Consider the following 68,926-nt stretch of genomic DNA (forward strand, 5'->3'; position numbering starts at 1 on the left):
TTTATTCCTTGCCTCCTTGATTCTTTATGTCCTTTCATTTCCCCATAAAGAATTTTTAAAAAGAAAAACTTTATTTTTTCCCACATTATTTCTTCTGCTGTTTCATTCTTTTCATTTCCAAAGAACTTTTTTCTTTGAACTTGGTCAGATCCATCTTTAAAAGGGAGCTGTGTTTTCAGACTGTTCACTCTCCTGTGGATGTGGGGAGTTGGAAAGTGAACACAGTGGGGTTGGACTCACTGTTTGCAGGATCAAAGGAGAAAATGCTTTGAAAGTAAAAAGGCTTAAAGGAGCAGTAGGAGAATTAGAGTTACATCGATATACTCTTTTCACTAATATTTAAATAAATACCTTGGCATTTTGAATTTTAGTGGATCGTTTTTCTTTGCTACTTAACATGCAGGTAGTCATACCCTGTGGTTAAGGGAAGGAACGCCAAGAATGTTAACAAACCATTTTAAGAGCTATGCAAAATAAATGCTGTAAAATTACCAGACACTATAAGCTGCCTGGTGAAAAAAACAAAACAACAAAAAAAAAAAACAGCCTGTTTCAAAACATCAATTTAGCTCCACAGGAAACTGCCTACAAAGGGAGGCTCCCTCAGATCTCCTGCCAGATTTATAAAAACATGTCAGACCACGCTAGAGTGGTAATATTCATAAACTTAAAATTTAGAGGCAATGGGAGATAAATTAGCCCAGGTGGCTGACCTGGCCTTAAATACACTGGAGAACAAGCTGATTTATCACTGTTTGAGAGAAGGGTCTTCCCCTTAAACTAAAGAGAAACTTTATTTTGAGCTTCATGAGAACCATACTGAAGAAGACAGAGCTGTATGGTGTAGCAGTAGTTAAAGTGACCGTCCCATGGGTTGCGGGTCCAATGTTCACACTAAAATGTAAAAAGCAAGGGTGATTTTGCGAGGGCAAAGAAGGACACAAAACTAGAGATGTAAATGAATCAGAAATTAATGGGATCCGTGAAACTGAAACTTGTCTGTTTTTTCTGGTTTTGTTTTCTGACTTTCTTGCAACAGCTGGTTTTCAAGGGGAACACAGTAGGTGGTTTTCACTGTTTCAGTGATCACAGGAGAGAGAACACTTTGAAAGATAGAGGGCCAGTAGCAGAAGTTTGTAAACCTCAGCTTCACCAGTACTAACTGCTGTGGCTGAGGTGTAGAGTTGAGAAGGAGAATAAAAAAATTCTGGAAAAATCAATGGGGTATGCACATTTGGATGTTTGCTTGTTTTTAATGTAAATTGGAGACTGAAAACCAGCTTCCTCAAAACACCTGGCCTTGAAATAACCTTTATTTAGTATGTTTATTAACTTGCAGTAACCTGGGGCAGCACAGTGTTGAACCCTGTAGCTCAGCCAGGTTTAAATTAGTGTTAGCAATGTGATAAAACTGGCGACCTGTCAAGGGTGTTCCCTGCCTCTTGCCAAAATGCATGCTGGGATTGGCTACCAGTGACCCTAAACAGGATAACCAGTTCAGAAAATGGATGAGAGAAGTTTATTAAAATTAACAATCATCTTACAAAAGGATTCCATTTGAAAGTCTTTATGACCTTTCTTATTTTATACACAACTTCTATTTTACATTTATTTCTATGCTCTCAGTGTCTGATTTTAATATGACAGACTGTTTCTTTCCATCAGATTTTCCTCTGTAGATAATTAAACTGAATCATGAAAATTCAGTTTGTGTGGAAGAATCTGAAAGCTTCAAAGATTGGACATAGTGAACTCACCGCTGTGAACACCACAGCTTGTGGAGCACTCCCACGTGATCAAAATGCTGGACACTAACAAGCACACAATTTCAGAAGTAAATTGACTCAATCTGCAATGCTGTGACAAAGTGGGATGAAAGAAAACAGGTAAAAGCCATTCAAGCCTACAGTGTGTATGTGCAGATTTTAGGTTGTATAGGGTTAAAACAGTTCAATTCAAAACATACTGTAGTAAGACATATATCACTTCAACTATCAGTCTTTCATCAGCAGCTCAGCAAACATATAATAAACCAAAGATGATAGGGAAGGAAAGATGGGTTCCTCAGATGTCAGTAATTGTATGACTCCGTCTCACCCACTCCTGCATGGAGCTGACTGGCCAGGCAAGGGAAGACCAAAGACCACAAGATATTTTCCGATCTTTTTGGATCTGTGTTGCTGGGCTTGCGGTGGGACTACAGGTAGACCTAGTCCGAGTAAAAATCCTGCAAATGCAAGATGGTGAGTTCACCCCTGCATGTTTGGAAAATCCATGCTTCACCATTTAAGCTGATCTCAAAATCATTTAGCAAAAAGGTTCATAAAGTCTTTGTTATTCCACTTAACTGCTATTGTACATGCAGAGTCAAGTGTCTTGTAATTTTTGGAACTGAACAAATGACCCAGCCGACAGTAACTTAATTAGGTGCTGATTGCAGCTAAGCTTAAATTTCTCTCCCTTTTCCCCCCCATCGCTGTACTCGGCCTCAGACAAGTAGTCCCAGACACAGTCAGGCATTCTGTCAGCATATTGCATTTGCAAGCTCACAAATAACCTAATTACTGCAATTGAAAAATCTACATGATTCAAAGTCACCCGACTTCCCAAACAACCCAGGTTTACACAACTTTTTTAATGGTCAGAATGATCTCCAGAACAATGCATGGTACACTCTAGGGCAACAGCAAACTGGAATAGTGAATAATAAGAAGAAAATAAATGTACTCTGTTGACGTGTTTATAGAGTACTTTCATGCTAGCTCCTCTTACTTGTGATACTAGTCGTAACATAAAAGGCACGAATGCTTCAAACAAACAAACAAACAAAAAAAAAAACAACATTTGCCATATTAGACCTTTTTTATATAACTGTTTTGCACCAGCATTTATCTGTGACTTGTGCGGCACATGTGATGAATCAAAACACACACAAAAAAAAAATCAGGGTAAGTAGTTTACACTACAAATAATGATTAACACATTAGGTATTTCAGCTTCATTAACTGATTTATGATGTCTCTAAATTAAACTTAAATGTGAGTAAGATAATCCTTTTAAATTCTTCACAGCTTCAATTATTGGGAGTATTGCATTTCATATGATTATAATATCAGAATGCATGTAAATACATGTAAACGTCAGGTCACACAGCCAAACACTTTGCCTCAAAAAGGATTAAACTTGCGATCTTTGAATAAAACAACAATACCTTGGACACTAGACAAACCTGCCCAGTGATAAGTCCTATTTGTCAATCATTATTTGCAGTAATTTGTCTTCTTCTTAAAAGCTTTCTTGTCTTGGCCCACTTTTTCATTGCGCTTCTTCTCAGACTCATGTCTCTCATTTCAGTACCAAATGTAACCAGAAGTCACTGTTCCCTGGCCACTGCCTTCAGCCTCGCTCCAACAGCAACCCCACCACTAATATTACTGTGATGATGTGATACTCTTTGGGTCCCTGTAGGAAAATTCTTTCCCTCCAGGAAGGTCAGAGCACAGTTCGGCCTCACAGCAGCTCTCCTGAAGCTGGCAGGACTCACTCTCTAGCTCAAGGACACGTTCCAGCAGTGAGCCTCAAACTCATGTCCTTTAAGCAGTCTGTCTAACCACTGGGCTGGCCTACCACTCAACACCTGAGCATTTTAATCCTTGAAAACATTTTCCTCAGGATTCATTTGCATGAACACTCTGCTCCACATTCATATACTTCCTTATCTTCACATTTGAAGTTACTCAGTACAATTACAATCTCCTGCTGCTGGCTATTGAGCAGCTCCCTACAGCAATTAGAGGGTCAGTGTTTTGCTCAAGAGCACCTCCGTGGGACTGCTGAAGGAGTGCTATTATTTATGTTACTAAATGTTAATTCTTGCCGCATCCAAATGTTCTCATTCGAGTCCGAAATTAAAACGGTGCAATCTTTCAGTGATTTAAGTGTTAGCTGATGTCTTCTGGTATGATTGGATTTGCTGTGTGAAGTGAAAGCCATGAATAATTATTCTTAAGAAGCTTGCATACAGCATTAATAGTTCTTAAATCAACATAATATGCAAATAAAAACATACTTGTTATACCCGTAATAAGACTAAACTGGTTTTCAGTTATGATTGCTCAATATAAATGTATTCATTAATGAGTTAAGAAATAGAGTTTGACATTCACAGTTTAAAAAAAAAACAACAACATATTTTAAAGAGTCTTTAGTTGAACTGAAATCCCTGTATAACATTGCCTACCACCTTTTTACTTGAATAAAATAAAACTGACATCCAGCACAGCCAGTTTACAAGAGTGTTTTTGATAGTGTGTTAGGGCTACAGGCCAACAACACATCTTGTTCTGGTGTTCTCGCTGACTGCAGTGGCTGTTCAGAGCATGTCATGACCTCTTAAACTACCCAACTGGAAAAGGGTGATATGATGCACTCACACACTCTCACATGTGTCCACCCGGTGATCCTGCTCGTGTCTAAACGTTTCAAACACACTGGCAAGCACAAATGCACACGTGCAGAGATTTTGAGATGCGGCTTTGGAGTGACAATGACCAAACAACCCAAAAAAAAAAGAAAAAAAAAAAAGAGAGAGAGAGAGACTTTAGTGGCTTTAGCATTGTGACAATCAGTCAATTGAAGACAATAATTCCTCCTCAGGAACTAAAGAAAATAATTTATCTTATAAAATTATTTTCCAAAATATATTTATAATTTTACTGATGGCCTGATGTCTATGATGATAAATCATACTGAGCCACATGAACGTTGAACATATACTGCACTCCTTAACTTTATAAGGTGAAATTAATAAATACATTTAGACTAAATTTTTATGTAATGCATAAACGTCTGGCTTATACAGGGAATATATATCTATGATATCTCTGTATGATATAAAGAATTTATATAGCCTACACTGTCTAATCCTACATATGTTTAGATTCAACGCCTTTTTAGTAACATGACTAAGTAATTACACTACATAATGTATCGTCTATTATTTGGCTAATTATAATATTGTAAAATGTTGATTAATAAATAGTTATTGTTTAATATTTTTACATAATTAAATATTGTCTTTTCTGTTCTTAAAAGGTTGCATTATAGTAAACTGACACAATACTTCATAATTTATCTAACGGTCTGTTCTACCTGAGATAAATTTTTGGTGTATTTTTTCCCCCCCTCGCCCACATAGAAGACATGTAACAACACCAGTGTTCATACTCAAAACAAAACTAAATGTGGAGGTAATGAATCAATAATGTAGTAATACTTGATGTTGTCAGTAGCGTCCAGGTCTAATTACTGCAGTGTGATAGTAAAGGTTGAAACAACAACATGCACTGCATGTACAACTGTAAAACATGGAGTATCAACAAGCCACGGAGCTCTGTGTCTGTTTCCCATACAGCCTGGGGTTAGAGAGGGGGGCGTGGTGCTCTACCAAAACAACACTTACACTATAATGGCGGGCGGCTGTCATATTGTTATGACAGCAGCGTGTAGTTTTAATACATACGCCGCTCCGAAGGAAATAAAATAACTCAATGCGCGTTTATGTTACAGAATAACTGACAATTCACCTCAAACGTCGCGCTGACATGACGGAGATTATAGCTTGTTTTTTTGACGTTTATAACATCTTAGTTTGAAGATATTACATTAGCCTACTGTTAAACATATGTGAATAAAACACGTTATAGTTAGTCAAAACGCCGTGACTACGTAACGATTCCGCAGCAGCAAGACGGCGGCGGGTTACAGTGTAACAACCAGGTCGCGCGACTACTGCCCTGGAACGCTGTTATGGAGCTCGAGGGGTTCACGAGCGGGTGAACAGGCGACGAACGCTGGCAGACATAGCCCGCAGAAACATCGACTAAACTGGGCTTTATGGCCACTCAACTCGATGCAAACATTCCCCCTGGGCGAACAAATGTGCATTAGAGTAACTCTCGCCTTTTTCTACGGGATCTTATACAACGCTCAAAAGCGCCTTTTGAACAGTGGCTAGTCCGAAAACAGGACTGTCCGAGACAAATTAGAAGGCAGACAACTGCACACTCCGGGCCACATGTTCATATCCCAAGTGGCTCAATCTACGACGAGCCGAGCAACTATAAAAGGACAGAACTCTTGCCTACTTCTAATAAACACAACTCAAACTTTATGAATTCGCTCCACCGTAAAGTGGATTTTAACCAAAGAAAATACACTACATGATGGCCTACCTTTGGGTGGCAACATGACCTCCCCATTTTCTCTCTTCACCGCAGAAATGTAATTAAATCTGCTAATATCGTTGTTGCTGTTACTAACGTTACTCCCGGGCCCGGAGGTCAACATCAGTTTATGTTTCTTTTTCTCTTCTCCACCTCCTTTCCCCTTCTCCCTCTCTTTCTCCCGCTGTTTATCTTTACTCGGTTTCTTGGGTTTGGAGGAGGAAGGCGCTTTGTGGAGGAAGAAATCGCTCTGTTTGAAGACTTTGTGTGTGTTTGTCGGTGGTTGGGATCCGCCGGTATCAGGCACCGGAGGGTTGTTGCCGCTCGCCTTAACCGGACTGAAGCTCCACAAACCCGTGCTGCTGCCATAACTCTGCTGCTTCGTGGGCTGCTGGAGTTTCTCTTTGCCGCTACCGTTGCCTCCCACTCCTCCTTCCCGGCTGAGTTTCTTGGGTTTAACGCTCCTCTCCTCGACTCGGACCTTCTTGGGCGGCGGCGGGTTGAAATCCCGGGAAGACTGAGAGCGGTTGTCAGGGGCTCCCTTCGCCTCGGTCGGCTTGACGAGCGGGCTTTTGGCGGAGGCAACCGCGGGCGCTACTGCAGTAGCCGCAGCTCCAGTGAGGTGAACGGAGCCCAGCGAGTCAGCCATCTTGAGGCTTCTCTCTATTTACTCTCTTCCCCCAACGGCCGTCGCTGCTGTATTTTTGCGCGACGTGCTAGCAGGCAGTGAAGGGGCGGGGCAGACCTTTGATTGACAGGCGGACAGGGAAGGGGCGGGATGAAGCCTTGACTGACAGGCAGAGAGGGAAAAGCTAGAGGCGGGGTTTAGCAGCTGTGAATGTAGCCTACTGTTAATCTATTTTGTGAAATAATAACAATGAGAGAGGCTTCAAGCAAACTCACAGTCACTGTGCAAGGCTGGATTACCAATTTGCGCACTTTGCCCAATTTTTGGGCCCAGCTGTGGGCAAGGTGGGCCAGTGGGCTCTTGCATGGCCCTAGCCCTAGTTTGTGCCCCCTCATGTATTGGCAAACTTAACATCATTTCTCAAAAAAAAAAAAAAAAAAAAAATTTAACTAGTGATGTTTAAAAATACTTAGAGTACACAGAGTATAGAGTTGCAACTTGGGAGGAGGATTAAAAATGTTTTTTATCGTGCAGTAGATGGAATATTTTGTTAACCAGATGGTTAAAAGAGTCTTTGAGGATTCTGGGGATACCTTCGGAACGACAGTCGGTGTTTTTGAATGACCTTCGGGGTTTTTCAAGGTTAATTATTATTTTTTTAAAGAGAATAATACGTTACTTCTGTGAACCAGATGTATGCTAACACTTGAAATTGGGGCTAGTAGGGTCCCTGTGTCAAAATAAAGTTCTAATACCTTCATATTTAACTAATTTGCTGTAAAGTTGTGTTTTATTGAATAGCTTTAATTTGTTTTCTGTGTCACACAGGTAGTATTATTCCATCATAGAAGTACTGTAAGGCGGCAACCAACAATTATCTTTGTTACTTTCTTTAATAATCGATTGATTTTTCCTTGTATAAAATGTCAGAAAAGAATGGAAAATGCCCGTCATTATTCCCTGGAGCTTAAATGAACATATGTAAATTGCTTTTTTTCCGACCAACAGCCAAAAACCTAAACACTGTTGAGTTTGCTATCATAGCAAACCGAGGAAACCAGTAAATATTCAAAGCGAATTTGAAACCATTAGTCAACTGTCAAAATTGTTGCAAATCAAATTTTTTTGTCATTCAACTAATCAGTTAATCAACTTATCATTTCAGCTCGAGAGTTCTTGTTGGTGTCTGGATGTCTGGGGAAATAATAAAACTGTCATGTACAGTGGGGGTCAACAGGGGCCTAACAACAAATATTGTCCCCGGGGCCCGCCAGAAGGTTCATCCGGCCATGTCAGTGTGGAAAAGAAAATGAACATCTAAAAGCACCGTGGGTAGTACTCTAAATATTCTTTTATTAAAAAATCAAAAATATTTTTAATCTTTAATGCCAGTTATGGAAGAAGTTTCAAGATCCGGATCATTTACTTGAGTAAAAGTACCAGTACCACACTAAAAGACTATTATATGACAAGTTGTATATGATGTTTATCAAAGTGAAAGAGACAAAACCCAAGTGAATGCAAGGTTACACTGACATTGTTTTTTATCATGTTGAAATATTCCAATTTAGTTTAAATTATTTTGTTTCATTTAAGAAATTAAGTTAGTTCTGGACTGACATTTTCCCTGACTTAGTTTTGGTTTCTGCCTTTGGATTTGGACCTGACACCAGCACTGTGCAGACTGTCCGTCAGCACAAAAGGGTCCAGTGCTTCAGATGAGCCCACAAATGACTGACAGAGCATGCGGAGAAGTTTGCTGGTGGCAGATTGTGTTTGTTGAAATGGGAACGTTCCCATCAAAGAGATAAACTTGCCCTCTTTCATCTAATCTTCACAACTGGATGAGCTTATCACTCTCACACACAGAACACATCATTATACAGCGTAGTGAATCCTCCGGCACTGTTTACACTTTGATTTATGGGGATGAAAACATTCTCTTCGCTCCGGCTGATTGGCGGACCTCTCTGTACAAGGCCTGTCAGTGTGTGACAGCCAACGGTGAATACAGAACATGATGAGTGGCTGCACAAGGAGGGTTGTAAAGTTACAACTGGCCATAAACACAGTGACAAGATTATTGTGTGGTGCAAGCCAGGAGTGGAAATCTGCTGTGAGCGTGTGCAGTGGCGGCTGCGAGATCGCCATGAAGAAAGCGTGTGTACCTGTGTGTTGCGCAAGTCATCCGGCATCTACTGTATAAAACTAGTTTACCTAAAATAAATCTAGTTGAATAGATTTTATATTCCGGGTGTTAAAAATAGAGCCGACACAGTTTTCATTTTCTTCAGATGGCAGTGCAGCCTGCTACTACTGCTCACATACACTCAACACTGACTGGCTATATTTATAAGCCATTACATAACATTTTAAACCGCTCCATGGGAAAACTGAGGTGACCCAGTTAAAATAGCAACCTGTCTTAATTTATTCTACATAGTGTGTGTGTGTGTGTGTGTGTGTGTGTGTGTGTGTGTGTGTGTGTGTGTGTGTGTGAGTGTGAGAGATGGACTGTGCATTCATACCGTGCTACTGAGAGGAAAACACTGCAGAATTTATCAGGTGTGAGTAAAATAAAGGGTAGAAAGTTATTTTAAAAAAAAGTGCATGGAAAAGAAAAAGAAAAACACAGGGGTAGTGAGAGGCTCACTGGGTCCTGCTTTATTATGTACACAGTATATTATACATCAAAAGTAACATTAGTCCGCTGCAATGTTTAAAAAGTTTGAAGGGAATACTTCTAAGCTGTGCAGTCCAAAGAGGGGTTACTTTTTGGCTGTCATGCATAGATCAGAGTGGAAGTCATGTATTAGATACATGCACCGATACTTTTTTGACATAAACATAAACTTAAAGCTCTGTAAATATAAAGACCTGTAAATGTATCGTTCAATTTTTAAAAATATTTAGTGCGGATCTGCACTTGTATCAGAGTATAAGCTTTGTAGTACTGTATATATTTTTGTGCTGAGAACATTCATGGGAAAGATGTGTAAATCATGAATCTATATTATGTGCATTTGATGTGACCATAAATCTGTTGTCAATAACTTTACTTATTGATTTTTTTTTTCTGAATTACACTTCAGTGCAATAGTGTAGACTATTGCACTGTAGTGTAACACAAATTGGAAGTTGTTAACTTAGTTGGTAATTGTTGTGCTTTCCTTGATTTCTTTAAATGACCATTCTTATTTGGCTTCTGAACAAATCCACTAGTAAAATGCCCCCCCCCCCAATTTTTTTTAGTAATAAAGAGCTGTTTTTATTGTTTTCAATGAAGTAGTTTTTGTCTTTTCTGTTGAGTGGAAAAATGATGGAAAAATTAATTTCAGCAGGATTTTAAGGCTAAAGTGATGGTTCCTTCTGTCAGAGGAGACTTACTCTATTATCCAACAATAAATGTTCATGTAAATGTCATATGATATGTTTGTGGATCAACACTGGATTGTTTTAAGAAGTGCTTTTGTCTATAACTCTGATATAAAACCAAAGACAAAACTGCCTTAACCCCTCATGCTGCCAGAGTTACAATGGCATGAAAAAGTTTGGGCGCCCCTGGTCATAATTTCTGTTACTGTGAATAGTTAAGTGAGTAGAAAATGAACTGATTTCCAAAAGGCATAAAGTTAAAGGTGAAATGCTCTTTTTAACATCTTAAGCAAAATTAGTCTTTGATTTTTGGTTTTGTGCAAGTTTAGAGTGCAGAAAAGGAAAGGAGCACCATACAAAAGTTTGGCCACCCCAAGAGATTTGAGCTCTCAGATAACTTTGACCAACGTCTCAGACCTTAATGAGCTTGTTAGGGCTATGGCTTATTCACAGTCATCATTAGGAAAAGCCGAGTGATGCAAATTTCAAAGCTTTATAAATACTGTAACTCCTCAAACCTTGTCCCCACATTCAGCAGCCATGGGCTCCTCTAAGCAGCTGCCAAGCACTCTGAAAATGACAACACTTGATGCCTGCAAGGCAGGAGAAGGCTGTAAGACGATAGCGAAGCGTTTTCAGGTAGTCGCTTACTTAGTTTGTAATCTAATTAAGAAATGGCAGTTAACAGTAACGCTGGAGGTCAAGTTGAGGTCTGGAGACCAAGAAAACCTTCAGAGAGAACTGCTTGTAGGATTGCCAGAATGCTAGAAAGGCAAATCAAAATCCCCAATTTGACTGCAAAAGACCTTCAGAAAGATTTAGCAGACTCTGGAGTGGTGGCGCACAGTTCTGCTGTACCCGACCTAAACATCATCAACAATCTGTGGATAGACCTCAAAGGAGAAGTGCATGCAAGACAGCCCAAGAATCTCACAGAGCCAGAAGCCTTTTGCAGGGAAGAGTGGGCGAAAAAATCCCTCAAACAAGAACTGGAAGACTCGTAGCTGCTATAAAAAGCGTTTACAAGCTGTGATAATTGCCAAAGGGGGTGTTATTAAGTACTGACCATGCAGGGTGCCCAAACTTTTGTTTCAGGCCCTTTTCTTTTTTTTTTTTTTATTATTTTGAAACTAATCTCTCTTACAATATTAAAGAAATGTGTCATCATGAACTTTATGCCTTTTGGAATCGGGTCATCTCTTAAAAGCGTAACTATTCCCAGTAACAGAAATTTTGACCAGGGGTTCCCAAACTTCTTCATGCCATTGTATACTATGAAATACTGTATTGAGCGTGTTAGTATAATTAATCTGAAATGAGCACTGTCTACATGTGATCCCCAGGAAATAATTACAGCATGTGTCCACCTGCTGTGCCTCTCTATGTGTGTAAAGTGAATACAAATGCGAGACCCTCAAGGTCTCCGTGTAAGACGGTGAGCAAATGTGTGTTTATACCACCTGCTATGATTAATTAATTGTCATATTAGTATGCGTGTGTGCGCATACATTTGGGTTGGCAGATCTTCCAGGTGTGAGAGAGGATCTCCAGCTGTGATCCTGATTAGAAGTTCATTTTGAAGTCAGTTGTGATTGACATTATCAAATTCTATGTAGAGAGATATTAGCCAGCAGGAGACACATTTTAATTATTTTATACCCTGTTGCTTCAGAGACAAGTCAGAGTGATTTATTAACCACTTGACTGATCTATATTATAAAGTAATACTTTCTGTATGTACACACACACACACACACACACACACACACACTCACATAGTCAAACACATCTAGTGCACATACTTTTTTGTTACGTCAAAAAAAAAAAAGAAAAAAGAGGCGCATCTTTACTTAATGTTCATTTTTACTGATTGATTTCTGCAACATACAAACATTTTGGGTGTACTTGTGTGTATTTATGTGTGTGTGACAGGAGGGGGGACAAGGGCGTGGCTGAGTGAGAGTCCCACAGGAGGCAACGAGCAAGCAGCAGCGAATCATATCACTCACGCTCACGCCGCTAATGATGATTGGAGGAGAGGGGACAAGGGGAGGGCGGGCTCTCTCTTAAAGGCACAGGTGGGCTCTTTTCTGAGATCGAGGCTAGTGTGCAGGTGACAGGGGGGGGAGAGATGGTTAAACAGAAGGAAATGGAGCCTGAGGAAAGCAAAGCAGATGAGAAATGATGAATAAAGTTAAAAAGAATGCCTCTTCTCAACACGTGTATTAGTTCGTGTATGGGCATATTTTGTTACTTTGAACCACCAACAAGTTAAGAGATGCATCACTAAAGTGAACTGGCGTGTTGAAAATGACAGCTTTTCAAAAAATTAAAAAGGCATAAATGAGGGTAGAAGTGGAGGAAGATGAAATGTGAAGATGAAACAGCGGGGGAAGTAAGAACGACACAAGAGGAAAATAATGAGATGCTCTTTGTCCAGAGCAGGAGATCCATCTCAGCGAGCTGAGAGACGGGAAAAATGAATCAAAAAGGGTGAAAAATAAAAAGACAGGGAGGCGGAGAGAGTATGTGAGAAGAGAGGAGAGAAGTGGGGGGTTGGGTGGGGAGCAGTGGACTGGTGATGCGACAAACAACCGCGTATACAAAAATAACTTTAAAATACCATTTACAAAAAAACGACCATTATTATTATTATCATCATCATTAATATTATTATTACAATCTTATTAGGAGCCCATTGTAGCTATCTGAAAGGGGACAAGCTGGCAGTCTATGCTTTTCCTTTGCCAACCAATTAAAACAAAAAAATGTTCAATCTTTTTAAGCATATAATTCAAAGATAAAAGTAAAAAATAAAACAACCCTGAAATGTTTGCCAGAAGCAAAAACAAAAGGGCAGCAGAATAATTTACAGTTTGAAGGGAAACATCGTGTACGGGGAGGAGGAATCATCATCATCATCATCATGCACTGACTTTCTTACATCTTCTGTTAATAAGAATATTTAAGAGATAGCAAAAAAATCTGAAATATTATATACCTAAACTGTCCTGTACAGCTCTTTATCTTTATTTAAAAAAATGCATATACTGTATAGTTATGGTAGCTAATGAAGGAGAAGTTAACAGAACACTAAAAAATGAGAAAAAAACAGTAGTCCTGGGTCCCTAGCTGCTGTAGTCTTACTGGATCACTGTCTCACACAGACAGAAGCAGGTGAAGTGTGATTTGGCCGTCAGAGGATAAACCAGTCAAGTTAATGTTTAATATCAATCTGTCAAGATCCATAAGAGTTTCAGATGATTTGTGACATTCATACTTCCAAACACTGACGTTTGATCGGAGTAAACTGGTCGTTCATCTGAGGGCTTCGCCAGCAGGAGGAGGAGAAAGATAATGGAAAAACAACAGATTAAAACAAAAAAACAAACAAAAAAAACAGAAAATATAAGTCCAGAGTAAAGACCAGGAGAAGCCGAAAACGCAAAGAGAGAAATGAACTGAAGAGAAAAGCCAAATTAAGAAGGACTGTCATTGGCTGTCTCCTCTAAGGGGCGGACTAAGGCAGGCTCATGGTCCCAGCAGTGAGAGCCCAAGTCACAGGGCTGACGACGGGTTTGGCCATTACTGACGTGTTTTACGGTTATTTAACTCTGCTGTGACTGGAAAAGAGGCTGTCAGGTTCTCTGGGTACACAGTTTAAGCCCGTGCTTCCCCTAAAGATCACTGGAACGATCTTATGGGTCTACAGAAGATTTAAAAAAAAAAGAGACGGATTAAGAATCCCGATATATTTCTGCTACACAAATGATTGGGTTTTTTGGGGGCATATTTCTTTTATCTTTGCTTTTTACTGTGAAATACTGGATAATTTTACCTCTTCAGGCCTCTAAAAACTATTCAAATGAATCAATTTGAGAAGGGAACCCCACATTTTGTTTGAGCTCCTTGCAACTCAGAGACACGTACAACCCGTGACAAGGGGTAACGAGATTGGTTTGCTTTGAAGAATCACAAGCCAGAAAGGGCTGGGAACAAGCGTTTTAAGTTACCGCTTCCGATCATCCATCTACCTCTTGGCGAAAAAAAAAAAAAAAAAAAAGCTAATGAGCCTATTTCCCAAAATAGCCACAGTGCAGGAGCCAATATGCCTACTACTGATGACTGCAATGACCAAACCGTGTCAGCCTCATGACTCTGGTAAACGGGGAGAGGTCGGCATAGAAATGTAAAGGACTAGAGCTGACACCACTGCAGCTAACACGATAATGCAGTAATCCTACAGGACAGAGGTGAGAGACAGGTGATTGTTGGTAACCGTCGGCTCTAGTCTTTCCGTTTCTACGCTGATCCTTTGTAATGTAGCACCAGCACACAGAAAGAGGGAGAGGGAGACAGACAGAGGTACGAAGTGAGAGAGAGAGAGAGAGAGAGAGAGAGAGAGAGAGAGAGAGAGAGGGAGGGCGAGCGAGCACCCTGGCAACCTGTACATACCCAACAGAAAAGGTTGCATCATAGATAACAGATTATCTAGGTTCGCTTTGAAGATTGTTGTTCATTCAGTAGGAGGATGCAGAAACCTTCTGGGAGTTCAGTTAAACCTCAGGAATCAGCTTCCTACAGTAGCTTTGCTGATTAAAGATAATTCCTGATTTAGGACAAAAGAAAAATTACTTTCCTCATTTGGTATGAAACAAAGTATTCTTCCTGTTAATTTAAGGAGAACACTTGTCATTTAACAAAGTGTAAAGGTTACACCTACATTCCTCTTCATTTAGCCTAGGAATGGACAAATCTTCATGATGTGTCTACAGCTCAGAGTGAAAAAAAAAACGAGACAATTTTTTAAGTCTACTCTCAAGTCACCAAAAAAGAGAGAGAGAGAAAAAAAAAAAAAATCAGGAATTATCCTTTAACCGTTAACAGGGAAATAATCAGACTGGAGACTGGTCAGCGTCTAAGTCAAAACCTCTAACATCCGCAAGCTGAACAGGGAAAATGTGGCCTTTGTTCTACAATGGACAAGCCACTTGACCAGTAAGTGTTCTTCTGCTTTGCACAGTGGCACTTTGAAGGAAGGACTGTGGAGGAAGAGGAGGAACTCAGTCTTGACAAGCTGTTGGCACAGAGTCACACAGAAGGGGCTTCTATGTAACGATGTGCTGTCTGTCGGTGTAGCATCTATCAACTTGGTTTTTTGGACCAGCCAGGTGAGATCGGCAGAGTCCATCTCCTGACAGGCGAGGATACTGTCGGTGGACGGGCAGACGGATCGTTCCATCATGTCCACTCCAGGGGGGGTTCTCGAGGGCCTTTGGGCTGGATGCAGCGGTTACCGAACCCTGAGAGGAGAGGAGGTTCTTAGCTGGGTTTGCACTGAATAAAAATTAATCCTGAAAATTTCCTCCGAGGAGGAAAATGCACCTTCAGTTCTCGTCTGGTCTCAAAACTATTAAGCATTTTCTGCACATGCAGCCCAGAGCTAGGCTTCCAATCAGAAAAAGCAATGCCATGCAAAAAAAATTAAATTAAAAAAAAAAAAAAAAAAAAAGGATGAAATTAATAGAAACCATGTTTGTCAGCAAAGGTTTTTGCACAGACTGAAAAATCATTACTCTTGCAGAGTACTACTGTGCAGTCAGTGAAACAAAAAAGGTAAAATCACAGATCTCGGGACATCTAAAAGAGGTAGGACAGCAGACTTACCCACCCAAGTCTGCCTTGCTGTCTGTTACTGTGGTGCCAGCAGATGCAGGGTCAGTTGGAGATGTCTTCCTAACGCAGTCTGACACATCTATACACAGGCGAACACACACGCGCACGCAGGTTAATGGGGCGGAAATACTGTGTGAATATCAGTGATGTATCTGCTCAGGAGTTTTAGTGATGCAGGACCTAGATCTATAAATTATAACTCTATAAATGCTCCTGCTGAGTTGTATTCATAGCCAGTAAAAAAATCCTCGCAGAATTCAAGTCAAACAGTTATTCCCTTTTGATTATTCTCTCTCCGTCGTACACTTGACACAGACACAGACACACACACACAGACACAGACACAGACACAGACACACACACAGACACACACACAGACACACACACATTCACCGAAACTACTGAAGCGAGAAATTGGAAGTAACCATCATCACATAGTCCTCGTAGCACGGATAAGCATATACACATTTTTCATTTCGCCTCTCTATAGACATGTTTTATCTTTTTTCCCTCCTCCTCTCTCTTTCTGTATCTTTCTTTCTCGCCATTACTCGCCGTCTCGCTCTTACAGCTGCCCTTTTGACAAATGCTGTCGGTCTTATCATGCGCAGGCTGATATGTAAAACACCGAAGGGTCTGTCTCCACCTCTGCTGTGTTGACTAACTACTATGAACCCATAAAACCCAACACAAACAAGGGCAAACATACAGAGGCTCACAAGCAGATAAGCGCCTCTGCACACACCAGCACACAGACAAACGGACAGAAATTGGCAGTTATGATGCCTGTGTTCGTACCTTTGTGTGAACCGCTCCATTCAGCTGAGGCTGACGTTCTCACTTCCAGAGGATCTGGCAGAGAGCAAGAGAAGGAGTGAATTAAGCTGAAGAAAGAACAACTGATGACAAAAAGGTTAAGACGTACGCACATTAAGCGCAGATACACACACACCCACATATACAGTCATACATTTCCTTTCAAACTCACTATGCTTTACATTACCTTTCAATTCTTCGCCATCACTCAGCCTTTAATCGAACCCTTCCTCCATCTTTCAGTCACATAGCAGGGAGAACAACCTCCCCTTTGGACCTCAAAGGTGCCTCATAGCTTAATGTTCAATAGTGCAAAATATTTAGAGTATGTAATATTTCTTTGAAACATAATGAGGCAGTGAACACAGCTTGAGAGCCACCGTCTTTCAAAATCACTCCAAAAGCAATAATCTATGACTGACTGTGGCCTATTTCAAAGATGGTCTTCACGCAAACACCTCTACTGCAGGTATGGAAAAGCTAATGCTGCCCTCCAGTGTTGTAAAACTGACACAGCCTCGCACAAAGGCTACATGTTCACTTTTAACACAAATGTTCTATCTCCTCACCAATGAATATTGAATATTTCAGGGCTCTTCTCCTAAAACATCAGAGCGCTACACGAGGAAAAAAGAAAAACAGCAGAAGGCAACAGGGTGGCCAAGAGACTAGCCTGTGAAAGAGAGGTCAGGGGCCTGATACCTGCAATGTTTGAGGCGAGGATGAGAGAGACTGAGCCCCTACCTGCTCATGCCTTGTAAAGTACCAGATAAAATGGAAAAAGAAAATCATATTCCTCCTGCTCCAGCTCATATCAGAGGCTACTGACGGCTTCAAACAACCACTGCTCATGGTTTTACTACTAAGTTTTCCCTTGCAAATACAGCACTTAGAGCAATACAATGCTGCACGCACCACCTACATAAACAAAGCAATAACATCCTATTTTCATCTTTACCTTTTTGTTTTCAATACAAAGACACTCCCCTTAAAGTGCATAATCATTGATCAATCCACCTTTTTTTTTTTTTTTTTTAGGAGCTGACCAATAACATGGACCCAGGAGATGAGCCAGTGAATCCACAGCGCTGGAAACACACCTGTGAATCTTCACCTATGCAAACGCACCTGTGGCCAGTATGAAGGACTCAGGGGTTCTCGCAGGGAGGGGGGGAGGGGAGTCATCGCTGTCCCAGCAGTCTGGGTTAAAAGGTCAGAGGTCAAATGAGAGGCAAGGTTAATCACTGACCGAAGAGGAAAGAAAAGAGATCGGCAGTCAAATGACAGCGAGACAAAGAAAAGCTCAGTTGCTGAAACACATTACAAGTGTGGATCCTTTGAGTCTTAAAAACACACAAACACAGAACTGCTTTGTGACAAAAAGAAGCTTTGATGTTATTAAATTGGTTTATTCACCTTGCAAGGCAGATTTAAAACTATGTAGGTCTGCGATATGGACAGATATTAGACAGAATTTTGTCATCATTTACAATGACTTTATATTAGGATGCATCAGTTTGTAGATTTGCTCCTATACTATTGTTTAAGAATTTATTGTTTCAAGTACATCAAATGTCAATAATGAAGTAGTAAGTCAGTAGTAAATCATGAAAAAGAAAAAAAAAAATTCCTTATGTCTTAAGACTTAGAAAAAAATATTTATTTTTCTTATGTTTTCTTATTATATTTATTTGTGTCAACCGGTAACTCACAAACGAAACTCAATTTTGCTTTTGTATGTTATAAAAATAATATTAAATGTTCTGTTGTAGTTAAGTTTTAAAAGTACCTTTTTCAATTTTTCTGATTTGATAAATATTACATACATGTCCTTTTTTAATTTTCTATTTCTTATTCATTAACAATGTTCTGAATGTATAATGAGTGAATATAATAATGATCCATACAGTGCTTTGGAAATACTGTATCAGAATATGGTCGTGCAAAAAAAGGCCCTTTGAACATGAATTTTAAAACATACACTAATACGTCATGAGCCATGATAAGCTACATTTTGCATTTTTATCATCTGTTTTTCTAATTGTAAACATTCCCCATAGACTTATTTTCACAATTGATGTTTATTAGCCCGCCCTGACCACCAGTAATTAAAAGCATCAAACATGGTCACTGTAAAAGACACAAATGGATTTGCAGATGAGCTGCATCAACACTGATACTGATACTACAAACAGCAGCAGTACACCTCTGTTAGTTTCATGCCTGTCTGATGTGTAACTGCCGTCAAAGGAAATCTGTGTATGTAATGATAAATAATAATTCACATGAGGTGGGCAGCCAAACTGCTCAGACACTGTTAATATAAATTAGGCCTTTTGTTTTCTGGGATTTTTGCTGGTTAATAAATGTACAGTCTGGTTAAGCTTCTGGCATGAGAGATATGAGCTGCCACTAAAATCACTGGCATGCCCCCAGACAGCCGTGATTATGTTTCCTCACATTCTCCCGATCTTATCCTCTTCAAACTGAGCATTATTTGACAATCCCCATCTCTGACAACAAAACTGCCTTTCTATGTTGCTTTGGAAAATTACCCACAGGTCAATACCATTATGATTAGCTCCTGCTGCAGCATGTTGTGAGAGGGAAACAATGCAAGGGGACATGTAATAAGGCAAAGATGCTCTTGTCTTGAGCCCTGGCTGGTTTAATTCTGCTACTAGTTCACCCAAACTCAGCTCAGTTTTCCCTGTTAGACCAGAGAGATCTGATGAACGCTTAACTCCAAATCATCTCATAGTCCAGTGAAAAGAAACAAAGAAAAATATATCAATGTGAAATATTGACTGTTATTATGAGGCTATTCCACCTCTGTTTACCACATAAACTCAATTATCTCAGCCTGACACAAGTCTGATTTCTTTATAGGGGCTAACTTTAATAACTTGCCAGTGGTTCTCTTTGATGGAAAGTTAACTTTATCTGCTGTTGAGCTAGAATAAATATGGCTCTTTGTAACACAGATATCCAATATTCAAGCAGACAATTTGTATTAATGGCCTTATTATCAACCATGAGATTAACTGTCTCTTTCGCTCTTGACCGCTAAATTATATTTTCTCCCATTCATCTAGGCTGAAATTTACTCAGAGGCTCAGAGTATAAAATATGAGCCTAAATTCCCGGTAGTGACAATCTATGTTTCTCCTCTTTTTTGATGGAATTTTTTTATTCACTCTCAATCCTTCACGGCTGTATATTAACGTTTCTGTATTTATATGCACTTTAAGTGGACTAGAGTTGACCTGGCACCCTCTGAAATCTTTTTAACTGAAACCCACCAACTCATATCTAGAACATTTCGGTGCACTTCTACCTCGAATGCTACCCTCTTTCATAAAAGCTTTACTAATTCTATGTCTGAAGGGGTCTAGAGAGTCTAATGCTGTTAACAATGCAATTACTGCCTCCAGCTTCAAAGAAAGAATTAACAGAATAATATAGGCAGTTAATCACTTATGGTGTGTTACAGGCACAGGAGACTTGGTACAATTAGAGCAAACCTGCTTTTTGTTGTCAAGTTTGATCGAATTTTACAAATGTGACAATTGTGAATTACTTGCAAAATAATGAGTGAATAATATTGAGTTACTGGTAATAATTTAATATTGATTATTAAAAGGCTAATTACATTGATAGCAAATCATAGTTTTTACTCGGTATGATTTATATCTATAATTGTTTTCTTTCTCATAAATTTTATTAGGTTTTAAACTTATATATCTGTATATTTGTAACGTTTTACATACCTGTTTTCAAATGCTAACTCGTTAATTTTTCAATTACTGGTCTTCCATTGTTTTGTGTCTGTAATGCTTCTATCTCATTAGTTTCTCACTGACTTGTGGAACTCTAAAATGCGCCAAACTGTATGAAATATGCAATACAAATTGATTCCTTGACAGTGCAAAAAGCAGCCACCAGCTTTCTCTCCACCAACCACAAAGCAGCAATTTGTTCGATGCAACTCATCAACAAGCAGTCATTAGATTCTTGCAACCAATCAAACAGCAGCCATTAGCTTTTCATAACTGATTACAAAGCGCTACCACAGCCCAAACAAATAATGAGCCAGAAAGCCAAGCAGACCAAAAACAGACCACTTCAGGACTGTGAGGCAAATATTTCTGCATTTGGTTTTAAATATCGGATTAACTTGAGGAGAGCATAATGTATGATGCCAGCCATTTAACAGGCTACCATAAGATTTAAATTTCATTTGATTACATTAGAGAAACAGGATACTTTGTCAACAGTTTCTCTCTGTGTTTCCTAGAACAATTTATGCGTTTGTCTTGTGGCTATTAGTGTTCCTCGGTATAAATGAGGAATAGCAGCAACAATGCCACCCAGATGGTAGTTGTAAGAGTTTGTGATTTTCCGCTTCTTTCTCTGATATCACAATTTTTAACAGCCTCAAAAACAGGCTACTTTTGTGTGGTGCATGTGTAGCTCCAACTCCAGACAGGGTTGGAGCTTAACTCCTTTTTAAGAGATTAACTCCTTTTCAAACATCCTTTGTGTTGGGTTTTAATCTGGAGTACAAGGTGGGTGTTAAAAAGACGGTTCCGATGGGAGTATAGTCAAGTAAGCTGCTGTTGCTGACCACTAAAAAGTAAAAAGTCCAGTCATTGACTAAATGTTGTCCTGCAACTTAAACTACCCCTCATGGGAATAAACTGGTTGTTTGACTTAAAACTATTTCAGTTTGAACAAAAACCTATGCATAATTTAAATACGGCCATCATAAAGTAAAAAGAGTGGCGTATCTTCCATTTCCAAGAGACTCTGTAAAACTTACACTAGTTTGTATTCGTAGTAAGTGCTCTTCTGGCCGACTGATTCACATCATGCCTCCTCATAGTTTCATCCAAATATCTAAAAATGCAGTTATTTCATCCAGAGGCCATTCAAGATCAAAACCATTCCAAGTCAAAGTCCAGTTCAATCCACCCCATTTCCAATTCACAGCAAGAATAAGATTTCAGAATCTCCTGATTTTGAAATCAAAAGGAGCGGAAGGGATGCCATTCCCCCTACGCCCCAGAAGATCGAAACCTCATCACTGCAATCGTAACAATGCAGCCATAATGATGCGCACACAGCAAAGTGGGACACTGCTCTGCTCAACCCAACGTGCACAAAGGTGTGTATTCAAATGTGTCTTTGTCAGTATCATGCAGTGTTGATCCTTCACCATCCAACATGCACACACAGTGCTCACACTCACAACCGCACTGAGCCAAAAACATTAAAAAAAAAAACTGGAATTCTTTCATTCTTTCTCCTGTTTGCAAATTCACTCAGACAAACATACACAAGCTGAAAGAGGAAGAGAGGAGTTGTTTTGACAGATGTTTGCCTGTTAACATTTGCAGCATTCCTCGCAAACCAACCAATTAGTTATAGTCATGCTTTAAATGAGACTGACTGGAAACTATCTGACTCTGTTTCCCTGTCTCTCTCACTCTGGTTTTGTAGTTACTTTCTTCTTATTCCTTTCTTCCATGTCCCCCCCCTCATGCCTCTGACTTTCCCCCGCAGTAAGAGCATTGTAACACAGTGTGTGCATGTGTGTGTTGACAGATACAACTAGTCATTAGCATGTGGTCTGTCTGAGAGCTCTGTCTCTTTACTGACCCAGAAAATGACTCAACTGTTTGGGTTCCTGGAGTAGTTTGGATAATAAAGACAGGTTGTAAAACTTAGTCTCAGTGCCTTTATCAGTGTTAAAAGGAGAAGAACTTGACTACACTCCATAGAAATGAGCTGAATTTAACTTCAGTGTTCAATTGAGTTAATTAAGTGCTGTTTCAATCATTTTTAAGTTGATCAAACTTACTGTGCAAGCAGTTGTTCATTAACCCAAACTGCTGCCTGAACAAGGGAATCCAGATGTCCATTTATCTGACTCGGATTAACCTGATAGTTAAATTGTTGGTTTCTTTGTTAATTGATTATATCAGGAAAGCAGCCAGTTAGCTGAAGGAATTATATGCACTCATTCAATTACAGCAGCTAATTGACATACTTGCTGTGGTTGCAGAGGGAGACGGAGAGCTATGCACTGCGATCGACATTGGCAACACCTTCCTGACTGGCTGCTGGTCTCCATGGTGAGGCGATGCAGTAACCATGGCTGTCGCCGTGGATACATTAGTACGATAACCCTCCTTTCCTGCGGACATTTCTCGATCCCCCTCCTCGTCCGAGTTATCGGAGTGCAGGGGGTTGGTGAAACTCAGGGCAGTCCTAACAGGAGTGGAGGAGGAGGAGGAAGAGGAGGAGGAGAGATGGGAGGAGGAGGATGAAGATGGAGCGACACGGTCTGAGGAGGAAGAGGAGGAGGAGGTCTTTGGGAACTGTTTTTCGGGGCTGTTGCAGGGCTGACCCCACGCTGCGTGGCCAGCCTTCACCTCCACTCTCTCCCCTCCCTGTGCCTCCCCCTTCTCTCCGCTCTTCACAGGGAGATGGTTTGGTCTGGCTAGGATGCCTCCGTCTGCATGACTCTCCCCAACTGTTCCTCCCTCTGTTCCCGAGTCCTCTGACAGCGAGGAGCTAGACGTCAGCAGGGATTGGCCAGAACGGGCTTTGAAGGCGTGGCCTCTTTGTAGCATACTCACGCTGTTGGTTGAACCGCTGCCGAGCCCGCTTGCCACTCCCATCGAGGAGGAAGTGTCAAAGCTACGAGGTCCTTCCTGCAGCGGCACCTTTTTAATCTCAATGCTGAGCTTCCTCTCGATCCGAGGAGCACCAGAACATTCAACGACTGGGGAGAGGGGCGAGGAGGGAGTCTGAGTCTGGCTTTGGCCTGATTCTGATTTTGTTGATGCTGAAGACAATTTGTTGTTGTAATTGTCATTGAGATCCAGATTTGAGACCTGCGTCTGCTCTTTTCGACTCTGTAAATCTTGGTCTTTCTGCTCTGAGGGACTGATCTGTTTTTTTTGACTGGGTTCTGACTGGTTCTGCTGCTGGTCCACGTCTTTATTCTGAAAGGAAAAGGAAGGGAAGAGATGAGGCATGTAAGACGCTTTTGAAAATGCAGCATCAACCAGAAACCAACCCAAAACCAACCCAAAAAATATGAAATTTCCACCTTAAAAATATAAACAGTTACAACATCATAGAGGTACAGTCAAACACTTCTGTCCTGAGAACGCCAGCCAGTCCTGGGGAACTTGCAGGTTAGAGTTCACAGTTTTTCAACTCTAACTGTGCCGATGTACATAATCGGCCAATGGAAACATTAACTGAAACACTGTGTTTAGAAATGGAGAAGTTATTATTGTGGTGTGTTTTATCACCCTGTTGATTATTACACTACCAGTCTACAATCTGCAGTATCGCTTTCACACACTGTTTAGAATTGGTTTCCGATTAATATTTGATCAACATCCAAATCATACATTTACACACATGGAAAAACTTTCCATCCACAAAAAATAAAAACTCCACAGTAACATAGATGTGTGCTGTGCAGTTACATAAATACACAATACATTTAATGTGATATAAACAGATACAAAAATAACTTCTGTATTTAGATAAGCTGTGTATTTCTACTGTGTTGGCCAGCTCACCTGTGTCACGTTGTGTTGTGTAGTAGCCAGGACGTGTATGAGAGGTTTTGGGTGGTAGCGGTCGTTGTCCTGCCGTACGTTGGTGACGGTGGGGAAGGCTGAGGGGGGAGACGGGGTCAGAATGGGTGGTACAGGGTGAGGCTCGGGAGGCTGGAGAATCTCCTCCTTAACGTCGCCTTCTGCCTGGGAACTAGACAGAGAGAGAGAGAGAACAAGCGAAAGCTAGCTCAGTTAATATTACAGGCTTTTGATGGTTTCTAATAAGGCATCTCAATTCCGCAGAGCCCAAAATGTAGCAGAGGCGCTATAATTAAAAGATATATCTCATAGCCAATTTTCACATTCACTAAGATAAAGGCATTCATTTTTATGTCAACAGATTTTACTGTTGCTCTATATCACAAGTTGTTTTAATGTTGAAGTACAAATCTAGGCTGTTTGCTTCAGATAAAAGGAAGTAGGTTTGAGGGTGCATTAAACACAAGTTCTGAAAGCGCCATTTAGAAAATGAAAAATTATGAAAAGGCAAGAATTTCATCATACTGGTCAGACATCTTGAAGCGATTGAACAGTCACGTTTAAATTATTCTACATCTAAAAAAGGAATGGTGAAACCAAGATGATGAAATGAACTTCTGTTTAAATAATTTCATACACAAATGAAACTAAAAGGCAGTTTCTTTTCATCTTGTCAAGCTAAGTGTTCCACCACTAGATGGCAGGATTTTAAAAAGTTTAGCAATATGCACATAATATGTCAACATACGTCACCTACTAGAGACAAATTACATGTCCTCAGATGTTGGGTGTCAGACAGCTCTCGACCCTATTTTGTGGCTTTAAGGTTGACATGATGTGTTGATGGGAAGCAAACTGAAAACAAACTCTGAACCAGCACTACAAGGTTCAGCCCTCTACATGCATTGTATATTGTGTCTAATGTTTCTGGAAGACAAATTTCCCAAGGGGATATTCAAGTATTGTATTTTTTCCTATTGTATTGTATTCCATTATTTCCTATGCAGCAACCTGCTGAGGCGTTTTCTATTATACTTAACAGTTTACAACAAAAGTCTCCCACATGTACTGTGCTGTGTATTTTGGTAACTTGCTTACAATCTACTTACAAATCCACCTATAGATACATGCAGTGTAGGTGTGTGAATTACTGTGTGAAGCCACACAGCGATGGAAATGTATACATTAAGATATCGTTCCACTTCACAGAATATACATTTACATATGCATGCAAATATATATACGGAGAAAAACTGTGAGAGGATGTGGTGGTGTGCTTAATCAAGAGCACATGACTGAAGCCAAAGCCAAGGTAGGGCTGACTGCACATGATGCTGCGTGTGTGTGTGTGTGTGTGTGTGTGTGTGTGTGTGTGTGTGTGTGTGTGTGTGTGTGTGTGTGTGTGTGTGTGTGAATCAAAGACAGACAGATAGGAAGTCAGAGAAGGAGAACAGTTGCAACACAGAAGCACAGGGGGGGATTTCCTTTTCTTGAGCAACTTCAGAGTTGCACATACTGTAAGAGGCTTCCTCATAGAGCCTCAGCATGGCAGTATAGCTGCCATTGGCTGTTACTCTTTTGTGATAGGGCTTATTAAATGCCATGTGTATTTTTTTTGTCTATTTCTGATTCTGTATTCTTAATTTTTGGAAGTGATTTTAATGAAATGTGGCAGAGACAAAATATACTAATAATAGGAAACCATGCAGGGATTTAGAATAACAGCTTCTGTTATTCTGTAGGGAGGTCAGAGGTCATGATGGCTGGAGGGTGCCCCTGTTGACAGGGGAAGTTTGAGCCCAGCTAGTTATAGCAGCGCTCTTCTAACCACCAGAACTTTGTCTCCTACGGGTCACTTACTGACAATTTTCCTCTGAGCTCAACATTATTTCAACAAGAACACCATTATTCCTTTGGAGCTTTCTTTAACGAAAACATCGTTACCCATGAGAATTACTTCTTCTATATCGTTTTCATTGCCTGAGCAGGCAAAAGACATATTTAACAATAATACAGATAACTCCCACTGGTGTTGACTGTTTCCATGGGGACGTGAATCGTTCAGATGCCATAGAGTTAATTCAGGCCCTGCATCCCTCTAAGATAAGTTAAGATGAAACTTTAATGATTCCCAAGCGGAAGCTGAGCTGTTACAGGAGCAAATAAGTCAGAGCAAAACCAATAAGCAGTATCAACTAGCATAAAGAAAATGGGAGTTTACAGGCACAACATATCAGACAACTGCAGCATGAAGACACACATGAAGAAATATACATGTATGTATTAAAATATACTAGTAAAATAAAGTAGTAGTACTGCTTTCTCTTGGGGAAATGATTATCGCACCTCCCAAACATTCTGTTAACTGGATAAAAAAACAAACAAAACAAAAAAAACTTCCAATACATACATGCTGATAATCCAAATGTTTAATTCACCAGTGGCCACAACTGAAAAACAACTCGTGGTCAACTTTCTAAAACTTTTGCCAGAAATTTCTGCTATCCTGCAACATTTTGCCAGTGCACCAAATACTAGTACAAACTTGCATCAAATACATTTCTAATCTAAAATGTTTCAAACTGCAATAGAAATATACTGTATATTAATTAACATAGAGTAATCTTAATAATAATAATAATAATAGTCTTGTTTTAAACTGACCATGTTATTAATTGTTTTTTTTTCGGGTTATTTTATATTCCTCTTGTATTTTTTTATTCTTAAATAACTTAACATATTTGTGTGTACTAACGAACCCCAAGAAAATTAGCAAATGCACCAGCGGAAGCTAAGAGAGATTCCTTTAACAATAAACAATACTGTTTTTGTCATCTACCTTCTCTTATTGCTACTTTCTTAATTGATCAAAACACAAGAATTTACCAGAACTACCGGCGATATTAAAAACAAGTTGTCCACATTATGTCAAACTCATTCACTCAGCTTTTGATACGCAGGCTGACACGTTTCAATAACTAAAAGTTCCCTTTACATCTCTTTTAGAGCTTTAAAATCTTTATATTCATTGCTTCTCTGGTTGTAAATAGTGTCAAATATTTCTGCCGTTTGAATCATGAATTTTTTTTCCCCCTTAAAGCTGTAAAAAGCTTCTGTGTGTAAAAGACAACATTTCTAAGAATCTCTGGCTATTTTAAAACACTTCAAAGAGCTGCAAACTATAAAAAAAACTAACCACGTACTCCTGTTCTTCTACTTTTGCCCTGAAGCATAGAAACACTACAAGCAGCCATAATGTTCTGGCATGCTGGTGACACACTTAAGAGCTAACCTTGAACACACACACACACACACACGCACGCACACACGCGCACACACGCAACCTAAACTCCTACACATAAACACACGTGTGCACACACATGCACGCCTTGACACGAACTTGAAATTTATGTAATAACACCACCCACACTCATAAATAAATGCACAAACTCAAAAAAATACTCACACACACACACACTGACACACCAAGTGCACTGTGCCCTCCACATGTGTACTCCAGAGGGAAGACGCTGCATTGTCAAAGAGAGCCCTGGTTCGCAGTGGAACCCGCATACATTCATAGGAGGCAGGGTGCGCTAGAAGGGGACAGAGCTTAGAGAGACGCGTCCTGGTTGCAGTTTCTGCTTGGGATACATTCACACAAACAAAAAAACAAAAAAAGCAGCAAACCTCACACTCAAATCACAAAGATTTAGACTGTTTACAAACAATAAGAATTAACACCATTGCAATGCTATAAGCACTACCGAGTTGCAACAAGAGACATGTACCTCAGGGGCCTACGTTGAAGAGCTGCATCTCCTCAGCCCAGATTCCACACTCAAACACACCAATGGAATATCTTAATTTATGATTAACAAACCTTATTTTAATGAATAACCATACAGCAATGACAGTACTTCAGGTTTAGGTTTAGATCTAAGATGTTTTGGACAGCCACTGCATTGGGACAGTATACAGCGGCACCTTAAGTCCACCTATAAATCACACTAAACAGTATTGGGTGGGTTTTGTTTTGTTTTTGTTTTATTTTTTATCCCACAGGGGATATGACAGAACAACCAGAAATGTACAAAGAGGACTTAAACTTTAAATTTAAGGTGATTTTAATCCTAGTTTTTTATACTGTTTTTTGAATTGTTCTTTTATCCTTCCACTTTCAAATTTTTCCAGCATGTTTTTCTTGTGGCATTATTTGTTGTTAAGTATTGTTTTATTGAATGGATATATTTTTCTTAAGTTGTCCAATATGTTCTGTTTGATTGGGATGAGAGCACTGTAACTTCCATGATTTTAGGGAGGAAGGAAAAGAACCCTAAACTTTGGTTTTGCTAGATCAGTATGGATTTGCCTAAAGCTTTTAATATTTGAGATGCAACAGGCACAAATCGGGTATGGACGCTGGATACTCAGTCCAAACGGTAGAGGTGGAGGACATGACTCTTCAAGATGTGGCTGGGAATTTATGTGTACGCATGTAAAAGCCACGACTGGGTATCTGTGACCTTGACCCCAGCCTCATTGGATTTTCTGCAGTATCTCCCTCCATCTTTCTCAAATTCACAAAAATTTCCCCCACACACAACCCTGAAGTGACCCAGGGGGGGAGTGTGGATGTCAGAATGTGGACTATGTTGGCAAAAATAGCTTGTACCATCACTAGAATACTCTCAGGCTTAAACTAGGCCTTGACATTATTTCTTTGGGAAACGGAGGGATGACATAGACAAAAAAAGGCACATACTGCGACACAGAGTGAGACAAGTAGACAAAGACACCCATATATTCCTGACTGTCAGGCTCTGTCCCACTTCTAGGAACGCCTCCTATTTGGGCAGCAATTTCAAGCTCAAATTTGTATGTTTTACTTAGAACAAGAAAGATACTTTCCAGTAAAAAGATGACTTGCAGCTACATCCCAAAATTAGGTCCTCTCGCTTTCCCATCAAACCAGCTGGTGCAGTAGCCAAATTAAGGCAACCAAGAACATGATAATTGTAGTGCGGTCACGTTAGCTCCGATAAATGATTCATCTGAAGACCAATTTTTATACCCAATGAACTTATAAGGAAGGTTCAGAAGTGGGCATCAAATTAAAATGACAATTGATTCAGAACAAGGAATGAAAATAAATATATAAATTAAAGCACATGGATAAGCTCAGAGCAAATGATTCACCCATTAACACACAAAATGCTGTCAAAGTAGACATTTTTAGACAATGCTTCTAGCAACAGGTAATTATGTGAAACAGTGTCTCCTGGCAACAAGATGTCCTCAGTGACATTAAAGCAGCAACACTGAGGCAACTCTCTGGGCAACTGCATCCATCAGGCTTGTATAAAAAGTTGTAAAGTGTATGTGCTGCTGCAGTAACCGGGGAGAGAGGCCGTACCTTCTCTGGATAAATCATAAGAGGAGGGAAAGAGGGGCTGAAGATGAACTGGCTGAGAAAAAGTGGAGCACTACCCCTGCTGGGCACATGAGACGACGGGGAGGAAAGGGAGCGGAGAGAAGAGGAGAAACAAGAAGATGGGCTGAGAAAGGAATCAGGAAGGGGAAATTTTTCAAATTAATGACTTAAAGAGGAAAAAAGAAAAGGCATCTATGTGTATTAATGCATTACAGATACAGAGTGTGTATGTATTTGAAATAATATGCCTGCATGTGTGTAAAAGAGCGGTGAAAGATGTAGCAGTTTTATTTCAACTAGCCTGGGGTTGTGATGTGTTCAACACTATGTAGTGTTGCAGAGTATTGCAAAGTGTTGCAAAATGGCCTATAAATACAGCTCCTCCTGAGGCCACAACAGTTGTTAACAGCCAAACACAAGTTAACTTCAGTAAAGTGGAGGCTGGGTGAATCTGTGGGCTGATGGGTAACTAATGTGTCAGAAAGCTTCGCTTCGTTTGAGGTGAAAACAATGCCTGCTGTTTCTGTTTGGTCAGTTTAATATGTTTTCACTGTCAATCCACACAAATTGTTGTGCTGTAATTTTTTTGTGTGTGTGTGTGTGTGTGTGTGTGTGTGTGTGTGTGTGTGTGTGTGTGTGTGTGTGTGTGTGTGTGTGTGTGTGTGTGTTCCTCCTACAAAACACAACACCCACTGTGTTCAGTGACGGGCTGCTTCACACCTACTGCTCACTTCTGTGTTAGCCTGTTCATTCATCTGTGTGGAGGATGAGTGCCGGTCAGTTTATTCTTCAACTACATCTATTTTGTAAGTGACAGGTGATGCAGAGGTAAACAGGTTTAATAATAAAAAAAAAAAGTTGAGGAAAAAAGTCTCACCACAACCGTCCAAATACAGATAATGTCTTACCTGCGTATGCGGGGAGGTTTGGGAGGTGGTGTGTCCCATCTCTCATCATCTGTCTGGTGGCTTGCTTTGTCTGGACTGCTTTCATCCTGACACACACGGACAGGCACGGGAAAAACAGAAACAATTTAAAATATGGAGACGCAAAAATAAGCACATGCATAAACAAAAAATATTGTATAAGTTCCACTCAGGTTTTGAGATTCAAGGTGCCAGGGCTGCTACACTGCGGGGCACCATCTGCAGCAAATCATAAGTATCCTTCAATCAATCAGTATGCACCAGACATACGAGCTTTATATGTCCACATGGGCAATATGGCTTTTTTATGACCAGACTTGCACCAGTTTGTCCTTTTATTACTTGTCCCTTAACATATTGTTTCATGCAACTGGTCAAAAATGTCACCTGACTTGTGGGCAATGTTGGAAAGTAACTAAGTACAATTATCCACGTAGTGTACCTAAGAAATACTGTACTTTGAACTCGTACTTAAGTATTCCAATTTTCTGCTACTTTATACTATATAGCTATACTACTCCACAAGATTAAGATTTTAGATACAAAACATATCATCATTTTATAAACTAATACTGATTTAACTGCCAAACAGTATATGAAGTAGTTAAAATAACCTCCACCTCGACCAGCTACAACATTAAAATGCTGCTTTTAGATTAATGCATCAGTATGATAATACAATAATATATCTCTACTTTTACTTTTGAATGATTTTTAAGTACATTTTGCTGATAATACTCTTGTACTTTTTGTGAAGTAAGATTTTGAAGGCTTTTTTCTTATAATGTAATATTGTGGTATGGTTACTTTTTTATTTATTTATTAAATATAGGCTCTAAGTCCTTCTTCCACCACTGTTTTTTATTCGTATAGTTTAAGGATATTCTGTGTTTACTTGTTGTGTTGAATCGTTGAGTCTGGCCCCACTTGGCCTTGAAAGCTCCTCCATCAAACAAAGACGTCTTAAATGAACACACCTGAGGTGCATTAAGTGTACCGGCATTTTCAGTCTGACAGCATTCTAAATGTCATGCTGTTTTGCATGTACAGCCAGTCTAAGAGCCTTTATGTGTTTGTATGTATAATAGGGCGTATTATGCAGGAAGACAAATTTTGTCTAGCAAGGTGGAAGTTACCTTGATAATTGTCAAATCATCTAAATGACCTCACTACATGCATTATTAGATTATTTAAATTTCAAAACAGCTTGATTTTTTTTTTTTTTAGCTTTTCGGAGACCCCATTATCAATTTCAGTGCTCGCTGTAACCGAGTTTTTATAATTGCTGTTGAAATGTCAAGCACCTCTAACTCCTGTCTACTATCTCTTCCTCTCTCTGGATGCACCTGCAGCAGAGGTAGAGCGTTGCTACAAAATTGCCTCAATGAAAATGTTTTTTGAAAGAAGCCCTCCTCCTCCTGACTAATGTTCTCTCTCTTCCTCTCAGCTCCGGTCTTCCTCCTCCTCCCATCTCTTCCCCCATGACTCATTAATTTGACTCTCTTTCCACTCTGATAATGAGAGGATGACAGGACAACTTCAGTCATCATAAACTCAGACCGAGGAGCAAATCAGGCCACTGCAGCTTTGTGAGTCCGTACGAGCACTCAAGTCTGCTAAGGAGCTAGCTTGAGCAAGTTCAGCTAAAGACAAGGGATCCGATTACGTCTAGTTTGGCTGTATACGTAGGTCCGTGTGTGTTGTGAGAATCAATTTGGTAGGAATACTTCGTGCAAACAATGGCGGCTGCGTGTGAGCAGAGAAACGTGTGTGGGATGTGTGTATGTGTAGGCTTATTGTTCATACAGCCATTGAGAGCACGTATGTGGGTGTTTAAGTCGCTGACGGTTGCTGACTGGACATGAGTCAATTTGTGTATGTGTGTGTGGACTGAGTCAGCGAAGCACACCTATGATATTATAAACCCCGCGTGTGTGTTTGGGTGTGTGGGTGTGTGTGCGTGCGTGAGTGAGTGAGTGTGTGAGTGTGTGAGCTTGTTGGACTTGCAACTTTGTAAGATAATGACAAAGTTAAATCAGTAGCTAGAAACTGTCCTGGAGTTGTTGTCTACCTCCATATATGCCACACCTACTCTTAACAAATAGTTAATAGTATTAGCTTTAAAACAAGTGGTATAGTTTCTAAAAGTGTAGTTCAGTGCAGTACAGAGGACTGGCTTGTCCACATTTTAAAAATACTGTTGGACATTGAAGGATTTTAGGCAACGGTTTAGAAAGTGTGTCAGCTGAGTCTTTTCTATTGTAAACATGGCTGTGTGTGTTCATGTGACTGTCTATTGCAAGGGTCCCCCTTTCCCAACGGATGCATGTCTATTCTCAGTCTCAAAGTGCATTGTGGGAGAGGGGTGATGTCATCAGAGCTTCCTAAGCAGGAAGTTAGCTCCTGGATTGCTGCCAGTGCACTCTGACAGTCCTAATGTGTCAGTCTTTAGGTTTGTGAGTCTCCCACACTGCCTCACTGATCTCTCTGTCTTCTGGCTTTCTGTCATTTATATTCACATATCTAGAGAACTGAGTTGTGGAATTATGGTGTTACTGGTTTAACTACATTTCCCAGTGGCAGTCCCGTAGAGAAGGCTATTTTTTTGTCTTCCCACTAACGAGCGGGGTATTGCGACCAAATGCTGAGGCTCACTATTTTATTTTTTCCTTAAGATTAACAAGCTCAGAAACAGAAATTAAATCAAACTTATCTTAAGTTTCAGGAGAGAATCAATTAAGTGGACTGGTGTGACATTACAGAGCAGAGAAGGAGATAGCTGGACTGATAGTCAACCTGTACCAAAAGGAGCAGGGTGGGAGCTCGTTTGATGCCGGTCTCTCACGCTCTCTCTTTCTTTCTTGCCTATTACTTAACAGTAATACCATAATAGTGCATTTGTTTATTATATTAATCAACAATAGATGTTTCTTGTAAAACTTAATAACCCAATAATGTGTAATAGTGTCACTTTTTCGAGTAGTTTGTGCAGTGTTTCTGTAGCTTAACTACTTCAAATGAAGAGTAGCTTGCAGCTCCGCTAGCTTCCGCAAAACTGCTACATAATGATGTGGGACGATGGAGGATAGCGCATGTGTTTGTGCGTGTGTTTGGGGGGAATGAAGGATAGTGTGAAGTAAATTAAAGTGAGCGCAGTGGTGACTGACAGGGCAAAGCTTTTTTCTTTTAAATAAATCTAACTGTATGCAGTCCTCTGACACTACCCTGACAAACTCTGTAACTCTTTTTTTTTTTTTTGTCTGTGTACAGAGCAAAGTTATCTGTAGCCCTCTCCTCTTCTCCTCTATTCCTCCTACCCTCTCCCTCCCCTGTGACTAATTATTTGTGTTTTTTTCCCACTCTGAGTGTGTTACTCAGCGACATCCTGTCTTTCTTTAACACCAGACAGCATACACAATATGTGTGTGTGTGTGTGTGTGTGTGTGTGTGTGTGTGTGTGTGTGTGTGTGTGTGTGTGTGTGTGTGTGTGTGTGTCATACCATGCCATCATGTATCTTCGTGTTGGTTGGGCTCTCCAGTAGCTGCAGTTGTTTCTGAAAGAGCTGAGCGATCGCTCTATGAACCAACTCATACTGCTCCTAGAGAGGGAAAGACCAAGAGATACAAAGACAAAGAAAGAGAGAGCAATAGAAAGACAATGAAAGAGGTGGAGAGAGAGAGAGAGAGAGAGAGAAAGACAAAGACATAACAAAGCAATGGAAAAGAGAGAAAAAAGTGTGTCAAAAAGCCAAACAGAGGGGTTAAATGGAGGAAGGTGAGGTGAGGGAGAGGGAGAAGAGAGTTTCAGCAAAGCAAAACAAAAGCAAAAACACTCTCCGTATCAATACTCAAAAACATCCATTTACAAGGCTGTGAAACCCACCCTTGGTGAAAACCATGGAATGGCCTTCACTGATGCATACTGATATAATCTCATTACTTTCCCCGCTAAGACAGCAAGAGTATCGCACTACCTTTTCAAAAATTGCATTACAGTTACTAGCTTGTGGCAGAAATCTGGTCTGAGACACTGGATTCAAACCTGTGTCAATGTCTATCAAGGAAACGCTATCATTTATCTGACACTTATTTGCTCACTTTGCATCTCAGTGTCGACGGTGTGTGTGTGTGTGTGTGTGTGTGTGTGTGTGTGGGAGGGAACACCATAAATAAGGTACAAAAGGGCAGAGGACACTTGGTGCCTTGTTATTTTGAATTACTGAATTAAAAAAGGAGAAAATGCCGCTTATCTTTACAACAGAATCACTGTCACTCAAACAAATTCTGACTAATATAAAGGGATGACATTAAAATCTTAAAAGAGCAAGTTACTCACAACATAGTGATTGTGAAATGCTTTTCATGTGGTGTATGTACACCCATAAAAGTCATTGTAGGTTTATTACTTCTTTAATCTACTTAACTCATTGGAGAGCAGGAACACAGTGGTTTTTCATATAAAGAAACTGATACTCTTTGTAACCCACTGGTTGAGAAACCAGCTTGTGAAAATCTATTCCAATATCAAATGTCACACAATGTTTGACCTCAGATCCTTGGTTTCTTGTGTGTGTGGGAGAAAAACCTGGGTGCAGCTACACTTTTGGTTAGCAGTTAGCACCCGAACACTAAATTTAACTTCAAGATTTTCGCCATATTGCTCAAAACAACTTTGTATTAAATCTTACTGTCAGTCGAATAGAAATACAAATTAAAACCAAAAAACAAACCTTGGTTTGAACGGCAGAGTGCCGCTGCGTCCTCATTTCTTGGATCAACCGAAAAACATTAAAATCTTCTGGTATTTTCTTTAAAAGCACACAACACAACAAAAGGGTAAATTCTCATTTCAATCATAACAGTACATTTAGTGTGTAGAAAGTGTTTATTTGTACAGGTATGTGTGTTCTAGGTATGCGTAGGAGAGTGTGTGTGCTCGCATACCCCAGCTTTGAGGAGGTTCCATGTGTAGTCGATTGCACAGATTGCACCCGTCCTCCCACAGCCTGCACTGCACAGTCACAGTCATACAGATTAGATTTAACAGAAGCACATGTGTAAAGACAAAATACACCCACTAAAGCTTATGCCTTCTTATCCTAAACAAAAATGCACTAAAAACACACTCCTCAAAAGTATCAACTCTGGGTTTCTATTCTTGAGTGGGCAACTGGGAACAAAAAGAGAATAAACCCTCAGTCATGTGATTGTTTGTATGTATTTGACAACATCTCGTCCAGACAGGATGGAGACAGGAGCCACACAGAAGCTGAGATTATGTGACATCGCGTCTGAGACATAAAATCATAAACCTTTGTCTCATGCTGTCAGAGAGCCCTCCCCTACTCTAATGAGCACACACATACAGTGCGCATCAACCCACACAAAGCATCTTTACAGACGCAGAGACACGGTTTTAAGTCCTGCTGTGTAACAGAGGAACCAGGAAATGTCCTCAGGCTGCTCATTATAGATGATTACACACACATGGAGACAGTGTGTGTGCTGTGTGTATACTCACGCCTGTGCGCAGCGGAATCTATAGCCTTGTGAATCAGTGTTTTTTGGTTCCACCTTTAACTATTTCACCCTTTGAAGTTCTTTACTGAGACTGCTTTGTCATAAATGTATCAATTCCTAGACCAATAACATTTAAATTCACAGCCCCCAGCACTCTAACCAATCACCATAGCTGCAGTGCGATGGAGACATGCTGCCATTTTTAACAGCAGCAATCAGAGGAAAATTATTGATGCAAGAGTCAGGCTGGGCTCATCTGGCTGAATGCTAAATGGAAGCTTAGTACTTAATTATCCTTTAATTAATCAAATCTAAAGTAGAAGATTAGTCAGTTGAAAATGCGAGATGTCAACAAGTCATTCAAAATTTCTGGTATGTATCGTGCTGAATTTTAAAATTGAAATCTAACTTTTGCCATCTGTATTTGTATGCAGTTTAGCCAAGACTGCAACATTTCTCTGCTGTGCTGAAACTTGATTTCAAAACACACAAACCCCTGCTGTCCACCTGTTCTACATTCTTACTGCCTCCTCACAGAAAAGCACTGACAATCTCATCAATCAATCAATTCACTTTGAAAGCACAAGTAAGAAAAAGAGATGATTCAAGAATCTTAATCCAGAAACATCAATACCAGTGGGAGGTATGATTGTATACATATACACTACATTGTAGACAACACTGTGCTTATTTCATTACTTTATTTTCTCATACGCAATCAGTCTCTTTTTTTTTTTTTTTTTTTTAATGTTGCCGTAGTTACTGTATGTTTCTACATGGCTGTATTTACGGTGGTGTCTCGGCACAGCATGTACAGTATGTACTTACCTGCAGTGCACACATATTGGGACATCATCATTCTCTTGGTATTCTCTCATTAGTCCGATCATGTCCAGTATGGAGTCAAATGACGAGGGGACGTCATGATCGGGCCAGTTCATATAATGGAACTGTGTTATCCTCCGAGTTTCCTGCAGGGAGACATACAGTGGAATATTTCTAAAGTTATAGGGTCGATATTTCAGTGCATGTATGTGATGATGTGTAATCGTTTTACAAAATTATGTTGCCCCAATAGATGATTTTGAGCAAATTTTACTTATAAACTAAAAGATATAAGCTATTGAAGTTCTTGTTTCATATATGTGAAGAGTTCTTCTGATGTCAATTATAACAATGTAACAATGTCATTGCTTTGGAATCACATTTGATTATTTTTATGTGATTTTTGCATACATTTGCCATTTTGTGAGATATATTGATATTGAAAAAAACACCTCTATTGATGTAACATTAGTTTGGTTTAAAGAAAACTGCTTTTCTGGATAAATAAAGAGTGAGCAGATGGAGAACTTACATTTTCATACTCCACCATCAAAGTCCTAATAAAGTAGTCTGTTCTGGCCTGCTCGGATTCCTAGAAAACAAAGACGGTGAAAACAGTTACACAATCCTTGACTGAAACAGTCGGAACAAAATGTGAGAAATGCAGGAGTCCAATACCCCCCCCCCAAACACACACACACACACACACACACACACACACACACACGACAAACAGCTGTAATAGTAGAGATTAGTCTACTTACACAGGAGATTCTGAAAGAACCAAAACTCATGGGCTCCTCCCCCAGCAGAGGGAAATATCGCTCACACTTTTTCTAACCAGAGAAGAACAAGAGTTAGTTTTGGCTGAGAACAAAATACCAGACAGATACCGCAGCTTCCTGTGAGACATGTGGAACACAGAGAGCGGCAATTACAGAAAAAGATTAAATATATACTCTGGTATATCAAATATACCTGCATGTGAAAAACACACATTTCTAGCGGCAAATACAAGTTATTTGAGCTATCAGTCACACTCAATTATTATTTCAGTGAAAATCTTGACCTAAAATGATAACAACTTTGGATCAATGCAAATATACTCAAGGCTTTAGTAACTGCTTTAAGCAGTCTCTCAGTCTTCTCTGTTCGCAAATACAAATGCATTTGTACAGAAAAACACACAAAATACTAGAAATAGCTCCACCATGGCATGATAATCCTCTAAATTTGATATTTTATGAGCTGGACTAAAGCATCAAGCATAAAATATTCCAACTATTTTTACCCACGAAGATGAGGCCAATAACATACACTGTAAGCTTCGTGTAGAAAATAAAACACATTCGTGTACACACGAACATATACATTTGCATGCATGCACTGAAACGCATATCCACATGAAGCGATTAAGTATAGAGGCCTTACCCTTCCCATCTCAAACTCTCGACAAGCCATTACAATAACCTGCAGAGACACAAACAAGAAGGATTATTATGAATATTCAAATCTTGCTTTTCCAAAAATACAGGTCTGTTCAATCCTACATGTTCAACCCTACAAGGCTGTGGTTACCAAAATGGCTCAATCCTTTCCCTTCCTGTAGGATAAGTATAGACGTCTATACGATCTGAAGTATAGACTTCAGATCGTTTTTGATCATACGATTCACTCTCACATCTATATCTCACATCGCTCCCTTTGATCACACAGAAGTAATTATCACAGCTGCAATCCGAAGTATGTCAGGGTGCTAGTTAAAACTAATTGCAGCCGCCTTCCTCCCTCTCAATATCTGATCCATCTGGGTCAAGCATAAGTAAACATAACCCATCTGCCTCTTAACTTCTGACAATCAGACTAATTATTTACTTTAATCACTTTAATTATTACAATTTAATTTTTTTACAATTACTAACTGTGCCGAGCTACAGTATGACCCAAACTTTTTTCAACCATGCTACAATGACTTTTTTTTTTTTTTTTTACAGCACCACTACCACTACTGCACACACATGCCGAAAAATGACAACATGAATATTCAAAAAATACTGTAAGGGTTTTCCTTTTCTTTTTCTGATAATCACTATTTCTGAATGCAGCACATGTTGACACTTAAACGCATAAAACGATGGAAGCTGCGATCTCTCAGAAACAATAAAACCTCCCTCATTCACCCGCTTACATAACAAATGCACCACGTGACAACTTTCTGTTGAGGTTCTCTGCCATCTTAGCAACCTCCTACATTATATACAGTATACATCTTTTTACACATTGCTTCTGCTTTTCCTCCATCCAATGAGCCATACTCACAGCTACATTGTATTCCCAGTTCATCCTCCAGAAGTCTATGACAGTGTTCGGCAGTGGGCCCTGAGTTGCAATATAGGCCTCTGGGCCATCCATACCCTGAAAGGGAGCGATGGAGAGAAAGCATGTCAGTATGATTCATATACCACTTTATACCATGAGAATTTCTTCCTAATACTATAATCAAACCACGTAACGTCAAACCAGTCAGAGCACAAAGTTAGGTAGCTTGATTTTTACCTTGATGAAGTTAGCATTGATGTAATCTGTGTCCTGATTGGTCGTTTTTAAGGTCAGCTTCACCCTACTGTGATCAACTGGGGACGAAAAAATAGTGAGAAATAATTACTATCATTATTTGAGGAGTAAAGGTAAATAGATAAAATAAGACAAAGAGAAAGAGGAAAAGAAAAAGAAAAAGAAAAAAGGGGAAGGAAGAAAAATTGAAAGAATGAGACAGAGGGAGACAAAGGGAGGGGAAACAATGACACAGGTAAAAACTAGAGAGAATAGAATCATGTTAAGAGATTAATGGACACATCCTCATTCCTATGTACTGTGTGTGTGTGTGCGCGCACATCTGGTACGGGTGAACCAGTTCTTCCTTCCCCTTATGAGCAGTTGATTTACTGAAAGCCTTAATGAATGAATGAATGGATGGATGGACGGACAGAGGGAAAGAGGATAAAAGTATAAAAAAAAAAAGTAGGACAGATGTTGGGTCATAGAAGCTTCCCCTGAGGTCATTAAGTACAGTGTCTGTAGCAGCACTACAGCACTCTGTGTATGTGAGACAGAGACCATTACACGACCTATTACAACACACTAAGTATCTGTATTTGTTCTGAGTGTTTGTGTGTATCATTCTTAGAGACATGGCATTTTTGTTTTGTACACTCTCTTCCCATTCTCCAACTCCTCCTTTCTCAGTCTTTAGTCTATTTTTTTCCATTTTCTTTTATTTCACTCGGTAGTCTACAGAAATTTTGGTTAAATGAAATAATCTTCTGACATTTGACAATGCTGGTACCGGACAATGTTTTTAACTTTGATTGAATGTGGGTTTTTTTCTAGCGCACGGAGTGACTTATCCTTAAAGCTGAGGACATAAATACACAATGTTTCAATGCTGCTTTCATGCAGGACACAGGCTTTCATACATATTATATTGTCAGACATAACATAAAAAAGAGGCTAAGAGAAAGTTGGAGTGAAACAAAACACCCAAGAGTTCATTGGCTTATGTAGATATGCAAAACTGAATATGCTTAATGGTATTGTACGCATGTTATCAATATTCGCTACATGTAATGAGATATTGTTCACCTCTACAGTTCAGTCACATGTTCCCTTAGTGAAGCAATGAGCTCCATGAAGATATTTTGTTTATAAAAAGGGACTTTAGTGTATGACAAGGCTTACAAAAATAACAATATTTTAGTGTAGTATTGTGAGTTGTAATAAGCAACAAAAACACCTAGCTAAACGTAAACCAGTCTAATAAAACAGAAGCTACCTATCCTTTTTTTTTTTGCATGCAACCCCTTTATAAAGTGCATGTCTATAAATTGTTTGGAGTTCAAATTAAAGATGGTTTTTCATGTTTCAGATTATATTATCTGAATATTTTTAAAGGCCTAAAAAGGTGAAACTTTAGTATTTTTTCCGGAAAGAAGCAAAGATTAGAGAAAAGTCAGAAAACTACATATCATTTTGTGAGGGAGAATTGACTTCCTACCTGGGCCTTGAAGTGGTCCCCACCCCGAGATGGGGAGCCACTGTCATAGCCATGCAATAAATTTTACCTTTAGGAAGTTATGATTCTAAGCTTTTGTTCCAACTGTTTTAGGGAGCTGTTGAATTATACTGAATCTTGAAGGTAAGTTTTATTGCAGGGGTGTTATATTAGACCGCTCAAGTTTTAGCTAGGCATAGCTAATAAACTGGCAACTAAGTGTATTTTGTTTGCCTGTATTTGAATTTTAAAATTTCTAAGAGAGATCAAGCCTCAAATGTAAACTACAGATCTATTAAAAGCCAGGTTTTATGTGAAACTTATGAAATAAAGTATACCATCATCAGCATGAAATGGACATAATAACCTCTCAGTGCCTCTCCTTGTCTTTTCCTCTGAAAGATCAGACGGATCAATATTAACGTGTCATTGCTGGATTATCTCCTGTTTTCACAACAGAAAGAGCACAGGTGTAGCTAATATCAGGAAGTTGATGGCTCCATTAAATTTAGGTCTGCCTGCACACCATACAAGTGAGCAAGCATGCACATCTAAACGTAATGCAGAACCTACATGGCAGTATATCTTTATATCTGTTCTTCTTGACATTCTCCTCCCTCTCTCCTACGTTGGTGGGGTAGATCTTCTCCGTCCGGTATTTGGTAGATAACCGTCGCAACCGCTGGAATAAACAAGACAAACAAGAGAACAACATACTTAGTAGATTGTATCAAATTGTATTCCTTTTATTCAGTTGCACCTCCAGAGGTTACACATCATATGTTTGTAGGTATAAATGGACCTACAAATGGAGGAAAAGCAACATGTTTAACACTCAATTCTTTGTTAGCACAGAGGACAGAGATACATGATAGCAAAGCAACATCAACCTGTGAAACAACTTAGACAGATGTCATTTTTTATCTGTGTGTCAGACTAAAACACAGAAAGCCAGAGTATATAGACACAGTAGGTAGACACAGTTTCAGAGAGCAGTTGTGATAAAAGTGTTGGAAATAAAAAAATCTTAACTCTGTGGTGTCTCTACAAACAGAGCTATTGATTTGATTGATTGAGTTGCTATAATGTTTTCTACTTTTCATCTTAGATTTATTAAGAAGCGTCCTGGTCTTTCAAGCTACGATACAAGCATGGTTCAGTAGTTAAACTCTTCTGAAACACAAACACAAACAGCCACACGCGCGCACACACAGTCTATCCTTCTACATTCACTCTGCGGCTAATATACCAGAGTATCCTACAAACACACACATTCCTGTTCCTCTTTGTGAGAAAGTGGATGAAGTTAAATGTGGCCAAATTTAATAGTGGCTGACACTGATGAAGACACATTCATTTAATGGGAAGAGAAAAAAATTACATCATCTCCTGTCTGACAGCAGGCCAAAGTTCAGCTAACTGACCTTGGACACTGCGGCCCAGAATGTAATTTCTTAGAGCATTTGTCCACAAAAGAGAAACTGAAAAAAAAAACCAAAAAAACGGAGCGTTACAACATCTGAGTTGGCCGATGAGAAGGAGATTTGTTGATCAGTAGAGATTTTACTATATTGTTTCTAACAAAGTAGCTATCCATTTAATACCTCTGGCTGTGGCAATGATGCAAATGAACAGGATTGCCTCATGGCAATATTTGATGAACAGGATTTTTGCATCAATGTGATGAAGTACCTTGATTTGTCAGGTTTTTTAATAACTGCATTTGCTACAAAAGGACATTTTGATTTATCTATGAACACTTTATCAATTTCCGGAAAATGTACTATAACAAAATTGCTACTGTGATATAAAACCACAAATACCAGAAAAAAAAAGATTTTAAGACCAGTTGTGTAACAGAAAAATTGATTCTATTATATCAACCCCTGCTAAAAAAAAAATACCACCTATTATTTTAGTTCCATTTGCTTATTTTTTCCAAACCGTTTTTTATTCTTTTGGCATCCTTCTTCTGAGTAGCTTCAACTATGCAAAACTCCCTGACAATGCCACGAGATGTGGCTGAATGTTTTGGAAAATCCTAGTACAGTAAGTGAACCTTGTGATCAGGATTTTTTTTTTTTTGTCGAACTGTGTAGAATTATAGTTTGCAATGAGTGACTTTCATCAATTCAAGAGCAAAAAGAGTAAAAAAATGTTTTTTTGTGTTTCTAGGAATCAGATACTCCCTGTCTTATAAAGATTCAGGGGGAAAAAAAGCAATGTAAAGTACATTGTTTTAAGTTGAATTCATATTATTTGATGAAAATGTATGGTTTCATGCAACTTACAATCATCATTTATGAGAAGGTGGAAGCTTCAGCTCCATGGTCACTGATGACATCTGGAGCAGTAAAAATAGTTCAGGCCATCTTTAAATAAACACTACTTATACACTTAAATGTTTACAAATTTAAAGAATTGGGCAGCAAGATGCCTGCCTCCCTCTTGTCTTTAACAAAGACATTAGATCTGTGACTGCTAAGCGAGCAGGGGCTAAAGTAAAAATTTAGGGACCTTCTAAAACTTCCAGTGATTTTTTTTTCCATGCAAAACTTCCGCTTGTCCTCAAGTATCACAGTGAAACTTTAAAGAAACTCAAAAAGAACAGCAAGACTTTTCTACCACAAAAAAAAAAAAAAAAAAACTCCTGCTGCCGGACTCTGATAGCATTCACATGATAACGCTCTCAAAGGCCTTTTTTGATTCTCTCAGATGGTTCAATCAATTTCCTCTCCCTTTCTGAGATGGCGAGGAAATTAGGCATCACTCCACTTTGTCTGTGCCCCCCCCCCCCTCTGAGTCTGAGAAAGTCGGCGTGGGCGTTCAGGCTGCTGGAGCCTCGTGTGAAAAATTGTCCCACCTCTTCTCTCTTGCACTGACTGCAGACTTTCCTCTCGTTACTGTAACATGGACACGCACTGCACCGTACATCCTGACTTCCTGAGACTCCCAAACCTCAGACTTTTCTTTCTCTCCTTGTTTCACTTTTCATTGTTGTCGTAACATCACTTACAACAGTCAATTATAACGGTAAACACATACACCAACTATGTGACATTGCAAACAGATAATCCTACATAGTATCATCTACACACACGAAAGAATTTGAGTTGACTGACTTCTCTCTCCCATCTCAACTTTCAACTCCCATTCTTTTATTTTTTCTTTGTGAAAGTTGTCTTTTTGATACAGCAGTTTCCTAAACCGAAATGCTGACTGCTGTAGACCGTGACAAACACACATAAATATTTTGTACTATCAGCAAAGAGACACCCTCGAGACATAATGAGTTTTTCACCTTTCATACCTTTCTTTTTGCATCACTCATTTTGTAAACCAAGATGACAGACTGCCAGAAAACTGATGGAGAAAAAAGGAGTTTGAGAGAAAGAAAGACACACACACACACACACGCACACACACATACACACACCACACACACACTGTGGGCGGCAACAGCTGTATGTGTGTGTTCATTTGTGTCTGTGTGTGGTAATAGCATTAGAGCTCCTCTGGCCTCATGTGAATTACATTTCCAACAGAGGTCTGCTTCTGTGCTGGGCTAGAGCCCAGGAAGACACAAACACACATAAACACACATACACACGCGAAGACACACAACGAGCAAGAAAGGCAGGCAGTGATTTGTGATGGTTTGCGATTCCCCCAACTCACAAAACAAATTATGCAGAGACAAACATGCACAGAATTGTGCCCTTTGACTTCCTAATCATGATAAGTATTTTCTCCTTGTATCCCATTTCACTTCATTTACAGCAAACTGGGAAAAACTAGTTGATTCCCCCTTTAAAGCCCATAAATCCTGACATTTTGCAGCACCTCATTAATGGTTTTGGTTTGGCCCTGCATTAACTATTTTACTCAACACAAGACAAACTATGTCAGCTCGCGGCGGTCAAAGTACATATTGTTAGTCACAGACAAAACCTAGAAAGTAGCAACTTCAGTGCTTTGTTCAAAGGCATTTCAGCACATGCAGTTCCAGTTTAACACTTTGCTGCTTTCGATTCAGCGGATCTGGCCAGCAAACTTCAAAGTTAAGGTCCGTTTCTCTGACCACGTCAATTTTCGTAACTGATTTCAGGTAAACAGCAGGTAGTGTCTCCCATCTAAAGGTCAAAGACACGTTCTACTCATGCGGACATTCCCTATACAGCCAGTGGGCAGCCAAAACTTATTTCGGTAATCAGAAAGGCAGTCTGAAATCTTTACTTGCTTCTTTGTTCAACGCTAAGTTTTGTGCGTCACAGCTCTCATCTAACATTACCAGCACTGACACTGGGACAGTGACACGTGACCACATGTCATGCTTACAAGCAATAACTACACAAGCAAAATGTCAAAAAAAGGCGTCTGGAATAACCAAATTTGCAAAGATGACGCAACTTCGAGTGCCAGATATGCAAAAAGAAAATAGGCATATCAGCTGAAAACTGTAAGTAGCATCTTAGCCGTCGCTGATGTTGGTGCAACCTGCATGTTAACGAAGTCTAAAGATTAAGACCGATTTTTGTCCTTGTCTCTGAGAGAATATTCAAAGCTTCAAATATTCGCCAGTAATCTCACTGAAGCTTCGCAGCGACAAAAATGGTATTTGGGACAGCACAAATTATTGAAGGATACAAAGCATTATGGTTGTTAGGAAACTAAAATGATGAAGAAGTTAACGTGTTTTGCACCTCCATTTCTACCTATGTAAAAAAAAAATGGCCATCGTATCAGTTCACTTGATACAAGATTAGTATTGATTAGTATTGGTTTCAACACATACAACAGTGCAACCCTAGGCTTATAATATGGTATAAAAGGCTATACTACTACGATTTCCATCCAAGCTAGTTATATGCAAACATTTAATTTCATTTTAAGCACTGCGTCACTAATTGTCAAATGGGTATGTTATTCCATCAGCTCGAATGAAGTCAAGAGATGTCTAACTTACAGTATAATGAAAAAAATATTGATACAGCACTTTCTGAGAGGCTGTGGTGAGCAGATATTTTACAGACAGCATTTCAAAAAGCCCACAAGTACTCTTGAACTACCGTTTATAGTAGAATTCAACCATTAATCAGGCCGATAACCTATATAAACAAACCTACGTTGTTAATCTGACAAATTTATATCTACTGTCACACAATTTAATTACTTACACATGGCACATACAAAAAGCTCTACTATATTCAATGTTCAGCGTGTATAATGTGATTCCTCCTTACAAAAAATACTTTGATGGAGACCCAGCTACTGTCTGTCTCTACCCTTTTATCTCTTTACTTTCCATAGTCCCACAGACAGACCCTGTTTCTAATTACTCTTACTTCCTCGGTTACGTAAAACACACTCACACGTACAAAAAGACACATACACAGCAAAAAGCACACACAAGCATGTGTGTGTCCTCTCACACACAAATAAAGGCTAAGCCTGGAGGATGCTAAAGAAATAACGCAGAGGGAGAGTCCTCTCCTGCTACTCTGTACTTTTACTAGACAAACCAAAAGAGAGAAGAATAGAAAGCGAGGAAAGAAGCAGAGGAGAGGAGAATATGGGTATTTTAGATGAAGAGGGAGAAAAGGAGTGATTTGGGGAAATAGGAGAAAAGAGAAAAAGGGAGAGAGAAGAGGGAGTGTAGGAGAGAGGGAGAGCCAAGGTTTTTAAGAGGTTCTTGGTAACTAAGCTAATAGGTTCTTTTATTCCTTGTTTCTGTCGTTCATTCACACGCTCCCGTTACACACTATGTCACTTCGCACTAGCTTCTGTTCTGAATGGGGGGGGGGCTACGCTTCTCTACGTAATTCTTGGTTTCTACACAGCAGTTAGTGGTGTATCAGTTTCTCCAAAATGACTAGTGATTGGGCAACTCTGAAAGGAAAACATAACAAAAAAGGAGAAAAGAAAAGGGGGATAGTGGGAGAGAATGACGATGAGCGAGGCTTACTTTGGTCACTCTTAAAATTACATGTCTCTTCTTCATTCCTCTCATCTATCAGTCTGTCCATTCTTTTAAGGGTTTAAAACTATTTTCATTATCAGTTAACCTGTTTAATTATTAATGTCTGAAGATGGTGAATAATGTGGAGTTGAAATGATGAGAGTTAATTAATCAGCAACTATTCTCATAATAATTGAATTGTTTAAGTCATTTCTTCAAGCTGTCAAATATTTGGTCGTTCTAGCTTTTCAAATATGTGGCTTTAATTCTGTTCTTTATCATATGTGATAACAACCAAAATATCTTTGACCTTTGGATTGTTAGTCGGATAAAATAAGCTTTATAAACACATTACCTTGTGCTCTGGGAAATTGTGACGGGCATTTTTCACTGTGGGAAAAATGCCCGTGAACTGTGAACAAGCAAAAATGTGTTCAGAGGGAGGAGCACTTTGACAGTTATGCAGCGCAGACTTTGACCCAAAAGCTGACATTTCAGCACATGCGTGCCTCTTCAGAGCTTTCATTTTTGAAATTTTTCCTGTCATTTCAGAGACAAAATGAGTAATCAATTAATCAAGAAAATTGTTTTACTTTACTTAGTTTTAGCTCTAGAAAAATGCCCATGACAATTATGTTGTTTGTTTTGAACAACGGTTGAAAGAGCAATTAATTACAATTATATAATACAGAGAAATATTGCAAAACCTCAGGTTTGAGAAGCTGGAACTGGTTAATGTTCATACATCTGATTAAAATACAAATTTAATAATTGACCAGTGATAAAAACTGTATTAAACAGGTTTGCAACTAACATTTTTTTTCATCATCAACTATTCTGAATTTTTTTTTCCTCATTTAATCGTTTAATCATTCAGTGCTTATCACAGTTTTCCAGAGCCCAAGCTGACATTTACAAATGTCTTGTTTTGTCTGGCTAATAGGCCAAAACCCAAAGATATTTCATTTACTGTTATAAAAGCTAATCTTCACATCTGAGAAGCTGGAAATCAGCAAGTGCTCTGAATTTTTGCTTGAAAAATTAGTTAACCCCGTTTGTATACTATGATATAAATAAGAGAAAAAAACAAGTCCTCATGTTTGAGAAGCTAGAACAACTAAAAGTTATACACTTCTGCTTCATATGTACAAGTACAGTTTCATTTTTTCACCTCTTTCATATGTACCTTTATAAGTATGTTATGCACAAAAGCATAGGTGCAAAACATCACAGGAAACACTCCTCTTCACAGGAAAGGGAAGTAACACAAACACTAGAAAACTCTCATCGAAGAATTCTTTATGGTTTGCACACATTTAAAGATGTAAACGCTCTGAAACCGCCTATGCTGCACTGTTGTGGTTGTGAGCATAACAGGTAAAGTAGATAACCCAAATTCAAACTGCTGATGGACATTTGTTAGTAGATATGTAGAATAGTAGATGTTTATTTGCCCTTTTGTCAAAAGTTCAATTAGTTTCACATCTTCAGACAGACTGGGTTGCTTTTTTTTATGTGCTGTACTCCGTTAGTCCAATACACTGAATATTATGTGCTTTTTATATACAGTACTTCACTTCAGTGCTTTTCTCTCTTTTACCTCAGAATTAGAAGCACAAAAGATTTAAATAATAGAAAATCTTGCTCATGTAGGTCCCGTGCATACTACACTCTACTTCTACTCCCTGCTGCTTCTATTACTTTCTTACTTCCTATCATTTAGAAGTGTATAACAGCATGTCTGCGTTGGCCAGTTTCCTGTGAACGCTCGACTTCCACTGCCCCACACATACACACGCAGGGCGTTGCCCCCAAAAGCCCTGTGCCGACTTCACAGACCCCCTTCAGGGTGCGACTGAGTCATCTGTGCATTGTGTGCACATTTCTTCACAATGACTTGACTTAACTGGCCTAAAATGACTACAGGATGCCAGGGCAATTGCTGGGCATAGAGAGACAGATGGAGAGAAAAAGAAGAAGATTAGAAAGAGAGTAGAAAAAGGAAGAGTGTAAAAAAAAATGCCGACAGAGAAAGAAAGAGCGCCACAGAGGTAGAGAGAGGTAAAGAGAGAAAGATGTAATTGTTAGTGGGTCTAACCTACTTTCTGTCTACTGGCTGAATAAGTCAGCATCACTACACTTCCTGGCAGACTGAATAATTCACACAGACATACAGAAAGAAACACATTCTCTTTTTGAACTCAGCTGAAAGCAATGATTGGTAGAAAATATGCTCTTCCTGCAGAAGCAGTAGGGGGAAAAAAGGTTCTTGCGTGTGTGTGTGTCTGTGTGCGTGTGTGTGTGTGTGTGTGTGTGTGTGTGTGTGTGTGTGTGTGTGTGTGCGTGGCCAGGAAATGGGGGTGCCAAGCGCTAGTGGCAGAGAGGCTTTACTGACGGTCACCTTCCATGCAGAAACACACACGCACACAAGCTAAAATAGGTCACCCCTTACAATGCTCTCAGAAAAATCCATCTCCCGCGCTGCGAGCATGTTGGGGAAAAAGATGCGCTGCTACAGCAGAGAGACTAAAAGGGTCTTTGTGGCTCTCGATGAGTCTGTCGCTCTGCTTCTCTCCCTTTGACAATTCAATAAGCTTGATTGACGTTCTCTCTGCCTTTCATTCTCTCTATGCGGCGTTAATGTCCCAAATCAGAAAAAAAATCTAACTGCAGAGTCATATTCAGTTATATAGATAAATGTTGCTGTATCAAACATTTTGCATTCATTATGTATTATTCTAGTGAATGAAGAAATATGGGGTTGTGAAAGGAAGGGGTAACGATATAAACAACAGCAGCATTAAAGGAACAGTTTGACATTTTGCGACATTTTTCCGGCACTTAAGCCCAGGAAAATGGCGACTTGTCATTTTTACACTTAAGTTTTTGTACAAATGAACAAATGAGATATAAAGTGGTAATTAGTGAGCTTTAGTGGTGTTGATAGGTCAATTGTGTTACCTTTGGACAGCGTCAAGCAAGCTGTTTCCCCCTATTTCCAGTCTTTTTGCTAAGCTAAGCTAACCAGCTTCAACTATATTTTACATTACAGACATGAAGGATTTTTTCATCTACCTCTCAGAGAGAAAGGGAATACGATAATCCCAAAATGTCAAACTGTTTCTTTAAATGTTTTTTTGACAAAGGAAAGAAAAAAAGAAAAAGAGAACAGATCACTATGTCAGGTGTCCACTGTTAGTTAAAGAGTTCAGCAGAACTTACTAATCAAGCCCAATCACTGAGGAAATAACAGTAAACCACACCCTGACCGCTAGTGTGAGTCAGGGGTCTGGACCGTGTGTTTGTGTGTGTGTGTGAGACATCCTCATTAGCTAAAGATCCTGACAAAGATTGTCTGACAACTAGCATCAGCGGCCAAGCTGCACACACACATGCAAACATGCACAAACTCATGTACTCCGCAGTCATTTCCACTTTATGACTACAGGCCAATATAGGTCAGTGGAGCACTGATAGCATGAGTGGGCACGAACGAACACACGCACACAAACAAATCTACCTACCTCATATTGTAACAACCTGTCATTCACTGGCACAAAGCACAATGTACTGTCTTTTTATTCACCATCAGGTTTCCCTTTCGCTCCATTGGTCACTCTTTCATTTTCAATTCTAAACCATCTGATGGAATCACTGCACGTTTATTTTGTAATGCAAGTCAAAGATCCAGAAAGATAATCATGACACAAAAAAGGAGAAGGTAATGTTAAAAATAGGAACCTCCGAAAGAGAGGCAAAGTGTTTATTCACCAAATTCAGCTGGTAAATAGTTACTTATCAACATAAAAGTCCTGTGCATAGCGAGAACGATATTGTCACGCTGACCACAGGAAACACCTGTGCTGAACTGAAAGCACCCGGATCAACCAGCCACTTAAACCTCCCGTCATTTCAGGGAGCCCACTTCCTTTGGGACCTCAAGTGTCAGCCATGCACTTACAGTCTACAGTAGACTTAGAAAGAAAGACAAACACAGAAAATCTAGTCATACTGCTTCCTTTGACTAGTGCGTCAGTATGTTTGTGCTTTCAGAGGACAAAACTAAGGGGACAGGAAAAAATGAAGAGGAAGGATGTAGAGGGAAAAGAGATGGAAGGACAGTCATAAAAACAGATGAGGGCTAAGTAGAACCGGAGGAAGCAGAAAATTAAGTATCAGGGTAACCAGCAGACCATCTTTGAGATGTATCAGACTATCTGTCAAGGTGTGGAAATTCATCTGTGACACTAAGTTCGTTTCCATTCACCTGTTGTTGTGCACATTTTCGATTACTGCATCAAAGAATCTGAAATTCGATTAAAAAAAAGCTATTTTAAAAGCCCTTGACTTGAAAATTAACGCCACCAAGTGTTTATCTTGGCACACCCAACTCCAGTAGTCGATGAAAACGCATGTTAACTTGCATTTTCTTTGATTTCCATTCATTCAATGATTTTCTTTTTTTCTGGAAATTTATTTAAATTTTGGATGGAAAGTTGAATATTGAGCTGTTGATGAAACTTGTCTTGTTTCAGATGGCCTAATCAGGTAAAAAGCGGACTAAATAAATATTTAGCATTGCAAATTCAGACAGCAAAACTATAAATACAAATGTATGTATGTATATGTATATGTATATGTATATATATATGTATATGTATGTGTATGTGTATGTGTATGTATATGAAAAAGGAAAGAAGTGAAAAAGAAGTGGAAGAGAGTTCGTATGGATTCAGAAAAAATCTCTCACGAGATGTGACTGAATGAAAGAAGATACAAAAACACATTTACAGTATATTGAGTTATCGTCATACCTTTTACTCAGGGTTACCAGAAGTGTACTGGTAAGACACTGACCCCCACCAGTTTCGGTCATGCTATTCTGCAGCTGACCGCCATGTGACTTTTCCTGTGACGTAAGAATGACATTAATGACCTCCGCTCTCTCGTCACTATTATTTGTTTCTCTAACATGAGTTTTGAAATCAAAATCAACCTCCCAAACCCACTACTACAAAAATTCAACATGATGCTTATCAACAGGGAAAAATAAAGCAAAAGCCCTGACAGCCAGGTACATTTCTGGAGCCCAAACACCCAAACTAAGAAGTTTGACAGGTTTTGGATTTTAATTAAAACTGTTTACTTCACCATCATACTCAGTAAACACAGTTTACATTTACTGTTATTTGCCTGGTGGTAATTTCCGACTATGGATCTCGGCCTGCAGCAGGAAGCAGATGTGGACAAACCCCAATCATAATCCCAATCATCTGGGACAGGAGATCATTGTGTGTTTAGTTTTGTGCTTAGTGTTTGTGTGTGTGTATTAATCACTTCCCTGCTCAGATATTCAAAGCCCATATGGAGGGTTAAACTGGTGACCTTCTGCTCATAAGCTTTAACGTGCCTATGTGATTTTATACATCTTTAGATGGTGGTCTTACTCAAGAGCTATCTGTTGTTAACTGTGTGTTTCTGTATGTTCATATAACATTTTGTGTTGGTTTGTTGATATCACAATGATGTGACGCCCTCCTGGTGCCCAATAGAGATTTTTTCTCCCGTGTGGTACCCTGTCCATCTGAAGGACCCCTCAGCATAGCAGATGCTGTTGACAAGTGTGTATGTTAATGTATCTGTAATGTGATGTGAGATGAATGCAACCATTTCCTTTCACACATTACACACACGGGGGATCACTCTTTGAGAATATGGTCTCCACATCTTGATCAATAAAGTTCTTTGGGCTCGTTTGTTGGTAGCTAGCTTTCATCATGTAAAGCCTCGCACAAACAGACGCAGACACAGACACAGACACACACACAGACACACACACACAAACACACACACACACACACACACACACACACACACACACACAAACTTTTTAGCGGAAATACTGTGTTGTGTCGCTTCTGAGAAACGCCCGGTTTAGGGGCAAAAGGCTGGTATTCCGGCTTACGCTTTGGGAGGGGAAGTTGAGAAAGAAGGAGCCTTGTGTCTCCAAAAGAAATTGGGAAGTCTTGTTACAGTAACATAACATAAACACAAACGAACTCACAAAAACAGCAGCCAACCCCTGCAGTGTGCCTGCTAAAATTTGTGCATTTTACATTATAAGCCGGCAAACAGGACAACAAACAAACTATAAACAACAGCACAGGATCCCAGCATGTGACTGATCAAATGGCCAGTTTATGTCAGCGGGTTCATCTGATGAGAACACCACATAGGATTAAGTGTAGCTCTCGTTCCCCTCCGTTATTACGCCAACGAATAAATAATATTTTTTTCACTATTTGTCATACATCAATTTTTAGATACATTTACAGAAACCTAAAGCTCCAGTCTTTACAGTCCGCCAAAAACAGGGGCCTGGGTTCTGCTGCCTCAGCTCATTCTCAACACAATGACTGACTGATGAGTTTGAAAATGAGAACGCAGCATATTGTGCATACTAGGAGTGGTGCATTATTTAATCAAAAGGTAACATAATGTGCTCACTTCAGAACTGATTTCTTGAAAGAGAAAGAATTTTTTTTTTATTCATAAAAAAAATCCAGGGCATGGGGGGGGGGGTCACCCAAAATGACACAAAAACACTGACGTGGTTCAACTTTTACAACGTGACATCATCCAGTAAGGCGCTGCACTGGCCAATCAGAACATTCATGTGCACATGTAGGAACATTCTTCCCATTGAACTTCACTGATTCACTGGTACATGATATACCACACGCCGACCAACACAGTCCCTTACGTTATTTTAACCCGGGGCAAGTGTCTGTCTGAATGCGGCCTTTGTCTGGGAGCACTCTGAATAATTTCTGAAATAAGCTACCTAAACACACAAGTCCACCTGTCTCTTGAAAACACACACACAGTGCTGGCCCTATCCTACCATACTTTTACACACACATAGGGTCTTTGCGTCCGTGACACACACACACACACACACACACACACACACACACACACACACACACACACACACACACGCACACACGCACACGAAACTCAGAAAAGCGAAGGGGAAGCCCCCCGCCACCGATGAAAGTCAAAACTGTTAGTACATCCAAGCACAAACCCACAAGAACACATACACACTAGCATGTTTGGCATTGTCATATCTTTTTTTCTTGCCTCCCCTCTGAGTGTTTCATGTCTGCCCGACAGGACACATGTTTAGAGAAGTGTGTGTTTGCAATTTTTCGCTTTCTTTGATGTCCTGCTCAGGAGTCTGAATCTGCTTGCCAAGGTGTGGCAGGAACACACACACACACACACACACACACACACACACACACACACACACGCTGACCTATGTCTAAACCCTGCCTAGACTTCAGTGTTGAACCTAGTGTTCCCAAAAGCAGGTACATGTGTGTTTACACCAGTGTATTTGGAAACAATATCAGAGTTGGTGCAATGCCACAGGTAACACATCACAGAGGTACCAGATCACATAGATCTGTGTTCCATTTTGTTTTCAGCCATGTGATTTAATTCCTGTCTATACATCATGCTCCTTAAACATCTTCTCATTTCCAATTTGAAAATCAATTTGTAGCTACATTTACCGAATGAGTGACATTATTTTTACACCTCTATAACGACACTTTAAATGCCTCCTCCTATCTCATACTTAGCCCACAATATCCAAGCATCTGTTCATATACAAACGGCTGTTTGTGTGCCACACCGAGGCTCCCGACATATGAAAACACACCAAATTACAAAATTAAATAAGTTTGTTCTCAGCCTAATGTTTGACAACCGGTTAGATTTTGAATACGTTAAATTTCCTGTCTTCTGTTATGCTACTATCACACTGTCAGGGCTTGGGGATCCAGTGGGGACAATCCTGCAAAAAAAAAACAAACAAAAAAAAACCCATGTGTACAACTCTGTGTGGCATATTGGATAAATGTTTTATGTAATAGAATGTTTCTTTCAGGCTGCGTCGTGGCCTACTAGTTACAGAAGGTTTCCCATAACACAGAGGTCACAAGCTAAATCCCTGCAACTTGTATGTCTACGAACAGCTGTATGTTCAGTCAGCCTGGCCTTCGGCTAAACTCTATATTCCTACCACCTCACACGCTGTCCAGAAAGAAGGACTATCACCTAGATATATATAATATATAACTATATATATAATAAAAAGAGGGTTGCATAAAACAACAGTGTCTCTAGGCTGCCAAACCAGAGAAACCATGTACTCCTCTCTCCCTGTGCCCAAATGAAAGTCTGTGTGGAATACAGACACTTTCTCTTCCCACAGGAAATGACACATCAAAACTGAAGTGCAAAATACATGTTTCCAAGACGGCAGACAATGAAAGCTCTGCCCATATAATGGTGAAGCTTTTTTCACGAAGCCAGATTTGTGAGTCAGCATTAAAACTCCGAACGAGCTTGGCCACACCAGAAGAAGATAGCAACATTTCACAACAAATTTCATTAATTTAAAAAGGAACCAGAGGATTCGCTCATGGCAGTTAAGTAAAAACCGTGCGGAGCTTTCGCATCTAGTGCCACTGTGATGAACTTATGATACGCAAATTCACACTGTCGAGGTGACAGTCACGCTGTTATGTTTTTTATTGCTCACATCAGATTTATGCTGTATAAAAAGTAACTTCTTGAAAGAAGATGATATTTGAAAGTAGATTCAATCTATTTGTTTACATCAGGTCACATTTCTATTAAACTTTCTACTGGTTTATTTTACCTTTTCGATGACATACTATGAAAGTTTTTGTACTCTAGTTTTTTGCTTATATTTAGTTTCCTTTCAGTTACGGAATCATAATCACCTTTTCCCAGAATGTTTCATCATCTTTTAAATCTTCTCTGGATTTGCCCATAGTGAAGCCTTTGTAACTATCTATTTGTTACAAAAACTCTGGCTCGCTTACATAAGCGCACTAGTGGCTGGTTCGGAAAGTCGTGGGTCGACAGAGCCAGTTGCTAACCACCCTTGTGAAACAAGTAAGATTGCCATTGTTTGGTTTTGCAGAACCAGCTACTGCACAGTTGCCCCAGTTTTGCAGAACCTGCATTATGAGGCAGACTCCAGGACTGAACAGTGCACATTTTTTGCCTTTCATCCCATTTGTATCCCTTTGGATTAAGCCATTATCATTATCATCATCATCATCATCATCATCAGATCAGATTGGTTAAAATGACCATACAGTATACCTTTTACTGATGACACGTTGCACAATACCAGTCCTGAAGCTTAAATCTTTCGAATAGTTACTGAAAGTCTGACTGACATTTGGATCCACCAACATGCAAAGTTGTTTAGGTCAACTTTAAAACATACTCTGTTATAAACTCACCAGAAAAATGCAGAGAGTCAAGAAAGAAATTATAGGCACATGGTGGCTATAATGCTGTGTGTTTGTGAGAGTATATAGAAGCATGTAATCTAGCTCTTTGATTACTATAGCATCAAGGTTATGACAAAAAATGTGTCCAATTTACGTCTTTAACCCTGGACTCGGACTGGTTGTCATGTTTTGCTCTGTCTCCTTGCACCTCATGGGAGGCCTTGATGTACCACCAGTATGTGCCATGTAATTACACCAGTTGTTCATGTTTCTCCAAACAAATGCCACTAAACGGAATTCCTAAAATTAACAACACCCTGTAAAAATTCTTAAAAGTAACACACAAAAAAACGCTTCTGGTGGATTCAAACATGACAAGATCACAACCGAATACCAGAAATGACACTTGTCACATTTGGGTGCCAGGTGGAAATATTTTCTCGTTCCCGTTCCATTTCACAGCTGAAAAAAGTACTGAACAGAGTATATAATCTCTGACTCGTTGCCCTACCAGAGTACTGTAATTATGTCTATAAAATACTTTCTATATATAAACAACAATAGGCAGTTAAAGTGGGTGTTATGTCAGGGTGTTCTAGTGACTCAGTGTGCAGAAGAGCACAACCCATGCACTTGTGGTATAGGGAGTTCGACTCCAGCAATTGAAAGCTTCACACAAAGCTTGAAATTGGTACGAGCCATCAGCAGCAACCAGCCAAAGCACTTACTTACATGTTGGCTGATGTAGCTTAATTTTGCTTGGTACACTGGCACACAGCCCACCTGTGCTCAAATCAGGACAAGTTTTCTTGTCTACAAGCTGGTTTGTCTGATGAATAATTTAGGTGAAACTCTACATCAACAAGCTGATGTTTCCAGCTGTGAGGAAATTTAGTTTGAAGACCCGTTTAAATGGAGGCCATAACGCTGACATTGAGCAAGTTTGCATGCACAAAAATAACTTGATTACTGTGAATAACCAGATTAAGGAAATAGTTCAAATTAAAGCATTTACAGGGCCCAAAGATTAGATTTATGTGAGATGTTTGATAGTCAAGTTACTGTCTAGGGGGATGCGTGATGGCCTAAAGGCTGACAGGAAATAAGTTTCACTGTAAAAAAACAAATTATTGTACTTCATACCAATAAAGCTCTCTGGAAAGGAAACTGAAAAAATATCAAAGATCAATCACAACAAGTAGTCAGTGGTGTTTGAAAAGGAGGTTTCTGATTAAAAAGATTCCATTTCAGTAGCCACAAAAGCTGGAGGGATGTCTTGTTGGGAAAACTGATAAAGAAAATCTCTTTTACCTCAACAGCACGTTTTAAGTTCATATTGCTTTGCCTCTGGTTCCTCCCAGTAGCAGAGGGCTGTGGCTGTAGTAGGCAGCTTGACAAGGCGGGGATGTGTGTGAAGTTATGAATGAGAAGTATGGTGGTGCTAAAACAAAAACCTACATTTACCCAGTCAAGTCTACATGGAAGATTTAAGGTTGAGAGGAAGCGGCAGCCAATAAAAGTGCGCACTGAATAATCATTTTTTTAAAGTAGAGATTATACTAAATAATTATTCCAACTAAATTTCTATAGCGTAGGAGAAAAAAAGTTTTATTTCAGACCACACGCATTATGAGATGAATGGCCTGAAAATAAGCCAGCAGCAGACTAGTCCCAGCTCCTTTTGGTGTCTCCCTCATCCATAAAGCGCTTCCTCAGTGCCTCTAACACGGCCCAACGCCCCTGGTAGTCTGGTTTTTGCGCAACATCCGCTACCTCCCTGTTTTCTGAAACACACGCTCAAAGGACAGGCCAGGCCAGGTCATCAGTATGCAATGAGACACATATATAGAGTTCTGCATGTTTCAGGGTTTGTTATGTATGCAATTTCAGAAAGAATGGCCTGTCAAATTGTGTGGCATATATTCAAACTGTGCCCAATGGTTGATAAAGCTCCACTTTTAAAGCCAGGACCAAATGTTATGAAATGGGCCAAGAAAGAATGTTGCAAGCTCCAGCAAGCAGCTTGCATGAAGTAGGAAGTAAGGAGAGGGGAGGGAGTGTGTGTGTGTGTGTGTGTGTGTGTGTGTGTGTGTGTGTGTGTTTGCAACTTTAGGCCAAAGTAGAAAAAGTTAACTGTTCTGATGCTGATTAGCCTCTTTCCCAGTCACAGTGCAATACAATAAAAAAATTAATCAAATCATTTCACTACCCTGGAAAAGAATCTATGTTTATGTGAAGCAACCCCAATCCTAACCTGCTGCTACAACCAGTTAAACTGTAACTGAGGCCTCTTTTATTTGAATTCTTTAGTGGCTTTACTAATAGTAATATTAATTTTAACTTAATATACACCGGTGCATAGGCAGATCATAAATGTTTTATTGTACCATCCAGTTAGCACAACATTTCCTAACATGTCATAATCAAAACCATTAAGCTAAAATGATCACTGAATGACACAAATGTTACCATAAAAGTGCCTTCCCTGTTGTGGCTATTTCAGCTATTTCACAAGCCTGGGAGAGGTCCTATTTTGAGTCCAGAGTTGCAACACAATAACATCCAGTGGTGTAGTGAGGGCAAAATTATGACTGGGTCAGCGGTCATCATAAGGCAATCAAGATATGTTACCAGAATATGCTACTTTAACAACAAATGTCTGCAATATTCTTTAGAATTTATACCATTTACAATCAGTTGCCAGTTTATTATTAGGTACACCAAGGAAAAACAAATGCAGTCAAATACAACAACCCTGCACTAAATCCAACTTTTATGAAGGTTATAATGTTTTAGTTCAAAATGTTTTGTTTAACTTTGTGGTCATATTGGAGCCTGTAGCTTGGGGTGTTGTTGAATTTTACTGAATTACAGTGCAAAGTGTTTCTAATATTTTGCTCATTCCATTTATGTCAAATAAGGGAGACTAAACTGTGTGTACTGAGACACACTGAAAGCTGAGTAAAACTGTATTTAGCAAATATAGGTACTGGTTTGACTGTCTTCGGGTGGATTTATCTTCCACCCCAGTACATATCTGCTCAAAACATTTACTGTATCAGTAACACCAGTCACCCCATAGAGATTCCCAGCAACAGACTATAACAAATCTATGCACAGGAATAGTACAGGTAAAACACTGGAGATAATACATAGAATTAAGCTCAGTTTGGTTAGTGGATATTCACTGCTTATTGAGTATCAGAGGGGACAATGAATCATTGCACTGTATCCTAACAGTCGGGCATGGTTAACAGACAGTAAGCAAATAGCCACAATAACACTACACTTTAGCCCGGCGTTTACCTACAAGCTAAGCTATTCCAACAACGCCTCGCAAAAAATAGCCCAGGGCTGAAAAGGGGCGTGAATGTGGCTTGTTTTGTTGTTTGTCTCTTTATTTCACAGAAACACTAGCCGGTGGTGTGTCTGTGGTTTGGGAGACAATGCTAGGCCGCCATGTAAAGCCTGGAAATGGGAGGAAAAGGAAGAGGGCAGTGTGGCCGCCCCTGCCTCACCTCCTGGGGGATACAGGGAACCGGGAGACGGGGAGGGGAGTCGGGATATGGAGGGTCAGAATGGTGGAAATTAGAAAGGGAGAGAGCTCTGTCTGAGAGAGATATGAGGTAAAGGAGGCTAGGTATGCTCCTGTAAATTTTGACCCACCATAAAGTCGTTGCCGAAGTTGTCCTCTCCCCTCTCCTCGTCCCCCTCGCTCATGGCCTTCACCCCCTGGATAAACTTTCTCAGGATGCCGGCTTGGTCCATCCTTAAATCCTCTTGTAACGTATCCCGTTGCCTTTTCGTTAAAAAAAAAAAAAAAAAAAAAAAAAAAACACAAACCCCCAAAGTAGCAAGGGAGGAGAAAATGTAAAAATAAAACAAAAAAGACACAGGGGAAAAGGAAGAGGGGGAATAAATAAAAAAAATAAATAAATAAGCTTCACGGATCCCCCCAGGGAGTCATCGTCGGTTCATAACACAACACCTTCTTGTTTTATTATAGCCCCATGTTGTTTCTCCCTTTCCTTCTTTCTTCTGGGCTGTTTTCAAAGCGACAGCGGTTAGTCCCAAAGAAAAGCAACGGCGGCCCGGTTTTCTGCTCTGCGAACAAGTTTACAGCCGTGGCGTAACATGAACTGTAAACAATTTGTTCTGTGAGTAAAGAAAAAATAAAGAAAAAAAACACAGAAACCCCTGATCTGGTCAGTCTATCTACCCCTCCCTGTCTACTTCAGTTGCCACATTCACACACTGGTGCTCGTTATTCGCTGCTGAGGAACATCCGGACTGGGCAAAGCCAACGGAAAAGCCGGCCCTCCTCTTCCAGCACATAGCTGCCTGTGATTGGACATCTTACGCCTCAAATAAGGATTTCATTGGCTCGCGTGGAGGTAGCTCTAAACTACAGCTAGATCGGATTGGATAGATTGTGCGTCTGTCGTTTTTGACGCGGTTTATCTTCGTCATTGGTATAATGAATTACATTACTTCATTTAAATTTCTTTTATCGTTTTTTTCTATGCTAATATACATGGATATGTAATCTTTTTTTTTTTCTAGAGTCGTTTTCCTCAAATTTTGTGGATTGCATTATACTAGGTGGTGTATTCATTCTCCTGTGGGACACTGGAGCAAAAATTTGTTGAACTTGGGCTTCAGTGAATAATGATGAGCTTATCTCACTATTTTCTGACATTTTATACACAGAACCTTCAATTGATTATGAAAGAAAAGAAGTGTCAGATATATTGTTCATCAAAATATTTTTAGTGGCAGCCTAACAGTTCTCCTATCATGTAATAATACTTACCTTGCCCTGCTACCTTGCGTGTTAATTGCACACAGACCAAAATTGAAAGAGGTTGGTAAAACACAGCCTTACTGCAAAGGAACTCTATATAAACTAAAACAATTAAGGTTTTAAATCTAGATTTTGAGACACTGTCCCCTTTACAAGATAGGGTGAGAGGATGGAGGAACTGTTATAGTTGCCCTTCAGTGGATCAAATTTCTAGCAAATTTGTGAATAATTAAATTATGTAGAGCAAGAATAGAGTAAACCTAGGGCTTCTGAGCACAGGGGGGCTGAGCATCTGGGTTGCCCCTGAGCACTTACCCACTTTGGCCATTTGGTATTCCAGCCTTGGTAGTGTGTATGTAGGTTTTAATGTTTTAATTAACCGCAAAATGGACCAAGTACAGTTTTCTACCATTGTTGACCCATAAAGTTATATTGTATTCTATTTTGATTATAATTTTTTTATTAAATTCTGAATGTCTTTGTACACAACACACGTGTGTGTACAAAAACACACACATATGAAAGTTGCCTAACTTTGACGACATGTTTTTTTTGTTGTTGTTTGTTTCTCTCCCTTTAATGTCCATTATTGGGTGGGGGCTCTGCTTCAGAAAACCTGACATCTTCTTGGTGTGATATGTTGTCGAGAAGGGGTGAATATGCTTCACCTTTCATCACCTCAAATCTAAACCAATTGCCTTGCTAAATTCTTATTCCTATGTCTAACCTCACAGTAATTTGTCCAAAATAGATGTTTTCGTGAGACCGACGGTGGGCAACATATTCAAATAGTTTACTTAAGTAAAAGTAGCAATGTTACAACTCAGAAATTCTCAATTACAAGTAAAAGTAATGAGCAGTAAGAAATGGTCTGAGAAATGGTCCCTTTCGGTGTTAAATCATTGATGCATTAATGTGAAAGCACTCTGGTTATGTAAGCACTCCAGGTGGCACTCTTTTTAATTCCTTCAACTCCATTCAGTGGTGGAGGGACTGTACCATATATCTATACAGTAGCAACAGGAGAGCACAGCCTAGCTCTGATAATCCTGTGATGCAGCCATACAGCCGTTACTGGGTTTTAATCTTAATCACCCACCACGCACGGACACACACACACACACACACACACACACACACACAATTCGTTAGATAGACAGATAGATAGATAGATAGATAGATAGATAGATAGATAGATAGATAGATAGATAGATAGATAGATAGATAGATAGTCCAAAGTGAAGAAGCAGCTAACAGCCATCAGTTTAATAGTCATATATATAATCTGGATTAAGATATTACCAGAAATAGAAACAAACAAATGTATAGTGTAACATCTCCACTAATGGTCACAGGGTTAGGTATGTAATTCTCCAGTGTGTGCATGTGTGTGTTTAGGTAATATACTGTGTCACGTACTTGCTTTTTCAATGGCAGTGTAAAAGAAACATATATGCAGTTAAACTTGGATTTAGAAGAGCGAAGGAGGGCGTGGGTGTGTCGTCATTGTGGTATTAAAGTAATAGTAATACTAGTACTTAGGTAGCAGAAAAAGAAGTAGCAGCTACCATTTGTACTAATATCAACGCGAATGCAAGGGCTGGTAGGACTAAATGGTAAATTGGTATTCTGGGTAGAGTTGTTGGGGGACGGGAACTCAGGAGACACTTATGCATGATTAACTTTCTTTCAATAAACACACACATGGAGAGAAGGGGAATCGAGTCACTTTATTTTCCATTAGTTCTACCAATGACGGCACACAAACCCATCTATTCAGGCTGAGTAAGAGGGAGAAGGAGAGGGGACGCTGTCACCGAGCCAGCAAGCTTTTTACACACACAAACTGCTTTTTGTTGCACTTGTCTTTAAGCTTATTTGCTTGTTATCCGGGTAAATATTTTCTGTTTTCTTTGCTTTCTCTTCCCCCATGTGTTCTGTGTTCTGTTCTGTCTTCAATTTGCCAGACATGAGGGACACAGTTGACTTTCATGTCTGAAAACAGAACCTTGGGTTCCTTTTCCTCTGTCTGTCGTATTTTATTTCTCTTCTCCTCTCTTAATTGACGCAAAACAAAGTGGCATTTGAATCAACAAGATAAAGACAAACAACAGGGAAGAAAAGGCACAATAAGCACAAGCCTTTGTTGCCTTTGAATCTCTCTGAACTAGTCCATTTAAAACTCAGCCTACTAACTCCATCCACTTTGATATGAACCGGTGTGTGTGTGTGTGTGTGTGTGTGTGTGTTTTCACCTTTGAGCTCTTGTTTGGACACTAATGTTTTTTAACATAGATCATAAAACCTTTCTCCGACATATTTAATGCTCCTATTTTTGTCTCTTAATGTTTCTTTTTTTGTCTTTTGTTAAACACATTGTGCTGCATCTTTTTCGTAGGAGAAACATTGTGTATGAATAAGTGTTATTATTATTATAAAGAGCTCCGTCTTTATGTCATTTGTGTGTTTTTCTGCCGTGTCCATTTAGAGAAGTGCATTTGTGTGGCTGAATCGTTATGTGGGTCCGTGTCTGTGTTGAGATTTGTATCTTCCTTCCACAGTTCAGTGGAAACAGGTCAAGCAGATTGAAGAAATGAACGCACCAAAGAGAACCCTAGTGTACTCTGTGTGTGCGCGCACGCGTGCACGCGTGTGTGTATGTTATGGTTGTACGGGGAATAATATTTTAAGAGAGACCTTGTGGCCTCCTCTCTGTCACTTCCTTTTCTCAGCACTGGCTCTGGTTGCTCTGTACTGTATCTGACCCTGACCTCTGATCTCTCTGTAGAGAAGAGGAGGAGTCAGCTGAACAAGAATAACACAACGTGGATCAATTACATATTATATTATATTTTATTATTACCCTTTCTTTCCTTAAACTAATTACCTCTGCCCATCACTCCTTACTCTCTCTTCAGTCTTCTCTACAGAATTTTTTACTTCTTCCTCTCACTTTCCCGCTATTTAACTCCCTATTTTTTCTTACTCTCTTTCTTACCCTCTCTCCTTATTTTTCTCCCCCTTTTACTCACCATCTTTTCTCTCTCCATCTCTCTCTTTCTGGAATGTGCTGTTCAGAAGCAGCTGAGAGGAGGAATGTTGCTGTAACAAGCCCATACACAACCCCTAGGGAGGGAGGCTCCCTGCACACGCGCGCGCGCACACACACACACATGCACGCACGCACGCACACACACCCACACACTTACACACACATAGATGCAAACACACTATCTTTCTCTCCATGATGTTTGTGTTCTTTGACTTCCTTGCTCGCTGCTAAAGGATAAACTCTTTCCACTCCCTTAAGTTCTGTCTTTACACATGTGTGCCTGTGGTAGAGGGCAGAGCATGAAGCTGCATGTTTAAGGACGTAGCAGGATGAGTATACTCTATCTGGTCTGGACAGACACACGCACGCACGCACACACGCACACACGCACACACACAAACACACAAACACAGAAAAAAAGAAAGACAGAGAGAGGGAGCGTGAGCTTGCCTGTTGCAGTAATGAAGTCGGGTGAAAATGTCGGCCCTCAGGGTAGAGGAATGACTCAGTGGCCCGTTGCACAACCCCGCCATGCCCCCTTTTGTTACAGGCTTCAAAAATCAGAAATACACAGTGATTCACAAATCGAAGGAAAAACCTGAGTAAATGAGAGTGGAAACATAATGAGTGACATTAGCATGCTATCATGCTCTGGGGGCTTGTGACTTCTCCCAGGATGACAGTGTCCCATCCACAGGGCATGAGGGATCTCTAGATGGTTTGATGAATGATGAAAACCTTATGCTAAGCCCTTTGCAGTCAACAGATCTCAAACCAACTGAACACCTATGGGAGATTTTGGTGGAATGTGTTACACAACGCTCTCCACCAACAACATCAAAACACCTAATGAGGTTTTGGAAGAATGGTGTTCATTGCGCCAGTGGAGCTCCAGAGACTTGGAGAATTTATATGGTTATGGACTTATTAAGACTCTTTGCTTGGATAGATTGGTTTTTCCTTTTGATTTTTCTTCAACTGTATCTGGAAGTGGCTGATGGGAAAATACAGAGTGGAAGGAGAAGAGGCAACTGGGAAATATTTCAGTCTGGAGGCCAAGAAAGTGTGGATGTTCTCTCTCAATTACCTCAAAATTGTACTTAAGGACAGTACTTAAGTAAATGTACTTTCTATCCCTAATTGCAAAACACTAGCATCATCAGGGGATGACTTAACCAAAGTAAATAATAATTAAGGTTACATTACTCTGGGGACTTTAGTATCACAGCTCATTCAACAAATTAACTCACAAATGATTTTCCTCCAAGATTTTTTCTCATTCATTTTAGCAAAAAGCAATACATAAAAATGTAAACAAATACTGTATATAAATGTCACCATAACTGTAGTTAAATGGAATGACTTAACTGTATTACACAGAATCGATGAATCTAGGCCTTATTATCTGTGTGATATGAGTTCAGAAAACAGTGTGTGAGGGTGAGTGTGTGTGCAAAGCGGAACGAGTGGTGAGGGTGGGTGATGTGGCATTGCATGGCCTTCTTGGCCTTCTTATCCTTGTGTGTGTGTGTGTGTGTGTGTGTGTGTGTGTGTGTGTGTGTGTGTGTGTGTGTGTGTGTGTGTGTGTGTGTGTGTGTGTGTGTGTGTGTCTGTGTGTGTGTGTGTGTGTGTCTGTGTGTGTGTGTTTGAGTGCAGCAACACCCTCAGTATAACCCTTCCCTCAACAGATTCCAGCCAGCCTGTCTCTGCCTTTACCAATGTTACACACACACATACACACACAAACACATAAACACACACACACACACACACACACTGCCAGACACTGGCGGTTGGACGCTCTGTCAGATTTAGACATGTAATTACTGTCCTAACTTTCGAGAGCTGTGTATATGTATGTATACATGTCTGTGTGAATGTACTGAATTTAAATGTACCGTATTTGTTTTGCATGCAGTGGGCTTATAGTAGTGACACTGGTACAGAGTTTCCCTGCTTGCATTATGACACATCACTGTAAATGGACAACAAAACCTAACATGTCCAAAGAACTGTCCAAAGAAACAGACAAATACCAGCGAGACAAGACTGGAGATCACACATACAAATCTATCTGCATATTGAATATTGAGTGGGACATTTGAAAATAATTAATACATTGGTCATTTTTGGTGTGTTCCCGAGTGTCTTTTTTTTTTTTTTTTTTTTAAATCAAGACTTAAGGTAAAGCCACTGTGGCTTTAAAATACAGTTTTAAGGCAGTTCCAGTCACTGTAGAGTAACTTTTATTATCCACTGGCGCCACTAAGTGGGCAAAATTTGCAAGTTGCAGTCCAAACAGCAGATATACAGCTGATCTTTTCAAAAAGAAAAGGTGAGGGCACTAAGGGGGAAATCAATTGATTCAGGTGTGATCTAAAATTATAATCTCAGGGTATATACTGTAATATACTGGTCGAACATTTTTGCTTTCCTTATGTGTGCAGCACAGGTCATAAAGGTGACCTTTTCCATATAGGGACAACAGTCATGTCTTTTTATCAAGGGTTTATTCCCTCATCCAAACCAACCGGAAACTAATGGGATGAATAAGTCAGTTTTGAGAAACAGAATAGATGTGGAACTTTGTTACTAGTGACTGAACACTAAAAATGTAACCTGTCAAAAAAGGTTAAATGTGTCATGTAAAATGACAACAACAGCTCTTAGTTCAAACATAAAGAATGAACAGCCCTGTATCCTCTGAACAGGGCTGTTCATTTCATTAAGTTTTCCATAATTCTGTCAATTGCTAATCCCACTTATAATGTTTGACGTGGGTGCTATGTGAAAATTATTATCCCACCAAGATTTAAATTAGAGTACACCGTCTCAAATTCTCTGTGCACTTTCAGTTATTAATGACAAACTGACTTGTACCCATTCAGTGTCATATTACTTTGAGATGTTGTGGGAAGGTTGTTGCTTTTTTTTTTTTAAGGGGAGAGTCTAAAGAACATATTAATAATAGCAGGTAGGGTCTTACTTTTTAACACAAGTGAACCATAAGGTCCAGTCCCCCTCCACAGCCCAAGCTTGAAGTAATTACCCCTTCTCTTTGCCACAAACTGGGCTTGCAGATTTGATAGAAACCCAGATAGATTTATTTGGGATTTGGGAGAGTGATACAGCATAAAAAGTACTATCAACACCAATCACAGATACAGAGCAGATGAAAATCCATTGTATTTAACCATGTTTTACAGCTGATTTCTCTGAGACCCCAAAGAGAAGTAATGTATAATTTTCTGTAGAAGACTTTTGAAACAGGTCATCGGTTCAAAACTCATGTAAATTTCATAAAATTGGGAAAGTCAGTAAGTATCAAGGTGATAAAACTATTTTAAATATTTTTTTTTAACAGATAAAAAGGGGCCTCCACGACCTCAAACAGAATATTAGGCTTAACAAATGCTGTGCTGCATTGGGATGTAGTTAAACCTTTCTATGAGAGTTGAATGAAGGCCAATTTGGAGTTAGGCAGACAAACTCTCCCGAGATCAAACTGTCCCTTGCAAATCGGTTTATAATATACTGTTAGTGTAACATGAAACATCTGAGATAAAAATAGACCTGTTTAACAATTTACTGTATTTATATTTTTAATACTGGCCTACTTCCATAATGTAAAATCTGTGTGTTCACTGGAATACAGCGCAATGTACTAATGCATTGTTCAGGTGTAACTGGGATGTCACAGTTGTTGTGTCGCGTGTTCTGTGTTTCACAGTTCAATAGTCCACCTTAACAACTACTGAAGACATCGCATCTGCACGCTGCACACCGGTCCTCGTATTTCGTGAGAGACTTACATCGAAAATCGCTATTTCAGTTCGGTGTACTGTCAGACTGAAACCATGAGCAGCAAGAAGCAACGGTAAGAAATTCAGCAACTGATGTACAAGGTCTTCTTTGATTTGGAGACCTAATCCATCAGTGTTACAGCAACACAAGTTCACTTCTGTGGACTCTTTCGCCAGGCGAACGCCGAAAATCATAGACAAACGGAAGAAGAGAGAGGATGGAAGTGATGTGAACCCAAATAATCAGGTTTGCACAAGATCGCACTTCATCACTTTATTCACACGCTCTGTATAACTCACATAAATTACATTTCTATAAATGTACCTTTTATTTTGTGCTGTTTTTTTTACCTTGTTTATTTTCCTACATTTAAAAAAAAAAAATTCTCTTAAAATTTTCTCTTAAATCTTTGCCCCAAATCTATCATTAAGACCAATTTGATCTTTTTATTTAGCAAACAGTAACTTGCAGTAACTTCTGTTGTGTTTTTCATGCTGCAAATAATTTATCTTTTGTATATAGAAATAATATGTCTTGTCAAAAACATTTTCTTGCATTTACTAAATATCCACTTTTATTTTGTATATTATACAACACAAAATCTTACTCTGAATTATTTTCTGTTTTGTGACACATACCAGGTTCATGCAGGGGACGTCCATGACCTCCTGACATCGCATGTGTCCAAGCCTGTCGGATGTACCCTGCCAGAAATTGGCAATGGCCAGCTGATGAAACAACACACAGGCAACACTCTGCCTCTCTATATAACAAAAAATATTAATACATAACTTATTTTGCACTGCAAAGTTACAGTATTACGTTTGTTTGGTTACCAATATCACTCTGGCTACTGTCACCAACGG

At 39.6% G+C, this 68,926-nt stretch overlaps 2 protein-coding genes across 3 annotated transcripts in view; both read right to left on the reverse strand.

Annotated features, from left to right (window-relative positions):
• The window catches only part of LOC120798494 (lysine-specific demethylase RSBN1L-like), a 37,131-nt gene extending 30,201 nt beyond the window's left edge, over positions 1-6,930 (reverse strand). Inside the window, exon 1 of the mRNA XM_040142761.1 lies at positions 6,234-6,930. Within this exon, the coding sequence (XP_039998695.1) occupies positions 6,234-6,873 (640 nt within the window). The 5' untranslated portion in view covers positions 6,874-6,930. The remainder of the gene's footprint in view (positions 1-6,233) is intronic.
• Positions 6,931-15,008: 8,078 nt separating this feature from the next.
• Positions 15,009-60,665, reverse strand: ptpn12 (protein tyrosine phosphatase non-receptor type 12). 2 transcript variants are annotated; one of them, XM_040142804.1, is made up of 18 exons: positions 60,389-60,665; positions 60,067-60,199; positions 41,671-41,779; positions 39,603-39,679; positions 39,366-39,461; positions 38,478-38,516; positions 37,811-37,882; positions 37,579-37,638; positions 37,050-37,192; positions 35,646-35,712; positions 35,432-35,509; positions 34,202-34,300; positions 30,684-30,769; positions 24,324-24,513; positions 22,772-23,732; positions 16,702-16,755; positions 15,899-15,982; positions 15,009-15,530 (listed from the first exon to the last, which is right to left on the reverse strand). In XM_040142804.1, exons 2-18 carry the CDS (start codon positions 60,166-60,168, stop codon positions 15,469-15,471), a joined length of 2,379 nt encoding a protein of 792 aa, XP_039998738.1. In that variant the 5' UTR covers positions 60,169-60,199; positions 60,389-60,665; the 3' UTR covers positions 15,009-15,468. The 2 variants fall into 2 exon arrangements, with proteins under 2 accessions (XP_039998738.1, XP_039998747.1); XM_040142813.1 differs by having other exon boundaries at positions 15,895-15,982.
• Between the last annotated feature and the right edge of the window lie 8,261 nt (positions 60,666-68,926).

Source organism: Xiphias gladius, chromosome 2 (assembly GCF_016859285.1).
Source record: "Xiphias gladius isolate SHS-SW01 ecotype Sanya breed wild chromosome 2, ASM1685928v1, whole genome shotgun sequence".
In the NCBI taxonomy this organism is placed as follows: domain Eukaryota; kingdom Metazoa; phylum Chordata; class Actinopteri; order Istiophoriformes; family Xiphiidae; genus Xiphias; species Xiphias gladius.

Excerpts from the sequence above, each read along its gene's own strand:
- ptpn12 (XM_040142804.1), bottom strand. The coding sequence starts at position 60,168 with ATGGACCAAGCCGGCATCCTGAGAAAGTTTATCCAGGGGGTGAAGGCC. Across the intron at positions 37,193-37,578 it reads TGATGGTGGAGTATGAAAAT|GAAACTCGGAGGATAACACA; the intron begins GTAAGTTCTCCA and ends GTCTCCCTGCAG. Across the intron at positions 30,770-34,201 it reads CGAAGATACATGATGGCATG|GATGAAAGCAGTCCAGACAA; the intron begins GTATGACACACA and ends CGTGTGTGTCAG.